Here is a 72,089-nt window from a genome sequence, read left to right on the forward strand (position 1 = left end):
TCTGTGAGGGCTGGTCTTTTCATCAAGAAGGTTTGGAATTCTCCTATTTCATTAAATGTCTATCCCCTCTCCTGAAAGATTATGCTCAATTTCACTAGGTAGTTGATACTTGGTTGTAATTCAAGCTCCTTTGCTTTATGGAATATTGTCTTATGGAATTTTTTTTTTGTTTTTCTGGCATCTTCCAATATTTTTTTTGACCTGATAATTTTGGAATTCGGGTACAATATTCATTGGCATTTTAAATTTTGGATCTCTTTTAGGAGGTGATTGGTGGATCTTTCTATGACTATTTTATGTTATGGTTCTAGGACCTCAGGGCAATTCTTGATGATTTCCTTAAAGATGCTGTACAGGTTCTTTTTTCATCATGGTTTTCAGGTAGACCAATGATTTTTAAATAGTTATTCTCAAAGCCAGTCATTTTACTAATGCAATATTTTACATATTCTTCTTTTTTTCCCATTATTTTGTTTCTGCTTGACTAATTCTTCATATCTCATATAGTCATTAGCTTCCACTTGCCCAATTCTAATTTTTAATGAATTTTTTTCTTCTATAGATTTTGTATCTCCTTTTCCATTTGGCCACTTCTGCTTTTTAAGGAGTTGTTTTCTTCAGTGTACTTTTTTTCCATTTGGTCAATTTTATTTTTTAAGGAAACATTTTCTTCAGTGTACTTCGCCCCCTGCCCATATCCCTCAATTTGATTAACTGTACTTTTTAAGGACCTGTTTTCTACAGTCAATTTTTATCCTTCCTTTTCCAAGTTATCTACTCTTCTCTTCTATACCTTTCATTTCCTTTCACAATTTTTCATCTACCTCTATTATTTTACTTTTAAACTCCTTCTTGAGCTCTTCCAAGAAGGCTTTTTGAGACTGAGATCAGTTCATATTCCCTTTGAGGTTTCTGATGTGGGTATACTGACAATATAGTCCTCTTCTGAATTTGTGCCTCAATCTTCCCTGTCCCCATAATAAAAATCTATGATCATTGTCCATTTCTGCTTTTTGCTCATGGTGTTTCCTTTTTTCCTGGCTTTTAAAGCTTATCACTCCAGTACAGGGGGCACTGATCCAAGCTTCTTATATTGGGAGCCTGGATCTATTCACTGGCTTTGTGGCCTCAGGTGCTGGCAACTAGAGGCTATAGGAGTCTGGCAGCTTACTCCATGCTGAGCTAGGATCAGCAACACTGGAGTTCTCTGGGTAGAGGTGGGGCTGGAGAATCTGGCCCCTGAAGGATGCATGTTCACCTGGGTTTCTTTAAATCACTGGAAGATTTGGCTGCTGGATGGCTGCCAGCCTGGAGCTGTGTCCCTTGGAGTTGCGCTTCCTGGAGTTGTGCTAAAACACTGGGAATTTTTATTGCTGAATACTGGGGTATGCTGTGGTTTTTGAAACTGGTGTCTATTGGTTTCCCTGTCTGTGCTTAGGCACTTCGGGGTCCTGGTGTTGATGCTTGCCTGTTCCACCACCCTGAGGTTCAGAATCTCCCCCTGGTTCAGTGAGGTGAGGCTTGCCACTGGCTTGCTGGGACCCCTCCAATTCTATTCTGTTCCTCTTCCCCCAAAGCTAGAGAGAGTATTCCCATTAATTCTTCAAGCTTACTGAGCTAGAAGACTATTGCATACCATTTTTCTGCTCACTTAGTTGTTCTAGGGTTTTTCCTGGAGCAATATTTTCTAAACTTTGAGAGGTCAATAATGGAGGGTTAAAGTGACTTACTTTTTGTTCTGTCATCTTGGAACCTGAAGTGATCTCTGAACATATTCTTTGATGCAGCCATACCACTTCTAGGTCTGTATCCCAAAGGGACCATACCATAGGGAAAATGACCTACATGTGCAAAAATATCTGTAGTAACTCTCTTTGTGGTGTCCAAATGTTGGAAATTGATGAGATGCTCATGAATTGGGCAATGGCAGAAGAAGTTGCGGAATATGAATGTAATGGAATACAATTGTGCAATAAGAAAGGCACTGGCAGATTTCAATGGGAAAAAGACACCTTGAAACATTTGTATGAACTGATACAAAGTGAAATGAACAGAACCAGGAAAACATTGTACATAGCAACATGATGTGATGATCAGCTATGAATAACTCAACTGCTCTCAACAACACAAAAAAAAATGATCAAAGACAAGTACAAAGGACTCTTGAAGGAAAATGTTATCCATATCCAGGTAAAGAACTGATAGACTGAATTAAGATGGAAAGCTTATTTTTTTACTTAAATCTTATTCTTTTTTGTGTTTTTTCCCTTTTGTCCTGTTTCTTCTTCCACAACTGTGATAAATATGAAAATGTTTTGCACAATAGCACATACATAAACTATATCAAACTCCCTATCATTTTTGGAAGGGAAAAGGCAAGGCAGGAGGGTAAAAAAAAATGGAACTTAGAATCTTGCAATAATAAATGCTAAAAATTTTCTTGAATTGGGGAAATAAAATACTAATATTTAAGAATAAAAAAGAGAAAAAATCAATTACATGATTTAAAGGAAAAATTGGAAAGTGAAATGAGAGTGACACAAGAAAATCATGAAAAAAGGATCAACAGTTTAATAAAAGAGGCACCAAAGATACTGACAACCACAAAAATCACCTTAAAAACAAAGAATTTATCAAAGTCAAAAGAGGCACAAAAATCCAATGAAGACAATACCTTGAAAAACAGAACTGGTCAAATGGAAAAAAAAAAGAGTCACAAAAATTCGCCAAAGGAAATAATGTCTTAAAAATTAGAACTGCACTAGGGGAAGTTAATGCCTTTATGAGTCAGCAAGAATTAATCAAACAAAATTTTTTAAAAAATGAAAAACTAGAAGATCATGTAAAATTTCTTAATGGAAAAACAATTCACCTGGAAAATAGATCCAGAAGAAATAATTTAAAATTGTTGGACTGCCTGAACATGAAAACAAAAGAAATAAAGCCTGAATATTATATTTCAGAAAATTATGAAGGAAAATTGCTCTGATATTCTTAAACCAGAGGGTAAAAGAAAAAAAATTAAAAGAATTCACCTCCTGAAAGAGATCCCAAAATGGAAATTCCCAGGAATATAATAGCTAAAATCCAGAGTCTCTAGGTCAATCAGAAAGTATTACAAGCAGCCAGAAAGAAACAATCTAAATATCACAGAACCAGTGAGTATAACACAAGATTTAACATGTTCTTCTTTAAAGGCTCAGAAGGATTGGAATTTCAGATTCTGGTAGGCAAAAATTCTAAGATTACAGCTAAGAATTACCTACTCAGCAAAACTGAGTATAATCCTTCAGTGGCAAAAATGGATATTCAGTGAAATAGAGGACTTTCAAGTCTTCCCGATGAAAAGACAAGAAATGAATAGAAAAAATGGACTTTCAAGTACAAGCCTTGAGAAGAGCACAAAATGGTAAATAAACATTAAAGAGAAATCATTTTGGATTCAAAAAGATTAAACTGTTAATGCTCCTGCATGGGAAACTGATACTTGTAGCTCATTAGAACTTTCTCATTATTAGGGCAGTTACAAGGAGTATACATACACAGAGGACACCAATGTGAACTGAATAGGATCAGATAATTGTCTAAAAATAAAATTAAGGGTTGAGAAAGAGTAATTTCACTGAGAGAAAGGGATAGGGAGAAGTAGAATGGGGGTAAATTATCTGATATAAATTAAGTATGAAAGAGTTTTTACAATGGAGGAGAGAGTGGGGGAGGGGTGTGAACCTTATTCTCAATGAAATTGACTCAACAAGGGAAAATTATACACACTCAGTTGAGTGCAGAAAGCTATCTTCCCATACAGGTAAATAGGAGGTGAAGGGGACAAGAGAAAAGGGGTGGGGGTTGATAGAAGGGAAGGTGGATTGGTGAAAGCAAAAGTCAGAAACATATAGCTTTAGAGAATGGAGAGGGTGAAAGGAGAGAATAGGATAAGGAGGGGGAAAATAGGATCGAGAGAAAAGAATAGTCATCATAATTGTGAAAAATAAATTACAGCAAGTTCTTTTTTTCTGATAAAGACCTCATTTCTCAAATATATAGAGAACAGAGTCAAATTTATAGAAATGAGTAATTCTTCAATTGATAAGTGATCAAAGGATATAAACAGGTAGTTTTCAGAAGAAGTAATAAAAGCTATATATAGGTATATGAAAAAAAATCTATAAATCAGTACTGATTACAGAAACACAAATTAAGCAACTTTGAGGTACCACCTCACATCAGTCAGATTCACTACTATGACAGAAAAAGGAAGATGACAAATATTGGAGGGGATATGACAAAATTGAGACACTGATGCACTCTTGGTGAAATGATATACTGATTCAATCATTCAGGAAAACAATTTGGATCTACGTTCAACGGGCTATAAAACCATGCATACACTTTGACCAAGTGATATAACTACTAGACCTGTATCCCAAAGAGATAAAAAAAAGGAAAAAAGTGTTATATGTGCAAAAATGTTTATGGCAGCCCTTTTAGTCGTGGCAAAGAATTAGAAATTGAAGGTATGCTCATCTATTGAGGAATGGCTGAACAAGTTCTTGCATGTGATTGAAATGGAATACTATTGTGTTATAAGAAATGATAAGCAGGATGCTTTAGAAAAATGTGGAAAGACTTACATGGTCTGTTGCAAAGTGAAATGGGCAGAACAAGGAGAATATTGTATAAAGTAACAGCAATACTGTATGATAAGGAGCTGTGAATGACTTGGTTATTTTCAGCAATACAATGAGCCAAGATAATTCTGAAGGACTTATTATGAAAATACTATCAATCTCCAGAAAATAAGTGATGGAGTCTGAATGCAGATAGTAGTATACTTTTCCTTTGCTTTGCTTATTTTTCCTGTTTTCCTTTGTGTTTTCTTTCACATGACTAACATGAAAAATGTTTGGCATGACTGCACGTATATAACGTACATCAAATTTCTGATTTTCTCAATGAGGTGGGAAAGGAAGGGAGAGAGGGAGAGAACCAGTTACTCATTTTTAAAAATGAATGTTAAAAATTGTTTTACATATAATTAGGAAAAATGCAATATATTTTAAAAGATCACATTACCAAATGCTGCTCATCTCTGTAAGTACTTAATTAAATGTCTGATCTTGACATTAAAAATATTGTCAAAGAACAAATGAAAAAATAATGTTACTTCATTAAAGAGAATACCAACTATAAGACAACATTCTAAACTTTATAGGATGTAGCAGTATTTAGGGGAAAATATATCTTTTAATACCCAGAAGAATAAAAGAGAGAAAGGGCAAATCACTCAAGTGAACATGCAATTAAAAAAACAAAAAAAACTAGAAAAAGAAGAAACTGAAAGTCCCCAACCAAAATGAAAATCTTAAAATTAAAGGAGAGATGAATAAAACAGAAAGTAAGAAAACCATCAAATTAATTAATGAAATTTGTATGGTTTTATGAAAAACCAATAAAATACATAAACCATACTTTAATTTGATTTTTTAAAAAGATAAAAATCCATTTCCTGATATTAAATATGATAAGGGTGATTGAACCACCACCACTGAAGATGCAGTTAAAGCAGTTATGATAAGTTATTTTCCTCCAATACATGCCAGTAAAATTGATAATCTAATTGAAGTGCATAAATACTTACAAAAATGCATACTGTGCAGAATAGGAAATAGAGTACTTAAATAACCCTGTCTTGGAAAAGGAAATTGAACTATTATCAATGAGATTGCTAAGGAAAAAAACAGACATAATGACCAGATGGATTTACATGTGAATCTTACCAAACATTTAGAAAACAATTAGCCCTAATACTACACAAATTATTTGAAAAAAATAAATAAAAAGTAGTCCAACAAATTCCTTTTGTGATACAAATATGATGTTGATACCTAAGCCAGGAAAAGCAAAACAGAAAAAAACAATACCCCAATTTCCTTATTGAATGTTGATGTAAAAGTTTTAAATGAAACATAATGAGATTACAGTAATATATCACAAAGAATATACACTATGACCAGGTGGAACATAACCCAGGAATGCATGGCTGGTTTAATATTTTAAAAATATTATTAGCATAATTGATATTATCTAAATGGGTTGGAACAAGTCATTTTATGTTCCTCAGGAAACTCCATGGGACCTATCTATGGCCAAAGAAGCATCACATTTGGAGGTGGGGAAGGGGTGGGATTTGAGCTCATACAGATCCAGATTATGTGCACGTTGCCAAAAGAAAAGAGTTTTAAGGTAAAATTAACAAAGATATTACAGGCAGCCCCTAACCTACAAAACCACAACTTTCCAGAATTTCTTTGCCATATTATCAAACTCAGAAAGGCAGGATTTGTTGGTAGTGGAAGAATTCCCAAGTGCAGCTTACAGAAACCAATTTAACCTAAAATGTACTGGAAGTACAACCTTAATTAGCAGGGTTGCAGAATCTATTCATCACATATAATGATGTTTCTATGAAAAATGTATTCAGGGATAAGTGTTCCAACAGGACACCATCTAACAGCATTTCTCCTAATCTTTGGGCAGCAGTAATACTTTTTTATGGTTCTTTGGGATTTTACTAATAATAAAGATGAGGAAACAGAAAGTGAAGTAACTCCAATTCTTTCTTCTTCCTTTTCCTTATCCTTCTTTAATAAAAAGTTGTCCATAAACAATTTGATGAGTTTTCCATTTTATTTTAGGAAGTAATATACTATAAGCCATTATGAGAAGGTTAGGAACACACCACCCCATAAAAATATGGTTATACCCCTTATTGATGGGACTCTAAGTACTGATGAAGGAAGAACTTCTCTTACAAGGACTTCGTCCTTTGTATAAGATTATACAGGCAAGCTAGGGATCGTTACTTGCCACTTTGCTCTGTGACCTTTTCTTTTAGAAGAGAACACTGAGCTAGGCTCTGGCAATTCATTTGTCAGCCTCAGCATCTATATGTACAACTGTAGAAAGTATACTGGCAAGGAAAGTGAACTTAAGCATGGTATTCAAAATTTCTCCATTTGCTGCCATCTATGTTTCCACACATGGATGTTGTGGTGCTGATGGGTAGAGAACCTGTGTTTTCTTGGTGCTAGTTATTAAGCCAAAATTAGCACAAACACCAAAGAATTGAACCACACTTTGTTGCACCTCATCCTCAGTGGTTACAATGAGTGCACCATCATCTACAAAAAAAAAAAAAAAAAAAAAAAAAAAAAAAAATCATGCATGAACTCTCGCTCCATTTTAGTCTTGGTTTGTAACCTTTTCAAGTTAAATAATTTATCATCAGTGCAGTAGTTGACCTTAATGCCATTTTCATCCTTATTAAAGGCCTCTGACAAAATTTCTGATAACATTGGGCTAAAAAGCATGGTAGCAAGCACACAGCCTCACTTCACTCCACTGCTGACTGAAAAAGCATAAGAGCATCTTGCTGCATCCAGAGCCTGCGCAAGCCTGCTCTCATGAAACTGACTCATAAGACTGATGAATTTGGCAGCCAAATTTTACCATGATCTCCCCCAGCCTTCCCAATTGACAGTATCAAAAGTGTTGATCAGATCGAAGAACATTTTGTACGGATCTCTGTTCTGTTTCTGGCATTTCTCCTGGAGTTCTCTGTCAGCAGACACCACATAGACCATTCCCTGGCCCTTTCTGAAGGCATCTTGGCTCTTAGATGAACATCTTCCAGGTAAAGAATCATCCTTTTACAGAGGACTCTGGTAAGAATCTTTCCAGAAATGACTAATAGAAAGATACCCTCCCCCACCCCTGTAACTGTCACAAGACAACCTATTTCCCTTTTCTTTATAAAGATGGGAAATTGAGGCATCTTTGACCTCCTTGGGGATAACCTACTTTTGCCATATAACCTGAAAATTTTCTGTCATGTTTTTTGTGAGCAGGGGACCCTTGTCCTCTAAATATCAACTGGAATCAAATCAACATCAGGTGCTTTGCCATATTAGAGGAGCCTAATGATATTTAAAACCTCTTATTCAGTTGGAAATTTGACTACACATGGATTGACTTCAAGGTGAGATATACAGTCAGTGGCTTCAGAATTGATGGATGATGGTCTATTGAGAACCCTTTGGAAATGTTCAGCTTATCTCTTCAGGATCATATCTTTATCACTAATCAATGTGGCTCCATCAGTACAGAGCAGCTGAGATGTACCAAAGATTTTTGGCCCATAAATAGCCTTCAGGGCATCATAAAAGTACTTTGAATTGTTACTCTCAGCATAAATCTGAATTTTATGTGCTTTTTTGCTGAGCCAAGAATCCTGCATCTAAGCTTCACTATACCACCTTTTGGTGGCGTTAAATGATGCTTTCTTAGAGACAAAAGAATTGACTTGCTGATAAACCCTGTGGAATTTTCATATTTAGTTTAGCAGTTTCTGAATTTCCCCATCATTTTCATCAAACCAGTCTTGATGTTTGCAAGTGTTCTGGTCCAGATGATTAAATAAGGTGCTGCAAACCAATTTTTTGAAAGCTACCCACTCCTTTTTTGCTCCAGTGTTCCCAACTGTGTTTTGGCACCACTTTCCCTCCATGGTGGCAATGAACTGTTAGCACTAAGTTAAGTGGTCTAATCTGTTGACATTAAATCTTTTGACAGTTATCTTGCCTTGGGGCCACTGTTTTTGTTGAATGTGAACATTTAGGTTAAAGAGGATAAGTCTATGATCAGTACAGTAGTCTACATCACACATCACCTTCACCACTCTCACATCCTGTCTGTCTCTTCTCCTTACAGTGACGTAGTCTATAAAAGGTCAATGTTTGCTCGGAGGGTGTATCTACAAAGTTTAATTATTTTTAGGTAAATCGAAGACAGTGTTGGTGATTAGGTCATGAAATGCACAAGCAAATGTTGATGATGCTATTCCTAACTCTTTTCCTCCTATGGACTCCCTGATGTATCTCATAGTCTGTGACTACTTTTTCATTCAAATCACTCAGAATTATAAGCTTGTCTTTTCTCAACACACTTATAATGAGGGTCTTTAGGTCTTAAAATTTTTCTTTGACTTCATCAAGGTTCATCATGATGGGAGCATACACACCAGTGATGGTGGTGTGGCCCTTTCCTTCAAATGGCAATCACATTGAGATGAATCTATTGCTTAATTCTTTTGGTAGGGATACAAACCTTCTGATTAGATTAGTTTTAATTACAGAACCTATACCAGCTTCACCATGATCTCCTTCACTGTACCCAGTCCAGAAACAAAATAAAACAAATTTGTATCAAGCTCTGACTTAAACAAACTGCCCTTCATTTGCCAGCCTTGTTTCATTCAGAGCTGCTATTTGGAAGTGATACCTACTGATTTCTCTTGCAACAAGAACTGTTAATCTTTCAGGTCTACTGGATTTTGTGTTGTATGGAAGTATATGCACATTCCATGTACCAACATTGAGTGGAATCATCTCTGCAAAAGTTATATGCACACTTTTTGTGAGTGTTTCAGCCACAGAGTAATATCCTTGCCTGATGAGGAATGAAGGCCAGGGTTGAGTGAAACACACAAATGTTAAGGCATCTTATCTAGCTCCTTCCTCGCATGAAGAGGTAAGCAGTGTCATCCCCAAAAAAGTTCATCAGACACCAAGGGGTTGACAAATTCTACTACTGTTTCCAGTGAGAAGACAATCCCATGGCCTGGACTATCTATACAGTTATGACTACAGCTCCCAGTCTATCCTCAGTTCCTGTTATGTCACTTGTTTTTCACCACAGGACTTTGAGATAGGTAAAATGGTATGGGTAACGTCTTGATTTCTGTATAAATTGAATTTAAGTGAAGCAGAGTTGTGCAAAGTCATTGTTCTCCCTCCCCCAGAGTCATTAAAGTCCAATGGAAAGACAACGTCAAGATGACTGGTGATGGCTCTGTATGTAAGGGGTGAATTTGTCATCTTTCACTTCTAACCAAGCTTTAAACACTCCACAGTTCATGCTTCAGCTACCTTTATGGCTGTTGAAACATATTGTTCTCACCACCCATTGTGCAAGGGGAAGTCTTCACATGCTTGTAGTAGATGCACCCTTAACTCACGGAAGTGCTTGAGACCTGTTGGTTTTCCTCAACCTGGTTTAGCCTGTCTGCTGAAAGAGTTTAGTGGAGTGTGGCCACTGTAAATATTACAACTACTTGGAATCACAGGTGAAAGTTGGGTGGCAGATGCATACCAAAGGTAGAAAGTAACCCTGAAAAACACTCAGCAGCCTTCAAATCCACCATTCCAGTGGAGGAACAGATAAGGTAAATACCAAATATATGCAAAGCCCTTTTTAATTTTTGTTTTAGCAGATAATTCAGAGATTATCTCTTTCTCTTTCCTCTATACAAGAAAAGGCAAAGAGTTTTCATACTAGGTTAGTGCAGGTAGCCTATATACCTAACACTTTGAAAGATATTTTTTAAAGGGAATCCTAGATGATTCTTATTTTTTAAAATCCAATGTGAAATTGGATACATATACTCTTGATGATCCAGGCTAAGAGCCAAGTCAATGCAACAACGAACATTTAAAACCTTGAATTTGTGGTTAAGAGAAGTTGTGTTTGGAGTAATTGGAAGATCTAGCCACCATATCAGTTGTTCATTAAGCCAATTGAACAAAGGTCATAAAATATAGGTAAAGGAATTTAGGTTAGAATATTAAGAAGGAACGAAATAAAACCCTAATCATATGAATGGCTTTGTCTTTGAGGTTGCCACATAAGAAGTATAAGCCATCAAAGCGTTTATCATCTCAAGTTGAAAGTCCAGTCGTAAAAGAACCTCAGCTATTCCCTTGTCATTTAACTTTTTCTAACTTGTTCTTCAGTTGAAAGGAGTAGCTATAACAGAGAGGCATCCCATAATTTCCAGAAAGTGAGAAGGAATGAAAGTTTCACTCAGTCTCTGAAAGATAATTTACACATAGACAATTGTTGTTACAGATTCCACCTCTTCTTTCTCATTATTAAAATCCAGGGGAAGGGGTGAGCAGATGCTCTAGGATTGGGCTAACACTGAGTAACACAAATACTTATTCAAGTTTTTTTTTCTTTTTGCTGTTGTTTTAAGGGGAAAACAGAAGAAAAGTTTTAGAAAATTTTAGAGTTCCCAAGATGTGATGCTACAAAGACATAGAACGGACAAATGTCCTCCTATTGGATGGAATTCTTACTACCGGAAGTGTGGGCACTTGTCCAAAAGATATACTGTGACAAAAGAAAAATATCCCAATATTTCTCACCCAACCATTTTCAGGTTGTTATTTTGTTATTTTGTTCATTTTGTTGTATAGTTATTGCAAAGTAACAAAATAGCAAGGCTGCTGAAATTGAAGGAAAGTGCTGCTATCTCTACTAAGGTAAAGGAGATATTTTTAAATGAAAAATTTGGGAGGAAAATGCTTTTGTTATTGTTTTTAAATGACATTGCCCTAAACAGTAATGTTTTGGAGCTAATTGGCCCACATCACATTCATTTTGTTTTGTTTTTTCTTATTTTCTTATTTTGCTTTTCATTTCTAAAAATTTAATTTTATTCTCTAATCTAATTAGTTAGGCAAAACTATAAAGGAAGCAGAGCCATTAGATAGGTCTCAAGTTAACTTACAGTTGGAAAGGGAAGATTTCCCTCCTTCCCACCCAATAATTATAGTACATCTTTGCATATAGATGTATTCTCTTGGTCCTGTCCCATGAGGCACAGAGAGTAAACTGATCATTCATGTTTCCCTGTGAAATTTTGTTAGGACCAGAGCAAGGCCAATTTATTTTTACCTTGCCTCACTATTATTTTTTATTATCTGAAGGAAACAATTAAGATGTTAAACCAGAAGCTTTTGTTTCATTACAAATTGTTCATATTCTCTCTTTCTTCTTCTCTGTATACACATATACTTTAAAAAATCATACTTAATGACCATAAAGATCATAAAATGGATACTATATTTCTCCTTCAGAAAAAATATCGCTGACTTGTTACTTGTTGTTACTTGAAGACAATTTCCTTTTTCTTAGTCTAAAAGATTTCATTTGACTTCTTTGATAAAACTTCCTTCGTTCCCCAAAGCTCCTCCCACTCTAGTATATGAACACACACACACACATATCCCACATGATCTCTCCTTTAATTACTATTCTGTGATGATAAAGATATGAGTTTGATCAGGCAAAAACATACTGTGCATTGTTCTTTTGTCATCCCCTCTGTTTCCTGCTGTGATACAAATGATTAATTTCTGTTTGCTGACAGTGATATTTTGCTTTAGGCAAAACTGCACTAAGGAAAATGTTTGTTATCTCAACATATTGCAGGAGTCCTTCCATTCAACATTTGTCAGTTTCACACAGCTCCAGGAATAATGCACAAACATGTCCTATTCTCACATTATACAATCTTTCTTCTACTCCTTTCAGGACTAAAGTTAAAGAGAAGATGTAATATGGAAAACCAAACATTTTGAGTTTGAAATGAATTGATGGTATCAAATATTTCAACTCTGGATAGCAGTAATGTGTGTATTTGTTTCTTTCATTGATTTGTCTACACATAATTTAAAGAGTTGTTTTACCAGGATATTCCAAGACAATATGTGAAGGCTGTATACCACAGGTATTACTACATAAGATATAATTATTGGTTATATGTTGCAGATTTTCTGTTCAGACTTTTGACATTTTGCTGACAAATTTGCTTTTTCTCTAAGTTAACTTGTTGATGCAACCAAGTACTATGAGCTGAGGATTAGATGTGATGGTTTATGTCTTATACAGGGTCAGAGATGTATCAGTACAGGGAGAGAAAAATGTAAATATTTTCTCCTCATTTTGATCAATATTTACCATTTCATCTGTGCAGGGATTCCCTGTGTGCAACCTTCTTCACTATGCAAAAAGATTATTCCTCTAATTTCTAGTCTTAGGAAGTTATCTGGGGGCATTAAGTCATTATAGCCCCTTGTCTATGAGTAGACAAATGGTAAATTGTAGGAGCAGGAGACAAATTCAGTTGTTCCCAACCTTAATTCTCAGATTCTATCTGTTTTGCAATTATATCTCCCTCTCTACCATTAAGGCAGCAATTATAATTCATTAGCTACTTCTAATGTTTCCAAATTCTAGCACGAGCTCTTCCCACTCTTGCTCAAAAGGCTTATGTTTGCCAAGTAATCAGACTTCACTTCTAGCTAAAATACAAGAACTATATAAAAATAAAGGTTCAAAACAATTTATGAACTATAAAGGAACAAAATTCACAAAAATGAATATTAAAAATAGTGATATAATCAAAAAATGCTCTTGAAACAAATTAAAAACTAATTCATCCCCCAAATGGTTTTGAAAGGTTTATAATCAACTAAATTGTTCCCGCTCAAAATCAAAGACAAAAGTATAAACCAACCTGGGTATTCCAACGGAGATAGGTTTCTTCTTGATCTGATTAGAATTGAACACTTTTGCAAGTGTTAAGCAGTAGGTCTTCTAACAGGAAGAAATTAATTAGTTTAGTAATAAAAGAGAATTAGCTAGAAAGTGAACTGGAGGATTGAGATCTAAGAGGGGTAAATACTCCTAGGTAGTTGACCTTTTCTAAGTCTGAACTAAAAGAATTGGTTCTTAGAAATATGGAAGAAGTTGAGAAGATGGGAGATTTTCTCATTAAGAAGATAATTATCCAAATAGGGACGCAATTACCCAATGATGAAGAGTTAGAAAAGATTGATTCAATTTTACCAGTGAAAATTGAAAAACTGTCAGACAAGGTTCCAGAGGGAACAAAGGAAACACTCACTATGATCAGTGATATAAACTATTGTTAATGACTCCTAAGAACATTTTGTCTTTAAGGAGAAAAACACCCACTGAGCCATAAAATGGTAAAAAGGTCTAGGAAGAATGGCTGTCTTCAAATATTCAGGGCATTTAGGGCTGATAGATTGAAGAGATAAAGCAGGAACCAAGAGAAATGGTTAGCAGCCCTTGCATACTCCATCTTAAAATGTATCTTATTATCCCTAACCACCTAATCTTCACTCTTTAGTAACTCTGATCTCTTCAAAAATTCTCAGTCTTTCTAATATTTCACCAATCATTACAACCTTTTCCAATTTATTTCTTGTGATAATTTTTATATAGCTCTCAAGGACAAAGGGAGCAATAGATTAAATAAAACACCCAGACAGGAGAGGATTTTCTTTTTTAAAAAAAAGTATTTTAATTACATGTAAATTTTTTTTAACATTTTAAAAAATTTTTGAGTCTCAAGTTCTCTTCCTCCTTCATGACCCTCTCCCTGGAGTGAGAAAACAGGCAATTTAATGTAGGTTACACATGGGCAATCACAGAAACATATTTCCATATTATTCATGTTGCAAAAGAAAAGACAAAACAAAAGAGAGAGGAAGAAATTTCAAAAAGTAAAAAAAAAAAATGCTTTAATCTACATTCAGGCTTCATCAGTTCTTTTTCTGGAGAAGGGTAAATTTTTCGTTATGAGTCCTTCAGAATTTTATTAGATCATTATATTGCTAGAAAGTCTAAGTCATTCACAATTGATTATCATACAAGGTTCTGGTTCTCACTTGACTCTGTATCAGTTCATTTAAATCTTTTCAGGTTTTCCTGAAATCATCCTGCTCATCATTTCTTATAGCACCATAGTATTCCATCACTACCATATGCCCCAACTTATTTAGTCATTCCCCATCTGACAGGCATTCCAAAATTTCCAATTCTTTGCCACCACAAAAAGAGTTGATACAAATATTTTTTGCCCATATGTGTCCTTTTTTATTAAAAAAATCTCTTTGAGATACAGACATAGTAGTGCTATTTTTGGGTCAAAGGGTACACACAGTTTTACAGGTTTGGAAGTATAGTTCCAAATTACTTTCCAGAATGGTTGAATTAGTTCACAACTCCACCAACAATGCATTAGTGGTCTAATTTTTTTTCCTGATAACCCTTAATTGGTTTCCTTTTCTGTCATATTAACCAACCTGAGAGGTGTCCGATGATAGCTTAAAGTTGCTTTAATTTCCATTTCTCTAATCTAAAGTGATTTAGAGCATTTTTCATATGACTATAGATAGCTTTCATTTTTTCTTCTGAAAATTGTTTCATCATATCCTTTAATTATTTAGCAACTGGGGAATGCCTTTCAATCTTATAAATTTGACTGATTTCTCTATATATTTAAAAAGAAACTTATTGTAAAATTTCCCTCATTTTTTTTTTGCTTTTGTTCTAATCTTGGCTGCATTGGTTTTGTTTGTTCAAAATTCTTAATTTAATGTCAATTTAATTATCCATTTTATATACTATAATATTCAATCCCTTGTTTGCTAATAAATTCTTCTGTTTTCTATATATCCAACAGGTAAACCATTTTTGCTTCCCTAATTTGCTGATTGTATCATATTTTGTTTAAATCTTGTATCCATTTTGGCCTTGTCTAGGAATATGATGCGAGAAATTGGTCTATCTATACCTAGTTCATACCAATCTGCTTTCCAGTTTTTCCCATCAGTTTTTGCTTGTTTTCATTTGTGTTTGGTGGAGGTGGAACTTTTTTTCAAATAGTGAATTATTATTCCAGAAGCTTGGATCTTTAGATTTATTAAATACTAGATTATGGTGGTCATTTACTACTGTGCACTGAATATCTAATCTATTCCACTGACTGAACACTACATTTCTTAACCAGTATCAGATTGTTTTTGATAATTACTGCTATGCAATACAGTTTGAGTTTTGGTAAAGTGGGTTTCTCTTTAGTGGGTATATTTGATTTTATGAAATTCTTGTGAGGTCTCCTGGAATACTGAATTAGAACCATGAAACATACTCTTTTCTCCCCCAAGTATTAATTATGCTTTCTAAATACTTGACAGACACTGAGATTCTCTCTATAAAGCATTGGAAGGAAGCAATCAGTAATTTTTCAGAGACAGAAAAAGACAAAAGGAAGAAGAGAATAGTTTGAGTCATTGAACTGACTTTAGGCAACTTTTCAAAGTTTTTGCCTTCTTTTTGATATCCTACCATAGGACTTCAAAGTATCTTGATAAAATTCTTAGTACTTTCTTGCTTCCCTTTTTTTGCACAGAGTACCTCCTTCTGGTGCCCCATATAAGCTTGCCCTCCCTAGACAGTGTCACATGATTGGGCCTCATCAATGCCTAAATTAAGAAAACTTGGAGCTCCACAGGCACCACACTTTCATCTTTCCTTCCATCCAATTCTTGATTAAACTAGCTAGAGAGACCAGTAAAAAAAGAGAAATGGCCTAACTCCTGGAGAGTTACTGGAAGCATCTCATGAAGCACAAGAAAATAGGGTATTTCTATCTGTAATCCTCTGTTAATTTCCTAAAAATCATGCTTCTCATGAGTTTGTGGATAGTTCCTTTTGTCTTCCTAATTCTACCCCCTGGGTCCTCCATGAATATTAATCCTCTCTTGAAATAATTGTGCTACATATATGGGCTTCAGGGTAGATGATGATGAAGGAATATGCTGCTGTGGATTTCAAGGGCAAAAAAGAGAACATTTTACACTAGAGAAAGGAGGGATTGAAGCTAGCCCTCTAAACTCTTAATATCAGACCCTCTGATATCACATGTTGGCTTGGTAATCATCATTATGTAACTATGGCTTGAACACTCCTCTAATGAGCTCTCTGCCAATGGATCAGGATGAAAACATGAATCAAACAGCAAAGCATGTAAGTAGAACATAAAAATCAGGAAAAGAGAAATTCAAGAAATTGAAATAATCATCTCTTCAGTCACTCACAAACAGATACAAAAGGACAAGTACTCCTAAGATTTCCTTGTTATTGGTGGATGACAAATCTCATTCTAACATGATGATACAGACTTCCAGTGCCAACAAAATTGAGTGAGGAAAGAACTCTCTGAAACCCTTCCAAATTCTCCTCCAAACAACTGTAAAACTGCTTCAGAGTTGATCTAGCAGCAGGGAAGCAGCTAGCAAATATGGCAGGAAAGGGCTATTTCACTGGAGTGGGGGAAGGAGCTAGGTCCAATAGCAGCAACAGCAGCCAGCCTCAGGACAAGGGACCTGCAGCAGGGCTCCAAGGTTGGGGTAATCCACCAATGGGGTCCTGCCCTCCTGCAAACCAGCACTCCCTACGCAAGTGAGCAGTGTGTGCAGCACAATAAGACCCCAACTCCAGGGAACCCACCCCCAGAACAAGTCATTAGTCAGGTCTTGACTCCATTCCTGACCACTAAAGAAACCCCCTCCTAGGGCTCACCAAAAGTGAGACTGTACCCTTGGGGACTAAAAACAAAGAGACCCTCTTTCCACTGCAAGCCAGGAGCAGGGCTCAACCCCTAGGTCAGAATAGCAAAAAGATTATTCCTTATAGGTTCCCAAAGTGGGTGATATGGCCTCTGGGGGTGCTAGAATGATCCAGGGGGATGGTAGTAACCTCGGATGCAATTGCAGGAAAGGCATTGAACAGAAATAAGGGGGTGGTAGGATAACTAGGAAAGAAAAGAAGATAAGAACATATTGAAAAACAACATTTGTAAATATTTCATTTGTTATGTTACAGAGTTAAAGTCATAGTGATTATTTTATTTTCCAAATAAACACACAAAATGCAAGTTATAACTGATCAGTGGTCAAGTCCACCTACAGGTCTTAACAAGCTAGTTTTGGCAGGCAAGTGTGTCACACATTATTAAGGAAGTCTAGCAATGATTGACAGGAATATGTGAATGCAATACCTTATTTTCAATATGATACTATATAGTTACATGACACTGAAATGCAGCACCAAAATGTCAATGGAAAAAACATACATTTACAATAAATAAACTTAAGATGTGTTAATTTAAAAATATATTGTATATTTTTCTGAAATGATGCAAATTTCAAAAAAAAATAATTAAAGGATTAAAGTAGATTTTTAGGGGACCACTGAATAATTTTTTTTGAAAAGGAGGCAGGAGGCCAAAAAAAGTTTGGCAAGTTTTGCTCCAGGGCCTGCTAGCAGAAAGACATTAACAACAAGATCCAATTCTAGGGTCAGCCATCAGAAAGACTGTATTATCATAGAAACATGGCAGCAAGGCCCCACCCTAGGGCCATGCCAGTAGCTAAACCATACAACCAGAGGTGGAGGCACCACCCCCCAGTGCTAGCCAGAAGGGAAGCCTCCTCTCCAGTGAAAGCAAGTAGCTAAGAGCTAAAGATCAGTGAATGGCAGCAGTAAGATCCTGGGCTACTGCAGAAAAAAAATTGGGTACAGTGAAAGACTAGAGTCCAATTCTCACATAAAAACACAAAATCACAAAAAAGTAGGAAAAATGAGCAAAAGCCAACCACCAAACAAAAAACCTTTGACTATAGAAAGGTAGTAAAGTGACAGAGACATCAAGCCAAAACTGATAAATGGTGTCAAAATAGCTACATTTGAAGCCTCAAAAAAAAATATAATTTCGTCTTAGGCCCTAAAAGAATTCCTGGAAGAGCTTAAGAAAGATTTTAAAACTTAAATTAGAGAAGTAGAAGAAAAATTGGAAAAAAATAAATAAGAGTAATATAACAGAATCATGAAAACAGATCCAATAAAATTACTGAGGAAAATAACTCCCTAAAAATTAGATTTGGCCAAATGGAAAAGCAAATGCAAAAGTTGACTGAAGAAAGTAATTCCTTAAAAATTAGAACTGAGCAAGAGGAAGTTAATGATTCTATGAGACATGAAAATATGATAAAGAAAAAGAAAAAAGAAAATGTGGAATATCTCACTGCAAAAACAACTGATCTAGAAAATAGATCCAGGACTCAGATTTCTTGGAAACCAAGACAGTGGAGTAATCGGCAGAATGCTGGCTTTCTTCCTATCTCATTCCCAAATCCTCAAAAAAGACATCCCCAGAACATATCCTGGAATCACTGAGCCAGTGAAAAGATTGGATGGAGCAGTCTTTTGATCCTGGAGACTTAGAAAATCATCAAAAAGGAACCATATCACACAGGTAAAGGGGGGCATGGTCCAAGACAGCAAGTATCCTGGCAAACTGTCAGCAGACTCCATTTCATCAAACCAGTGGGAGAACCTAAGCCCAAGAGTGGTGGAAAAGGCAAATCCCAACACCAGGACCTCCACTTGCTTTATCACAGACAGGGGAACCAGTAAACTCCAGCTTGGAGAACTACTATGTGCACCTGTATACCCTGGGCAGACAGACATCTTCCAGCAGCCAGACTTCCCTATGCTTCAGCACAGTCTTAGGTGGGCAGAGGTCCTCAAGAAGCTGGACCTCTCCATGCTTCCATACAACAGTGGGCAGGTAGACAACATTCAGCAGCCAGACCTCTCTGTGCTTCACCCCAGGAAGGCAGGTATCTTCCAACAGTGGACCTCCATGTGCTTCAATGTAGCCCAGGGAAATGCAGAAAAACCCCACCTGGTCTCAGCACATACCAGACACCATCACGATAACCTGAGCTCAGCACTACTGGTAAGCTCCCACACCACTACAGTCTCTAGCTGCCCAACACCTATGACCCTAGGACAAAATACTAGTGATCAACCCTCTGGTCTTCACCACAAGAAATTCAGGACAGTGCCCCCTGTGATCCAGTAGGAGAACTAAACTTTAAAAGTCAGGAAATAGGCAAACATCATGAGCAAAAAACAAAAACAAACACTGACCATAGACTTTTTCTGTGGGGACAGGGACACACCAATATACAAACTCAGGAAAATACTGTCAATATACTGACATCAGAAACACCAAAGGGGAATATGAATTGCTCTCAAGTCCAAAAAGCTTTCAGAGAAGAGCCCAAGAAAGATTTAAATAGTCAAATCATAGAGGTAGAAGAAAAGTTGGGAAAACAATGGAGAAGTATGCAAGAGAGAGTCAATAGCTTGGAAAAAGGACAAAACCTGATTGAATAAAACAATTCCTTGAAAAGTAAAATTGGTCAAATGGAAAAAGAGGTACAAAAAAGCTTGCTGAAGAAAATAACTTCTTAAAAATTAGAATTGGGCAAGTGGAATATAATGACTTTATGAGACATCAGGGATCAGTCAAAATCAAAATAATTAAAAAAAAAAACAGAAGAAAATGTAAAATACCTCACTGGAAAAACAACTGACCTAGAAATAGATTGAGGAGAACTAATTTAAGAATTACTGGACTATCTGAAAGTCATAATAAGAAAAAAAAAGAGCCTGGGCAGCGTCTTTAAAGAAGTTATCCAGGAAAACTCCCCTAGTATCCTAGAACAAGAAGGCAAAATATTCATTGAAAGAATACAATGATCACATCCTAAATCCAAAATGAGAATTCCAAGTGGTATTGTAGCCAAATTGCAAAATTATCAGCTCAAGGAGAAAATACTTCCAGCAGGCAGAAAGAAAGTAAAAAGTATCATGGAACCACAGACAGGATTGAACAGGGATTAGAAATTTATACATTAAAGGATCACTAGATCTGCAATATGATATTCAGGAAGGCAAAGGCGCTTGGATTACAACCAAGAGTCAACTATCCGACAAAACTGAGTATAAACTTTCAGGGAAAAAGATGGATATTCAATAAAACAAGGGACTTTCAATCATTCCTGATCAAAAAAAAAAAAAGACAACAGAAAATTTTATCTTCAGATATATTACTCAAGAGAAACATAAAAAGATGAATGGGAAAGAGAAAATATAGTATTCAATAAGAGTAAACTGTTTACATCCCAACATGGGAAGATGATGCTTGTAGCTCTTGAGAGCAGGGTCTTTTTAATGATGCTTAGAAGGGATACACATAGACAAAGGGTGTAGGTATAATTTGACTTTGATATGATGGTAAAAAAAAAAATAAGGGGTGAAAAAAGGATTTTACTGGGAGAAGAGGTAAGGAGAATAATACACTTCTAGCAGCTGGAATCTATAACAGGAATTCAGGGTTGCTTGAATTTTAGGACAATGGGTCAGTATATCAAAAACAAAACTAATAGAAATTGTATGATTATCTCAATAGACACAGAAAAAAGCTTTTGACAAAATACAGCACCCATTCCTATTAAAAACATATGAGAGCATAGGAGTCAAAGTTTTCCTTAAAATGATACATATCTATCTAAAACCATCAAGAAGCATTATAGGTAATGGGTATAAGCTGGAAGCATTTCCAGCAAGGCCAGGTTTGAAACAAAAATGTCCATTATTGCCATTGTTACTCAGCATGGTACTAGAAATGTTAGCTTTAGCTATAAAAAGAAAAAAATTAAAAAATTTGAATAGGCAATGAAAATGATATGATAGTATATTTAGTATATCCTAGAAAATCACTCTTTGAAGATGGTATGATAGTATATTTAGTACATCCTACAAAATCAACTAAAAACTATATGAAATAATTAATAAATTTAGCAAATTTGAAGGATATAAAAAACAGATAAATCATTGGCATTTCTATATATTACTGACAAAACTGAATAGGAAGAGACAGAGAAATTCCAATTAAAGTAACTTTAGACAACATAAAATATTGCCAAGACAAACCCAGAAAGTATACAAACACAATTACAATACACTTTACACAAAAATAAAATCAAACCTACATAATTAGAAAAATATTATTTGCTTATAAGGAAGCCAAGCTAATATAATGAAAATGGCAATTCTACCTAAATTAATTTACTTATTCAGTGCCATACCAATCAAATTACCAAAAATAATCATAGAGTGAGAAAAAAATGATAACAAAATTCACCTGAAAGAACTAAAAGTCCAGTATATCAAAGGAATTAATGAAAAGAAATGCAAGGGAAGGTTGCTTAGCCATGCCAAGCCTGTAACCGTATTATAAATTGGCAATCATCAGAACTACTTGGTACTGGCTAAGAAATACAGCAGTAGATTAATGGAACACCCTAGGTACACTATCAATTAGCACCCCAACATACACAGGTTTCCTACTACCACAGGTTCTTTGATCTTCTTCCCTAAAAGGAAAGGCAATTTTTAAGGGGTTAACAATTACTCTGATCAACCACAGATATCAGAGAAAATCAAAATCAAGATTTCAGAGAAATCAAAAATCAACAGACAGCATTTCCGAGCTGCCTGACCATTAACATACACATATCTTCACCAGACAGGGAATCATCAACATCTGGGTTTTTAAAGCCAGGGTGCTCTTTAGTGGCTTCCCAGAGTCTCATCTGGAACACAAAGCTTCTTCTAAAAACTAAGTCCCATAGTAAAACCTCACCCTCAGAGTATTTATACACTTTTTAGAGCCATAGGGTATGACCCTCTGACTCAGTGCCTCAACAGAAAAAAGGAAAAGTAGTTGGGACCCTCCTACAAAACAACTTCCCTAAACAAACTTCCCTCAGTGGGCAGGTTCATCAATGGGTAGGGAAGATCTTCTTTAATCACATTCAAATAGAGGCATTATACTTGTTGATTACACTAAACAAAAACAGCAAAAGATGACACTTTGCTTGACCTCACAACTAGACACAGTAGTCAATGACTATAGTAATCTACTGTTTGACAAACCCAAAGACTCAAGCTTCTGAGATAAGAACTGCTTTGACAAAACTGCTAGGATAACTGGAAAACAGTATGGCAGAAACTAGGCATAGACCAATATCTTACACCATGTACCAATATGTCATCAAAATGGATATACAATTTAGACATAAAAGGTGAAACTATGAGCAAATTATAAGAGCAAGAAATAGTTTACCTGTCAGATCTATGGAGAAGAGGAATATTTGTGACCAAACAAGAGACAAAGAACATTATGAAATGCAAAATGGATATTTTAATTGCATCCAATTTAAAGGTTTTTGTATAAACAAAGTCAATGCAACTAAGATTAGAAGGAAAGCAAAAAGGTGCAAATTTTTTTTCACTGTGTCTCTGATAAGGGTCTCACTTCTAAAATATATGGAGAACTGAATCAAATGTATAAGAAAACAAATTATTCCTCAATTGATAAATGGTCAAAGAATATGAATAGATGATTTTCAGATAAAAAAATTAAAATGCTCTAAGTCATTATTGATATGAGACATGCAAATTAAAACAGCTCTGATGTACATATCACACTTATCAGATTGACTAACATAGCAAAATACAAATATGATAAATGTGGGAAAATTGGAACACCAATACATTGTTTTTGGAATTGTGAATTGATCCAACCATTCTGGAGAACAATTTGGAACTATGCCCAAAAGGCTATAAAACTGGACATACTCTTTCATACAGCAATAAAACAAAAAAGTTCTATATCCAAAAGAGATCACAAACAAGAGAAAACAACCACATGTACAAAAATATCTATAGCAGCCTTTTCTTTGTGGTGGAAAAGAATTGGAAATGGCATATGAATGTGGTAGGGTATTATCTATCTGGTTATATGCATGTGATGGAATAGTATTGTTCCATAAGAAGTAGTGAGCACGTAGATTTCAGAAAAACCTGGAAAGACTTGCATTAACTGATGTTGAGTGAAATAAGAAGTATCAGGATAACACTGGACACAGTAACAGCAACATTGTGCAATGACCCAACTTTGTTAGACTTTGTTCTTTTTAGCAATGCAATGATCTAAGACATTTCTAAAACTCATGAAGGAAAGTGGTATCCACAAATAGAGAAAGAACTGTGGAGTCTGAATACAGATTGAAGCATACTATTTTCTCACCTTGTTTTTTCTATAGTTTTTCCCTTTGCTCTGATTATTCTTTTACAACATGACTAATGTGGAAATATGTTTAATGCGATTGTACATGTGGAACCTGTATCAGACTGCATGCCATCATAGGCAATGTGACGGGAATTTAGAACTCACAATCTTATAAAAATGAATGTGGAAAACTAAAAATAAATAAATTTTTAAAAAAATAAGTGTTCAGATAAGATGTTACTGATTTCCCCACATTTCATTGTCTTTAAAATAAAAATAATTTAAAAAGAAAAAACCAGATTCAGGAAAGATAATAAAAGAATTACTGGACAACCAGGAAAACAGAAAAGCTTTGATAACATCTTTCAAGAAAATTATCCAAGGAAACTAGCCTGATATACTGCAACCAGAGGGCAAAATGAAAATTGAAAAATCCATCAACAACCACCTGAAAGAGATCCCCACATGAAAACTCCTAGGAATATCATAGCCAAATTCCAGAGTTCACAGATCAAGGAGAAGGTACTGCAAGCAGACAAAGAGAAACAATTCAATTATGTGGATGTAGAGTTAGGATTACACAGGATCTGTCAGTTTCCACATGATAGAACTGGGCATCTTAGAATATAATGTACCAGAAGGCAAAGGAGTTGGTACTACAACCAAGAATCACCTACCCAGAAATGTTGAATATATATTTTATGGGGAAAGTGGATATTGAGCGAAACAGAGAAGTTTCAAGCATTTCTAATTAAAAGACTAGAGCTGAATAATAATAATAAAAACCATCCAAATACGAGATTAAGGGGAAACATAAAAAGATTTTAAAAAATAGAAGAATTAAGAAATTCAACAAGGTTTGTCTTGATATTCCTATGTGGCAAGGTAATATTTGTAATTCTTAAGTACTTCATTGATATAAAAACAATTAGAAGAAGCATATGTTGATATAGTGTATGGATATAAAGTGGCTTTGATGGGATGACACCCCCCAAAAAAGGAAAATAAAGTGATGAGAAAGAAAATTGCACTGGAAAATGGGGGAAGATTGAATGGGGTAAATAATCCCCATGAAAAGAATTATTATAATGGAGGGGAATATAGGAGGGGATGGTGGGTAAAGCTTAAATCATATTCTCATCAAAATTAGGGAATAGCTTACATATTCAATTGCATACTCAAATCTCTCTTAATCTATATGGAGAGGAAAAGGGTCAGGGATAATAGAAGCAGGAGGAGGGACTGATAAAATGGAGGATAGATTGGGGAAGGCATTGATTTGAAGCAAAACACTTGAACAGAGGGAATGTGCATGGGATAAGAAAGAGATGGGGATAAACATGGTGAAAATAGCATAGAGGGAAATACACAGTTAGTTATTGTAACTATAAATGTGAATGAGATGAACTCACCCATAAAACAGAAGTGGAGAGCAGAATGGATTAAAAATAACATTCCTACAATATGTTATTTACAAGATCTGAAGCAGAGAGAAACACACAAGGTAAAGTGCCAGAATAGAATCTATTGTGCTTCAGATATAGCAAAGAAAATAGTGGTAGCAATCATAATCTCAGGCAAAGCAAAAGCAAAAAATGGATCTAATTAAAAGAAATATAGAAGGAAATTATATCTTGTTGAAATGTACCATAGACAATGAAATCATATCAGTACTAAACATATATGCACCAAATGGTATAGCATCTAGATTTTTGAAGGAAAAGTTCAACAGGAAGAAAGAGATAATAAAATTATACTTGTGGGGGAAGTCAACTTTCCCCTCTCAGAGCTAGATAAATCTAACCAAAAAATGAACAAGATGGAAATTAAGAAAGTGAATGAAACTATGGAAAATTAAGATATCATAAATCTCTGGAGAAAATTGAATGGGAATAGAACAGAAAAAATATATATAGCTTTTTATCAGCAATACAGAGCACCTACATCAAATTGACCATGTATGATGGCATAAAAACCTAACAATTAAATGTAGAAAAGCAGAAATAGTAATTCATCCTTTTCAGATAATAATGTTATAAAAATATATCCAATAATGGGCAATAGAAAATTAACTGGAAATTAAATAATCTAATCCTAAAGACAGCTGGGTCAAGAATAAATTTTAGAAGTAATCTATAATTTAATTAAAGAAAACTATTTGTGGGATGTGTTCAAAGGGGTGTTTAGGGGAAATTTTGTAACTCTAATTTCTTTCATCAATAAAGTAGAGGTAAAAGAGATCAATGAATGGGGTATATGACTAAAAATAACAGAAGAACCAATTTAAAATCCCCAAGTTAATACCAAATTGTGAAAATCTAAATCTCATTTGAAGAGCAAAGGAGAGATTAATAAAATTGAAAGTAAGAAAAGCATTGAACTAATATATAAATCTCTTTTTGGGGAAAAAAACAACAAAATAGATAAACCTTTCGTTAATTTGAATAGAGAGAAGAAGAAAATCAAATTACTAGTATTAAAAATAAAAGGGATGAATTCATCACTAATGAAGGGGAAATTAAAACAATAATTAGAAGTTTTTTGCCTAATTATATGACAACAAATCTGACAATCTTAATAAAATGGATGGATATATACAAAAATAAGTTACCCAGATTAACAGAAAAAGAAATAAATACTAAAATACTCCAGTCTTAGAAAAAGGAATTGAAGAAGCCATGAACAAGGATCAGATCAATTTATAAGTAAATTCTAACAAATAGAGAAAAATTCTTCTCAATCCTATATAGACTATTTGGGAAAATAGACCAAGAAAGAGTCCTAATAAATTTCTTTTATGAAATAAAAATGATGCTGATCCCCAAAATAGTAACAGTCAAAATAAAGAAAGAAAAATATAGACCAATTTCCCTAATGAATATTGATGTAAAATTTTTAATAAAATATTTACAAAGAGATTACAGTAATATTTAACAAGAATGATATACAATAACCAGGTAGGTTTTACATCAGGAATACATGGCTGGGTCAGCATTAGGAAAACTATGAACATAATTGACCATATCAATAATTAAACCAACAGAAATAATATGATTGTCTCAAAAAGATGAAGAAATAGCAGTCCACAAAATATAGCACCAATTCCTATTAAAAACCCTAGAGAATCAACTAACAAACAGCTTAAAATTATTAACAACTTTAGCAAAGTTGCATGCTATAAAATAAACCTACATAAAGCATCACCATTTCTATAATTGCCAACAAAATCCAGCAGTAAGATGCAGAAAGAAAAATTCCATTTAAGATAACTGCAGACAATGTAAAATATTTTGGAATCTACCTGCCTACACATACTTGGGACTATATGAACACAACCAGCAAACACTTCATACAAATTAAGTCAGATCTAACCAATTGGAAAAATATTAATTGCTCATATGTAGGCAGAGCCAATATAATAAAAATGACAATTATATACAATTTATTTATTCAATGTCATGCCAAACTATCAACAATGTATTGTTTAGAGCTAGAAAAATAATAATAATTCCATCTGGAAGAATAAAAGTTCAAGGACATCAAGAGAATCAACAAAGAAAGCAAAAGAAAGTGATCTAGCCATACTAAATAAAAAAATATATTATAAAGCAAAAAATTATCAAGACAATCTGGTACTCAGTAAAAAATAGATTGGTAGATCAGTGGAATAGATTAGGTAAGAATTGCATTATAGTAAATGACCATATCAGTGCTCTTTTTAAAGCACTGTTGGGAGAAACATGTTTGGGCACCAATTAGCACATTCAATCCATTACACCCAGAAGACAATACTTTTATGGATAGACTGATTTTTTCTTTATCCCATCCACATCAGTGGGAAACCTGAGACAAATCATTTTCGACTGACCTAGGGAAATGAATTCCCTTTAAGAAAAAATTGAAATGATGTTATAAATTGGCTTGATGCTCTCATAAGTTTATTGAGGTATTTGGGAACATAGGAATTAGTGTTCTTTATTTCTACTTCCATAGTTCATGCTCCTCATCATTTTAATAGTCTCTAATTCCTTGTTCTTAGTGGGATAGTTTATAATTAAATACAAATTCTGAGAGATATAATATCTTAATTTTAATCACCATTGTACCTGGTTGACAAGTTGTCTTAGAGCAGATGATTCTTTCATAGGTTTATATAAATTATGCTATAAAGGGAACCTTCCATGTAAGGTTGTAAGGTTTACTCACTCTATTGTGGTGCCATATTGTGACCCTATATGCAAATAGTCTCTAGTGATAAAAATTGCTTAGTAGTTTCAGTGTATGTGATCCCTAATATCTTTGCTAACAGTGATAAAATGTTCTGGTGTGGTTCAGCAAAGAGGATGGACCAACGTTAGCAATAGCAAAAATTACCAATATAATGACTAAATATGGGGAAGAGTGAATAAACCATCTCTCTTATGTGTTAGGAAAGCATGCTTTTCCTAGGACAGAAAATATGACTATGTGAAATTACATTAGTACTTAGGAGATTTTATTTTCCTCCATTTCCTATCAGTTTTAAACCACTCTATTGTTACTATAGGTTCAAACTTTTGAATCAATCACATCTAGGACCAAAGACCTAGAGCTAAAGGGGACATCAAAAGTCATCTAGTTGAACCTCTCTATTTTATGGACAAGGAAACTGAAAGTCAGAAATAAACTAAGTAAGTTAATGTCAGGAGCAAGTTTTCAATGAAGGTAGTCATAACCCAAAGCCAAGACCTTTCCACTATACTGTAGTAATACTAATACTATAGTAGCAGATGGGAGGTGGGTGGGTGGAGTCAAGATGGTGGAGCAAGAGCAACTACTCACCTAAGCTCTAAGACAAACCCCTTCAGATACCTGTAAAAAGAGAATATGAATGGAGTTTGGAGAGGCAGAATCCAACAGGAGACAGACTGTGGCAAATTCACAGCCCAGGACAGACTGAAAAGTCGACAGGAAGGATCTGTTGCACAGGTCTGGAGGAGCACACAGTGCACAGGCTGCACCAGCATGTGGTTGCTGCCATGGCAGGGCCCAATAGGAAGCCCTGGGCAGTCTGAGGCAGTGGCCACACTGAGGAATCTTGGGCATATCAGCCCAAGATGGGAGTTCAGTGGAACCAAGCAGGTGAGAGCTGTAAAGCCCCAGGAGTCTGCAATAGTTGCTCCTGAGATTATCATCCTGCAAATTAAATGTCTATAAGTCACTTACTTGAACTTATAGAGGCAAGATGGCAGAGTGATTTGTAAATACTCTATCCTTCTACTTGTTGACCTTGAAAGAGTCATAAAATATTTCCCCAGAAAAAATCCTGTAACAGTGAGATCAGCCAAAGGGGCAAATAGTCTCTTAGCCCATGAGGCTAGAAAAATTGCAAAGGTGAAGTCTTTCTTGCTATGGCTGAAGGGGACCAGTGCAGGACCAGAGCTGTCCCAGACAGTCCCACTTCAGTGAACTGGGAGGAGATCCTGAGCACCATGGGCTGGAGTCTGCAATCATCAACACCAGGACCCCAGTCATGCCTCAGCAGCCCAGGAAAATCAGGAAGACACTAGTGCAGACAGATTCACCAACTGCTGAGTTTGCCTATGTTCTAGCTCAGCAGAGGTGACCTCCTGTGACCAGATCACTCATCCCCCACACTTAGCCCAGTTAGTCCCAGGGTAACTTCTGGAGAAACTCAGAAAGACTTCACCTGGCCTCTGCTTTCTCACAACAGTCAGCTCAGCACCAGATAACCTGCAGCATGGTAGCTTCTTGCAGAAAGAACCAGAAACCACAACACACAAAGCCTCAAGTTCAAGACACAAGAACTATGAGACAGAACCTCTTGTGCCCCAGAAGCAGAGACCTACTTTAAAAGTGAGGAAAAGGGTGATCATTATGAGCAAGAAGCAAAGCAGAAAAGAAAAGACCATAGAATCTTTCTATGGGGACAAGGGCCAAACCACGAATACCAAAGAGGTCAGTATTGAGGCCGTACTTCCATCTGAAACTTCAGAAGGGAATATGAACTGATCTCAAACCCAAAGAGCATTCTTGGAAGAGCTGAAGAAGGATTTTAAAAATCCAATTAGAGAAATAGAAGAAAAACTGGACAATGATTTTAAAAATTAGGAAAAATAAAAAGAAATCACAGAAGAATTTAAAAAGAAAATTGGACAAACGGAAAAGGAAGTACAAAACCTAACTGGAGAAAACAACTCCTTAAAAGGATCAATTAAAGAGATGGAAAAGGAGATGCAAAAGCTAACTGAAGGAAACAATTTTATAAAAGTTAGAATCAGGCAAACAAAAGCTAATGACTCTAGAGACACCAAGAATCAGTCAAGCAGAATCTAAAGAATGAAAAACACAGAAGATAATGTAAAATATCTAATTGGAAAGACAACTGACGTGGAAAATAGACTCAGGAGAGAAAAATCTAAGAATTATTAATCTACTAGAAATCCATGATGAAAAAAAAGAGCCTGGACAATATATTCCAAAAAATCATCAAGGAAGACTGCGCAGAAATCCTAGATACACAGGGCAAAATAGTCTTTGAAAGAATCCACTGTTCACTTCCTGAAAGGGATCCCAAACTAAAAACACCAAGGAATATTGTTGCCAAATTCCAGAACTATCAAGTGAAAGAAAAAATACTGCAGGTAGCCAAAAAGAAACCATTCAAATATTTAGGAACTATAGTCAGGATCACACAGGACCTTGCAGCTTCTACATTAGAAGACTGAAGGAATTGGAATATAATATTCTGTAAGGCAAAGGATCTGGGACCACAACCAAAGATCTATTACCCAGCAAAGTTGAGGAGATGGACATTCAATGAAATAAGGGATTTCCAGACCTTCCTGATGAAAAGGCCAGAGCTCAATAGAAAATTCTGTCTTCAAACACAGGTCTTAAGAGAGGCATAAAAAGGTAAACGGGGCGGGGGGGCAACTTGGTATTTGATAAGGACAAAATGCTTACATCCCTGTATGGGAAGATGATAGTTGTTAATCTTGAGAATTGTATATTTATCCTGATATATAAAAGGAATATACATAGATAGAGGGAGTGGGTATAAAATAGATGATGTGATGATAAAAATGTGTTTTAAGGGTGCAAAGGGATTGTAAGGAGAGATGTGAAAAGAAGCAGGCAGAAAATACTAAATTACATCACAGGAAGAGGCCCAAAAATATTTAACAGTAGAGGGAAAGAGGAGAGGGAGATGAACACTGTTTGAGATTTACTCTCATCTGACTTGGTTCAAGGAGGGAACAACAAACTCACTTAAGTATAAAGATCTCATTTCTAAAATATATAGAGAACTGAGTCAAATGTACAAGAATACAAATCATTCCCCATTTGAAAAATGGTCAAAGGATATGAACAGGCAGTTTTCAGAGGAAGAAGTTACAACTATCTATAGTCATATGAAAAAATACTCTAAATCACTATTAATTAGATGCAAGTCCAAACATCTCTGAGGTAACACATCCCACCTATCTGATTGAGTAACATGACAAAACAGGAAGATGATAAATGTTGGAGAAGATGTGGGAGAACTGGAACACTAATTCTTTGTTAGTAGAGCTGTGAGCTGATCCAGCCATTCTGGAGAGAAATTTGGAACTATGCCCAAAGTGCTACAAAAATATGCATATCCTTTGACCCAGCATATCACTTCTAGGACTGTATTCCAAAGGAATCATAAAAATAAGAAAGAGTCACACATGTACAAAAATATTTATAGTAGCTCTCTTTGTGATGGCCAAAACCTGGAAATCAAGGTGATACCTATCAATTGGAGAATGGCTGAACAAATTGTGGTATACGAATGTAATGGAATACTATTGTGCTATAAGAAATGGTGAACAAGAAGACTTCAGAGAGGCCTGGAAAGACTTATATGAACTAATGCTGAGTGAAAGGAGCAAAACCAGGAGAACTTTGTACACAGCAACAACCCCAGTGTGCGAGGAATTTTTCTGGTAAACTTAGCTCTTCACAGCAATGCAAGGACCTAAAAATTTCCCAGTGGACTTTTGAGGCAAATCATCTTCCACATCCAGAGAAAGAACTATGGAATTGTATTGCAGAATGAAGCAGACCATTTTCTTTTGTGTTATGTTTTGTTTTCTTTTGTTTTATGGTTTCTCCCATTCATTTTAATTCTTCTATTCAACATAACTATGGTGAAATTGTATTTAATAGGAATATATATGTAGAAGCTACATAAGATTACAAGTCATCTTGGAGAAGGAAAGTGAAAAGTGGGGAGAGGGAGGGGAAAAAATCTAAGACATATGTAAGTGGTTACAGAACACTGAAAACAAAGTCATTATTTTATAGTAACTAGTAGTTATAATGCAAATATTTCCATAAATCTTATTATTATTCTATAATCTAATTATTCTTTAGAAAACAATTGTATTGATATGGAAGTTATTTCATTTTGTTCGTAAATTCCTATTTCATTTTGTTCATAAGTTTCTGTTCCTCTTGGCTTCATTACCACATTTTTCCTGCTTATTCTCAATAGCACCCTCTATGTAATTAAGCAGTATCTTGAAAGGAAAGGGGAGATTTCTTCTTTTTAAACAAAAACACCATTAAAGTGTCTTCATCACGGTAAATATTATGAAATTCAGAGGAACTGGAGCCAACAAGCAGAGAAAAGGCAGGGTTTCAACCGAACTGTCCCTTGAACCACACCAAATGCCTAACTAAACAAATTCTGGAGCAGCACAACCCCCAACCCCAAAAAGATGCAGTTACACAAATTTCCAGCCTAGGACAACTTGGAAGGTCAGCAGGAAGGGTCTCTGTTATCTGGGTCAGAGAGGAGCAAAGTTGAGTGTAGGCAATGCCAGTATAGCCTACAAAAACATAGAGTTCAATGAATTTCTTGTCTAAGATAACTTTGAATGTCAGCTGGAAAGGTCTCTGTTATCAGGATCAGGAAGGAGTGCAGTCCAGTGCAGGGTGAACAGCCTACAAAACGACTGAGTTAAAAAAATTTTCCAGCCCAAGACAACTTGGAAGGCCAGCAGGAAAGGTCTCTGTCATCAGAGTCAGAGAAGAGCACAGTCCAATGTGGGTAGTGCCAAAATAGCTGGGCCACAGTAAAGCAGGAGTAGGCCTTGAGAGTAACTGAATCAGCAGTGGCAGTGGCTGTTTCCTGAGCTCTTAGCTCATAGAGGGTAAGGGGTCAAACAATTTGTCAGAAGGAGATTACACTGAGGCAGGAGCTTGGGGCCACAGTGGAGGTGGGAGACACTCCTCACAGTTCCAGGGCAGGAAAGAGTGCTCGTGATCTCTCACAGATCAGAGCAGAAACCAGGAGAGTAGTAAACATCTCTCCTTAGACCATGCCACCTTGGAACAACTGAAAACTTAAAAGTTCCTTACATTCTTACATAGGAGTTTAAAATTTGTTACTCAAAAGTCCTTTCTCATTATTAGGCTAGCTAGAAGGGGTATATATGGACAGAGGGCACAGATGTGAGTTGAATATGAAGGGATGATATCTAAAAAAATAAAATCAAGGGATGAGAGAAAGAGAAAGGGAAAGGTAGAATGGGGTAAATTATCTCACATAAAAGAGGGAAGAAAAAGCTTTTACAGTAGAGGGGGAAAAAGGAGGTGATGGGGAGGGAATGAACTTTACTCTTATCAGAATTGGATCAAAGAAGGAATAGTGTACATATTCAACTGGGTATAGAACCCTATCTTACCCTACAAGAAAGTAGGAGGGGAAGGGAGTAAGAGAATGGGATAGTGGTGATAGAAGTGAGAACACATTGGGGAGAAAGTGGTCAGAAGCAAAACACTTTTGAGAAGAGACACGGAGAAAGGAGAAATAAAATAGAATAAATAGTGTGGGGATAGGATGGAGGGGAATACAGTTAGTAATGGTAACTGAAAAAGAATTTGAAGCCAGTTTCTCTAATAAAAGCCTCATATCTCAAATATATAGAGAACTGTGTCAAATTTATAAAAATGTCATGCCCCAATTGATAAATGATCAAAATATTTGATCAGTTTTCAGATGAAGTAATCAAAGCTACTTATAGCCATATTAAAAAAAAATAATCACTGATTGGAGAAATTCAAATTAAAACAATTCTGAGGTACTACCTCATTCCTGTTATATTGGGTAATAGGACAGAAAAGGTAAATGACAAATGTTGGAGGGGTGTGGGGAAAATGAGATATTAATGTTCTCTTAGTGGCTCTGTGAACTGATTCAGCCGTTCTGTAGAGCAATTCAGAACTATACCCAAAAGACTACAAAACCATGCATACCTTTTAGCCTAAAAATACCGCTACTAGGTTTGTATCAAAAGAAATGTAAAAAAAGGAAAAGGGCCTATATGTACAAAAAGATTTATAGCAGCTCTTTTTGGGGGAAAAATTAGAAATTGAGGGCATGTCCTTTAATTGGGTAATGGATAAAAAAATATGTGCTATCATATCAACCATTCTTTGGCCTTTTCTGAAGCCACACTGGCTCTCAGGTCTACAAGCATATTCCAGTTGAAGCATCAGCCTATTAAGGAGGACCCTGGCAAGTCTTTCCAACAAAGACTAAAAGAGAGAGAGATCTCACTGTCATTGTCATAGGACAATGTTTCCTTTACATTTCATAGAGATGGACAATGAAGGTATCCTTCACCTCCTGGTGGATAACCTCCTCTTGCCTTGAGTTAGGGGCAGCTAGGTGGTGCATTGGATAGAGCACCAGTGTAGGAGTCAGGAGGACCAGAGTTTAAATGTCATTTCAGACGCTTGATGCTCACTAGCTGTGTGACCTTGGGCAAGTCACTTAACTCCAATTGCCTCATCCTGGGTCATTTGCAGTCATCCTGATGAATATCTAGTCGCTGGATTCAGATGGCTCTGGAGGAGAAGTGAGGCTGGTGACATGCACAACCCTCCCTTACTCAAAACAAAGTCAAGTGCAAGTCATATCATCATTTCTCTGATGGCATGGTCTTCTTTGGCAACAAAGGATGAACACACACATGTCCTTATCACTAATCACAATGTCTCCATCAGGACTGAGTAGTTGAGATGAACCATAGGTTTTTGGCTCATAAATAGCCTTCAGGGTATTATAAAAATGTTTTAGACTGTTACTATCAACATAAAGCTGAATTTCTTTTGCCTCCTTACTGAACCAAGAATCCTGCATCTCTCTGAGTTTCATTTGTATTTTGGAATTAAATGCTGCCTTCTGAGAGATGGATGAACTATTCTGCTGGTATACCCTGTGAATTTTTTTTTTTTCATTTAGCAGCTTCTGAATTTCCCCATCATTTTTATCAAACCAGTCTTCTTGATGTTTACAAGTGTTCTGACCCAGATGAGCAAATGCAGTGCTGCACACCAAATCTCTGAAAGCTTCCCACTCCTTTTCTGCTCCACTGTTGCCAACTGTGTGTTGACTCAACTTTCCCTTCAAATTAGCAACAAATTGTTCCTGCTCAGAGAAGCACTATAATTTGTTGGCATTAATTTTTCTGGTAGTCATTTTGCCTTGGGGCTGTAGCTTTTGTTGAATGTGAATATTTAGGTTGGAGTGGATAAGTCTATAATCAGTCTAGTACTCTCTGCCACACATTGCCTTTGTCACTCTTACATTTGATCTGTCTCTTCTTACAATCACATAATCTATTAAATGCCAATGGTTGCTACAAGGGTGTATCCACGAAGTATTATTTCAGTTAGGTAAATGGAAGACAGTGATGGTGATGAGGTCACGAGATTCATGAATCTTTAATAGTAAATGATCACTGCTTTTGTTATTTCCAACTTCATTCCTCTTAAGAACTCCCTGACATGTATGGCAGTCTGAGTCTACTCTAGCATTGAAGTCACCCAGAATTGTAAGCTTGTACTCCTTTGGTACAGTAGTGATAAAGGTCTCCAAGTCTTCATTTTTTTCTTTGTTAGGGTTAGTCATGGTGGGAGCATAGGCACTGATGTTGTTGGCATGGTGTTTTCCTGCCAGTGGTAATCACATTGTCATGAGCCTGTCATTCCCTCCTATTGGTACCTATGCAAGTTTGTTGATTAAATTAGCAAAACCTACACTAGCTTCACAGCACTCCCCTTCACTGAGGCCACTCCAGAAAAGCATGTATCCTATGCCAACTTCAGTAAGTTGATCTTGCTTTGCCAGCCTTGTTTCACTCAGGACTGCTATTTGGAAGAGATGCCTGCTGAGTTCTCTTGCAGCAAGAGCTGTTCATAGAGAGATGTCTAGAGGATTTTGTGTTGTCTATAAGTGTGCATGCATTTCATGTAGTGATGGTGAGTGGAATCATTTTTGCAGAAGTTTGTCTGTGTATGTGTGTGTGTGTGTGTGTGTGTGTGTGTGTGTGTGTGTGTGTGTGTGTGTGTGTGTATTTTGACTGATCCCTGCCTGCCACATTAATCAGGCCAGAGATGGACAAATACTCAATCTTTAGTGCACTTTTTCAGTCCCTTTCTCACATGAGGAGGTGAGCAGTACGATCATTAAAAGGCTGCTCAGGCCCAGGGGGCTGCTGAATCCCACTTCTGTTTCCAGTGAGAAGATGACCCTATGGCCTAAGCCACCGATGTGTAGGGTTGTGACTACAGCTCTCAGTGTATCCACACCTACTGCTTCATTACTTACCTGTCACCACAGGACTTTGAGGTAGGTAAAAATGGTAAAATGGTACGGCTGATGTCTTTTGATTTGTATGTAAAATGGATTTAAGTGAGACAAAGTTGCACAAAGTCATTGACTTCGCTCACTTTCAGAGTCATCACAGTCCATTTGCAGGACAGATTCAAGATAATTGGTGGTAACTTGTGATGCAGTAGATTACCTTATTAGCTCTGATGTCTAATCAAATTCTAAAGTTCCACAGCACCTTCTTCAGCTACCTTTAAGGCAGTTGGAACAAATTGTTCTCACCCACCCTTTCCACTAGGAGAAGTCTTCACATGCTTGAGGTTCATACACTCCCAACTTACTGATGTATTTGAGGGCCCTCAGTTCCCCTCAACCTGGTTTATACCATCTGCCCAAATGGATTACTTGGATGGCCACTGCATATGTGTTATAGTTTTTTGGAACCACAGGTGAGAGTTAGGTGAATCAGGTAGACACCAAAGGTGGAAAGCACCCCTGAAAAGCATTTAATTGCCCTGACATCAGAGGTACTAGTCTTCCCTGAACACACCCTACACACCTGAGCAATGAGATGTATAATGTTAAAGGAATTTGAAGACCTTCCCTGCCCCTTGTTAGGCCCATGTGACCTGTTTTGAGCTTTGGCCCAGCCCACAGCTTGAGTCACATGAAACTGATGGTGGGAGAGACTTGCTGAATGGGTGGAGCAGGAAGGGTGCAGCAGGAAGAGAGAGTGAGGTGGAGTTAAGAAAGAAGCAGCAAGCAGAGCAAAGCAGTCAATTTGGGTAAGAGAAGGGCATTTTGCCTAAGGGCGCCTGTTTGTGGGGAGACCTATTAGAGGCAAAGCTTGGGGATGGACATCCTCCTTCTATTGGTAATTTGTAAAAAAATTCCTTTTTACCATAGTGTACTTGGCTTTCTGGTATCTGAATAAATATTTTGGTTTAGTCTTTGAGGAAGAGAGTTTATATTTTGCGAATTTCCCCTGGCAAAACAGCAGCACAGAGGCTGCTGTGGGTATCACATTGGTGCTATAGGCTGTCTTGGAGAAACCTTACCAAAGCATCTTGTTAAGCTTTTGTTCTTGCTTTTTTAGTGCTAGGTTGTTGTTGTGGGTGGTTGTAGCTGTTGCTGATAGTATTAGGATAATGTGATGGGTAAGAGGACCTTTAGAGAATATGATGAGAATTCAATAACTGTCATATCTTCAGTATAGTTAAGATAATTTTGTTGCCCAAAGAATGTTTATGTATTTGTTCTAATTGTCTGGGCTGCATCTCTGAATGGATTATAATTGTTATGATTTGTCATAAGTCAATGCTGTGACTGAATAAGAATAAGAAGATAATGCAGGAAAAGAATTTCCCATGCAGAGGCATGATTAGATAATAGACATTAGGATTTGGGATTATGGGTCATATTTTCAAGTTATGTTTCTATACTTACTGGCAATGTGCCCACAAATAAGTGAATTAATTACTAAGAACCTTATTCTGTGATTCTATTTATTTTAAACATTAAGATTGTAGATAAAAATCTAGATTCTCCTTTTACTGTCATAATTCATCAATCTTTCCTCCTTTGAACGCCTTAGTGTCAACATGATAGATCTCCCTGCCCCTGCCCGCTCAGGTCCAAACAGAACTTAGGTGCCAAAGTTATCTTCCTAAAGTAAAGGTCTGATCATGTTAATACCTACTCAATAAATTGCAGTGGCTCATTTCCACCTCAAGAATCAAATACAAAATCCTTTGTTTGATGCCTGAAGCCCTTTATGACCTCCTCCCAACACTTTTATTCTTCTTACATCTTATACACCAGTAACAGGTCTCCTGGCACAAAACATTTCATTTCCTGGGTCTAGTAATGCTCACTGGCTATCCAACATCCTTGGAATGCTCTCATTCATTATCACCAATTCTTGCCTTCAAGTCTTAACTAAAATCCCAACTTCTAATGGAAATCTTTTACAATCTCTCTTAATCCTAGTGCTTTTTTTCCGTGTTGGTTATTACCAATATAAAGTTTGTTTGTATGAAGCTGTTTTCATGCTGTCTCACCCAATAGAGAGCTCTTTGAGAGCAGGGACTGTCTTTTAATATTCTTTGTAAGCCCAGTGCTTAGTGCCTTGCCTAGCAAATGATAAATACTTAACAAATGTTTAATGATTGCTGACTAGCTCCAGAAGTGGTGGTATTTACATTTTACCTCTGTGTACATTAACATATTGCTGAGTGAGGCAAAAGAAAATCGATGAAGTTACCTGGATCCAGTATAAATTTATCAAATTGAAACAACCTTCAGTTTAGCAAAGCAATACTTTCACTCCCACTTATTGAGTCTCCTCCTGCCATTACCCATAGCCATTGTTCCAAACTTCTCCTTTCTTCAAATAAATCCTTCAATGCCAACTTCTTCTTCATCTTCTCAGCCAAAATCACTTTCTCTAGATTCCACCAGTCCTCTAGTTATACTGTTATACATCTTCCATTCTCAGCCAAACTTTTTGAGAAAAATACAAACCTGTCTATAATCCCTGCAATGACGACCTTTCCTGCCATTCTTTACACCTTGCAACCTGACTTCTGATCTTATCACTCCCCTGCTTTACCGAGAAAATAGAGGCCATTTACTCTGGGCTTTCTCTTCTCCTCTTTGCTGAGCTTTGGAATTCATTGATTTTCCTGCTTCATCTCCATTTTTACTCCAGTGGCTTATGATAAAGTCGCCCTTCTCTTTGCCAAAGTTGTCTCTTTTCTCCCTGATTCCACTCCTCCCATCTTATCAGATGGCCTCCACTCCACCCTCCCTCACTAAGGTAAAGGGTAGAAACTAATAAAGAGTTTTGTTACTTCCATTCTGCATACAACAGCAAATGTCCAAAGTTCTCACATGCATAAAAAAAAAACAAACACATACCCCTTTCTAGAATCTACTGCTCCTTTCATTCTAATATAACACATCTTCCACATTCAGCCAAACTTCTAGGGGAAAAAACAACAATAATCAAAAAATGTGCCCCTACTTTCTTCCATGACTGCCTTTACTCTGATTTCTCTGTGCCTTAACTGACTTCTGACTTCTAACCTCATCACTTGCCTCTCCATTTTTTCTCCAAAGTCTTCAATGACTTGTTCAATCTAATGGTCCTTTCCTCAGTTCTCATACTTTTAGTTTTTTCTGATATTTTTTTCACTGTTGAACTATTCCCTGATATCCTTTTTTCTCTGGGATTTTTTGAACTGTTCTCTTGGCTCTTCTACCTTTCTGACTTCTCTTTCTAGCTTTCCTTTGCCGAACCATTATCCATATAATAGCTGTTGTGTTCCCCAAAGCTCTGGCCTTGGACTCATACTTTCTTTATGCACTACCTAACTTGGTGACCTCATAAGCTCTTCTTGGTCTGTTCTTCATCTTTCCTTTTGAAGGGGCCCAGTGACATCACAGGATGATGTTTTGGCTTGTGAATGAACTAATTTTAAGTGAAGCAGTTACACAAAGTCCTCAGCCTCACTCTCTTTTGGAAATTCATCAAAGTCCAGTGGCAAGACAAAAGTCAAGATGACTAGTGATGGCCCTGGATCTAGTGGATGAGCTTGGTGTCTTTGATGTCTGACCAAGTACTAAGCATTCCACAGCTTCTGCTTCACCTGCCTTCAAAGTAATTGGGACAAACAGTTCTCATCTGCTCATTCTACAGGGAACAGTTTTCACATTTTTTCCCCTAACTAAGGGGTTTGAGGCCTGTTTATTACCTTCACTATGGCTTACCCCATATTTGGAGATGGTTTTACTGGATTGTAACCATATGGTACAGCTCCTTGGAACCATAGGTGAGAGTTTCATGGAAGGTGAACACCAAAGGTGAACAAGCAGCTCTGCAAAGGACCAGTCATCCTTCACATCAGAGGTACTAGCCCTCTCCAAACACCCCATGCTTATATACCCCTTCCCTGAGTAGAAAGGTTACGAGATGTGAATAACCTTACTCAGTTTCCTGAGCAATTGTCCTATATCAACAATTGACTATGAGGCATTTTAAAATAGATGCCATGTAGGCAACACATAAAATACGTACAAAACAGCTTTTAATTAAGCTTTTGACCCAACCAACTGCTCTTCTAAACATACTTTTTTCTGGTAAAGGTATCTCCATCCTTCTATTCATCCAAGGTAGCAATCTGAGTATCATCTTTGACTTTTTACTCTTAGTCTTTATATTCATCAGCATCTGGAGTTTCTACCTCCACTAATTCTGCATCCATTCTTTTTTATCCACATGGTTACCTAGATCAGTTCATCTCTCACCTACGCTAAGTGAAGTAATATGTAATATGTAACTATTCACACAGATGCCAATATCTATTCAATAAATTCCACTGTCTTTCTAATATCTCTAGGGCAGAAGTTTGTTTTTTTAATCTTTTTTGTGTGTGTGTTGGACTTATGTTTTAGTTTGGTGAATCATAAGGGCTTTCTTTCCAAATATTTTTAAATGAATTAAATAAAACATATATGACTGCAAAGGAAACAAATTATTTTGAAATATAGTTACTAAAATATAAAAGATTAGAAGTTCACAGATTCTGTAAAATCTATACATGACCTACTGAACATCCATGGATTCCAGGTAAAGAACCTCTGCTCTAAGATCAGATAGAAATTCATCAGGAATTTAAAGCCCTTCACAACTCTAACTCCTAAATTTTCAGTTTTCCTGGACATTTCCCATTTTATTATTATTGTTTTCCATTCAAATTGTTTTTTCCAAAATTCTTTATTTTCCATCCCTGAACTTTTGAAATAATTGACTAGAACATCCTTTCCTCATTTCTACCTCTCAGGCTCTGTAGTCTCCATCAAAACTCAATTCACATCATCCCTGCTAAATTAGTCCTTTCCTGATTCCCCAAACTACTGGTACCCTTTCTACCAATTACCTTTTATAGATCTTCTATATATTTGTTATATTAATATATGTTCATGTTGTCTCCTCTGACAGAATGTAAGCTCCTTGGTGGAAAGGGATGCTTCTCTTCTATCTTTGAATCCCCAATATTTAGCACAATTCCTGACACATGAGAGATACATAATAAATTCTTGTTGGTTGATCATCTAATTTTCAAATATTACTTTTAACTTTATTGATTTTAGTATGTAAATTTTTCATAGTAACAAATAAAATGATTCACCACTCAAGAAAACAGACTATAGTCCCTGTTTATAAAAAGTTAATGTTCTTACACATAAATAAGATAATAATATAGATAACTATATTATTATCTACCAGATTTTCAAAATTGAACTAATTCTTACATCTTCACTCTTCCTCACACACCACATACACAATGTGTTGCCAAATCTTGCTGTATGACATTTCTCTTAGCTTTCTTCTTTTCTCTACTCATTTGCTCACCATACTAGTTTTAGTCCTTATCACCACTAATTTGGAAAAGAATCCCCTAATTGATCTTCCTATCATTTTCACCTTTCACCATTCTGACCTGCATACAACACAAGTGTGATCATGGCAATTCTTGCCCACTAAATACTATTACCTCCTTTTTACCTCCACAATGAAATACAGATTCTTCGGTTTGGCATTCAAAATCCTTTACAACCTAGTCCTGAACTATTTTTTCTAGGTTTATTATATATTAATTCCTTTCACTTTTCACCCAAACTTGAACATAGATCATCTCCATGTTTTGTCAAGGCTGTCCCTCATGCCTGAAATGTCTCCTTACCCTGCCCCTTCTAACCTCTAGTTTCCTTCAAAACTGAGCTCTAGTGCAATCTGCTAAATGAGATCTTTCCTAATCCCTGCTGTTGTTAATATCTCTCTGACAAAATTACCTTTGATTTATTTTGTAAGTCTGGTGTTGAAAGCTTTTTTAGCTGAATCCATAGGGGGTTTCAATTAGAAACAGATCATAAGCTTTACACCGAGTAAGGAGAGACTACTAGCTGACTTTTCTGGTGTTTCATAAGTTCCTTCAATTTAGCAACTCTTTAGGGGACTCTTCATCATATCCCACTGTAAGACCTTCAGTAATGTATCACTAAAAGCATCCCCAAAGCTTCCACATAAACAATCAAAAGCAGGCAGTAGCCAGACTTTGTACAATAAACTTTAGATGGATAGATACAAAGATAGATAGATACAAAGATAGACAGGTATGATAAAGCGTTAGAGATACTGAGAGATAAATTTTGCACATACTTTTATGTGTACATGTTGTTTTTTTCCATGATAAAATACCTGTTCCTTCAAATTAGAACCATTTCTTTTTTGTCTTTGTATTAAATATCTAATAGCAATTATTTTTGATTAATACACAGTGCATTACACATACAATATACAATAGTATATGATAGGTCTATTAGGATAGAAATTGAAGTTCTGCATGAGTCCTGAATGGAAAAGTTATTGCATAGGGAAAAGGGGAATGGTGGTCAGGAAATTCTCACAAAATGAAGGTAGAATTTTTGAAAAGGGAAAAAAATGACATCAATGCATGATGAAAAGCAAATTGTTAAAACCTTAAAAATAATTTTCTTTACAACCTCTGTACTAGGTAAGTATTGAAGGTATTTTTATCTCCATTTTACAGATGAGGCGCTAAGGTTTAGAGTAATTCTGAGAGTCAAGCTATGACCTGATTCTCAGTCATTGTTCTTTGGTTTATACTAACATGCTAATATAATTTACAGAAGACTGTAAAATCCTATAATCAAGGGTGGCTGTAATTGAAAAATGTATAACAAAATAAAAATACAATAAAACATTGATATTGTTATTTTGTGGTTTTCTAAGTCAGTACATGGAGTGTAAGGGTCCTTTTCTATTTAAGTTTTCTACCAAGGAGGTATAAAATTTAGGAGGAAAAGAATGTTAAAACACTGGTATAAGTAGTTACTTTAAACCAGTGGTACTCACTCGAGTACTTGGGCTTTTTCAGTGAGTAGAAGAAAGGATGAGTGAGAAATCGGGTATACTTCTGAATGTCTTTGTACTCAAAACACAAGCAGTCACTTGAGAACAATGTTAAACCCCAATTCTGAAGGAAGAAAAACAAGAAATACTATGGTAGAGATTCATTGGGCACAGAAGTATTGAAGGAGAACAAAATAAGGATGTACTTTGCTGCTGTCTTGGGTGATTAGGAGAAACAGTGGAAGATACTGGGAGAGGCAGCATGTCCTTTGGTTGTTGAACTCGCAAAGAAAGACAAAATGAGGTACGCTGGGTATGACAAAGGTGACTAACTGGCATAACCATTATGAAGAAGAGACACAGGACTCAGATGTAAAGTGGAGAATTTTTTTAAGCAGCCATGTCAAGTTTGTAAAGATTAAAAACTCTAAACCAGAGGTAGGTAACCTTTAGCTGTGAGGCCACATGTGGCCTTCTAGGTCCTCAGCTGCAGCGTTTTTGGTTGAGTCCACCTTTTACTGAACACATTCTTTTATTGAAGGAATTTGTTCTGCAAAGTTTGCATTCAGTCAAAGGCCTGTGCTTGAGGACTGCATGTGGCCTTGAGGCTGCAGGTTCTCCACCTCTACCCTAATCCCTATCTCTCAACATTAAAGAAACATAGGTATTGGAGTTGGCTTATCTGAGAAACAAAGGACTTGAGATTATATTCATTTATGAATGAGCAATTATTGTTCTTCTAATGTCAAAAGGTAAGAGCAAAGTGAGCCACATTTATCAGTATATGTGATAAATGTCCCTACAATGTAAACCCCAGAGGTTGCTTGGGGTAGAGGGTAACAGGGATAGGCCACATGTAATCCATGGCTAAATAAAGCCTCTAATTTATCTAGGATCTAGAAAGTGTAGGAAAGCTATGTTTCCATATTGGTTGATAATGACCACCAATGAGTCTTGAAAATTATATACCTGTGTTTACAATATCTTAGACTAAGATTACATATTTCCATCATGATATAAAAATCACTTTTGAAAAGATAAAACATAGATCATATATTAAGATCCAACAGTAAAATTTTGTGGTTGTTGTTTTTCCATTTGTATTTTATTCAAAATCATCTTAGATTATCAATACATTTAGAAAGAAAATTGTTTTGGCTGAAATTTAGTATATTTTATGAAATCTAATTACCAGTCTCTTGATATGAAATAATCTAATATCCAGCTTTCAATTATCTAAGGGTAGGGTGGCTTTTATTTTCTTCTTGAAAGCACAATTTGAACTTGATTTACTGATTGTTAGGGTCTTCTTTTGTTACATTGTATGTTTTATGACCTACATATCAACTTATTTCAAAAAGGCCTACAGCCAAGCTAAAAATCGATGAAATCAACTTCTTCAAGCTTTCAGAAATGCTAGCTCTTGAGACACCAACTTGAGTCCTTTCCTTATAAGTTTTCTTATAACTTGGAGACTCATTTCAGAGCATCATTATTTTCTGTAGTTCATTCTTTCCTCCTTTAAAGTGACAGTCATATAACTCAGGACCCATTTGGTATGTCTTTATCAAAGTAGTTTCATTTAACTTAAGGTTGTTTTTTCTGAGTGAAAAATAAATGTTTGGTAACCATCAAATCTTGTAGAAAAAGTAGAGTAGTTTACATCATAGTAATGTCGCCTCTCAAATTTTCTCAGAATATACATTTTATTCCGAATAAAAGTAAAGTCTTAAATACTATGACAGGGAAGGATAAAAGCTATTTTCAAGCAGGAGAAAATAACCCATAAAACAGATCTCTTTGTTAGTAAAGATGTATGAAATTCTTTGCAATGATCACTCCTTTGCAGTTTCTCTCTCTTTACCTTGACCATATTAACATTTAAAACAAAACAAAACAAAAAACCTTAGCTCAGTGAATTTGGAATTATGGAACTAGAGAGAAGGGGGGTGTTGAGATTTTGTGCTACCACCAAGTCGAAACCATTTTCTTTTTTTTTTTTTTTATTAAATTTATTTATTTAACTTTTAACATTCATTTTCACAAAATTTTGGGTTACAAATTTTCTCCCCTTTTATCCCCTTCCCCCCAAACACCAAGTATTCTAATTGCCCCTATGACCAATCTACTCTCTCTTCTATCATCCCTCTCTGCCCTTGTCTCCATCTTCTCTTTTGTCCTGTAGGGGCAGATAGCTTTCTATACCCCTTTACCTGTTTTTCTTATTTCCTAGTGGCAAGAACATTACTCGACAGTTGATCCTAACACTTTGAGTTCCAACTTCTCTTCCTCCCTCCTTCCCCACCCCTTCCCTTTGGAAGGCAAGCAATTCAATATAGGCCATATCTGTGTAGTTTTGCAAATGACTTCCATAATAGTTGTGTTGTATAGGACTAACTGTATTTCCCTCCATCCTATCCTGTCCCCCATTACTTCTATTCTCTTTTGATCCTATCCCTCCCCATGAGTGTCGACCTCGAATTGCACTCTCCTCCTCATGCCCTCCCTTCTATCATCCCCCCCACCCTGCTTGTCCCCTTATCCCCCACTTTCCTGTATTGTGAGATAGGTTTTCCTACCAAAATGAGTGTGCACTTTATTCTTTTCTTTAGTGGAATGTGATGAGAGTAGACTTCATGTTTTTCTCTCACCTCCCCTCTTTATCCCTCCACTAATGAGTCTTTTGATTGCCTCTTTTATGAGAGATAATTTGCCCCATTCAATTTCTCCCTTTCTCTTCCCAATATATTTCTCTCTCACTGCTTGATTTCATTTTGTTTTAAAGATATGATCCCATCCTATTCAATTCACTCTGTGCACTCTGTCTCTATGTATGTGAGCGTGTGTGCATGTGTAATCCCACCCAGTACCCAGATACTGAAATGTTTCAAGAGTTACAAATATTGTCTTTCCATGTAGGAATGTAAACAGTTCAGCTTTAGTAAGTCCCTTATGACTTCACTTTGCTGTTCACCTTTTCATGGTTCTCTTCATTCTTGTGTTTGAAAGTCAAATTTTCTTTTCAGCTCTGGTCTTTTCATCAAGAATACTTGAAAATCCTCTATTTCATTGAAAGACCATTTTTTCCCCTGAAGTATTATAGTCAGTTTTGCTGGGTAGGTGATTCTTGGTTTTAGTCCTAGTTCCTTTGACTTCTGGAATATACTGTTCCATGCCCTTCGATCCCTTAATGTAGAGGCTGCTAGATCTTGTGTTATCCTGATTGTATTTCCACAATACTTGAATTGTTTCTTTCTAGCTGCCTGCAGTATTTTCTCCTTGACCTGGGAACTCTGGAATTTGGCCACAATGTTCCTAGGAGTTTCTCTTTTTGGATCTCTTTCAGGCGGTGTTCTGTGGATTCCTTGAATATTTATTTTGCCCTCTGGTTCTAGAATCTCAGGGCAGTTTTCCTTGATAATTTCATGAAAGATGATGTCTAGGCTCTTCTTTTGATCATAGCTTTCAGGTAGTCCCATAATTTTTAAATTGTCTCTCCTGGATCTATTTTCCAGGTCTGTTGTTTTTCCAATGAGATATTTCACATTATCTTCCATATTTCCATTCTTCTCTCTTTGTTCTGTGATTTCTTGGTTTTGCATAAAGTCATTAGCCTCCATCTGTGCCATTCTAATTTTGAAAGAACTATTTTCTTCAGTGAGCTTTTGAATCTCCTTTTCCATTTGGCTAATTCTGCTTTTGAAAGCATTCTTCTCCTCATTGGCTTTTTGAACCTCTTTTGCCAATTGAGTTAGGCTAGTTTTCAAGGTGTTAATTTCTTCAACATTTTTTTGGGTCTCCCTTAGCAGGGAGCTGATCTGCTGTTCATGCTTTGACTTCATGTCTCTCATTTCTCTTCCCAGCTTTTCCTCCACCTCTCTAACTTGATTTTCAAAATTCTTTTTGAGCTCTTCCATGGCCTGAGCCCATTGGGTGGGCTGGGACACAGAAGCCTTGATTTCTGTGTCTTTGCCTGATGGTAAGCATTGTTCTTCCTCATCAGAAAGGAAGGGAGGAAATGCCTGTTCGCCAAGAAAGTAACCTTCTATAGTCTTATTTCTTTTCCCTTTTCTGGGCATTTTCCCCAGCCAGTGACTTGACCTCTGAATATTTTCCTCACACCCACCTCACCTCCTGATCCTCCCAGCCCGTGTTTGTGGTCTGAGATTCAAATGCTGCTTCCAGCCTTAGGGCTTTTGGCGGGGGCAGGGCTCCTATTCAGTATGAGATTATGTTCTGGTGCTGAGGTCGGGGCAGGGCCACCTCTCAGGCTCAGTTCCCTCAGGGGGTTTATGCACAGACCTTCCGCAATGGATTCAGGCTCCGCCCGCTTGAGGAGCCCCTGTCTGCAGCCGCCTCTCAGCTTCTACCTCCCGGGGGGGGCCTGAATTGTGGGGGCACCCCACTCCCCTCTCGACCCGCCAAAGAGACTCTCTCACCCACCCCTGTCACCTGTGTGTGGAGGGACTTGTGCGGCCGCTGGAGATCCCGTCCCTGAAGCCTGCTCGGATCTGTTTCTCTCGGTGCCGCAGCCGTGGCCGCAGCAGGTCTGGGCTGGGCTTTGTGTCTGCAGCGCGACGGACCTTTTGCGAGAGGTTTGCAGATCCCTCTGTGGGTGGAGGGACCCGCGTGGCCGCTGGAGATCCTGTCTGTGAAGCCTGCTCGGATCTTTTCCTCTCGGTGCCGCGGCCGCGGCAGGGCTGCACTCAGCTCCCAGTCCCGGCGCCCAGTCCGCAGCGCGAAGGACCCCCCCGCGAGAGGTTTGCAGGTCTCTCTGGAACAGAAATCTCCCTCGCTCCAATGTTCCGTGGCCTCTGGGTGCGGAATTCGCCGTGAGTTACTTCCCTGTAGCCATTCTATGGGTTGTGGGTTCAGAGCTATGTGTATGTGCGTCTTTCTACTCCGCCATCTTGGCTCCGCCCCCCTCGAAACCATTTTCAACCCAATAACATGCTTAGAATCATTGAATCTAAGAGTTGGGAAGGATCTTAATGACATGATACCACAACTTGTATCTGAACAAAAATCCCATTTGAACTATTCTTGAAAGTGATTATATAAATTTTTCTAAGATCCCCCTAATAAAAGAAAATCCACCATATCTGAGGCAGCAAATTCAATCATGACAGTGACCCAAATCAAATAAAATCAACTTCCTAAAATATCTGATATAAATTCTCCACAAATTCACTACACATCAATACTACACACAAATAATTGGTTGCTTGGCAGAACGGGCAAGGAGCTTCAGTGATCAGGAAAAGTAACTGAGGAGACAGACCTTGTCTCTAGTTCTGAGCATGACATTAACTAGTGGTTTAAACTTAGGTGGAAGGTTTTCTTTACCTCTGCAGGCTTTGCTTTTCTAATCTTTGAAGTGACAGGTCTGTACTAGGTCTCTAAGGCCTTGACTAGCTCTAAAATTTTATAAGATATGAGTCATTTGCTGAAGATGGAACACTGAACTTTAAATTAGAAAAAAAAAAACCTAAGTATGAATCCTAGCTTGAACATTTATTAGCTGTGTATTTGGGGAAAAAATCATTCAACTTTAGCTTTCTTTGGTTTTCTCATACTGGGTTGGAGGGATGAAAAAGATACCCTGTTTTGTTGTCCTGAAAGCGTTTTGTAAAACCATAAAATAATACATAATTGTGAGAGAGGAAGAATAGTAATGATGGCTAGAAGGGGCAGGTTTTGTATTCTGGGAGTACTTGGTTCAGATTCTGGCTTTAGCAAGTACTAGTGGTGTAAAGTCAGTAACATCTTAGTGCTATTGGCACTATAAATTATGGAGAAAATTTCTAAGTAGCATCAGGGCAGGAAGTTTTCTGTATTATTGAAATCAGATGCAGTGTGACTATCTTTTTCTTTCCCCCTGAAATATTTATTTTAACATTCCTTTTAAAAAAAAAAATTAGAGTTCCAAATTATCTTTCTCCTTCCCTTCCTTCTCTTACTCATTGAAAAGGCAAGCAATATGATATAAATTACATATGTAGAATCATACTAAACATTTCCCTATTACCTATCTTACAAACAGCAAGAAAAATAATGAAAGTGAAACACACACACACATTTCTATTTTTACTGAGAGTTAATCAACTCTTTCTCTAGAGATAGAAAGCATTTTTCATTATGAGTACTTCAGAAATGTTTTGGAAAATTGTATTGATCAAAGTAGCTAAGCTTTCACAGTTGATCACCATTACAATATTGCTCTTGTTTTGTACCATGATCTCCTGGTTCTGGTCAGTTCACTCTGAGTCAGTTAATATTGATCTTCCCAGGTTTTTCTGAAAGAATCCTAGTTATCATTTCTTAAAGTGTAGCAAATATTCTTTCATAATAATATGCCACAACTTCTTCAGCCATTACCCAGTTGATGGGCATTACCTTGATTTTCAATTACTTGCCACTCTGAACAGAGCTACTCGAAATATTTTTGTATATATATAAGTCCTTTCCTTTTTTTTTTCTTTGGTCTCTTTGGAAAATAGAACTAGTGGTAGTATTTCTGGGACAAAGGATGTGCACAGTTTTATTGTCTTTTGGGCATAGTTCCAAATTGTTCTCCAGAGTTTTTGGAAAAGTTCACAACTCTACCAACAATGTATTAGTACTAATATTAGTATACCTATTTTTTCACATCCCCTCTATCATTTGTTACTTTCCTTTTCTGTTATACTAGCCACTATGGTGGGTGGGAGGTCACACTTGAGAGTTATTTTAAGTTTTATTTCATTTCTCTGATCAATAATTAGAGTACTTTATGTGACTATTGATAACTTGATTTCTCTGAAAATTGACTGTTCATGTCCTATTATATATCAATTGAGGAATGGCTCTTATTTCTATAAATTTAACTCAGTTTCCTAATATTGGAGGTATGACTTCTTTATCAGATAAAACTGCTGTAAAAAATTTTAGATATTACTCCATTGTCTATAGAATCTTTTAGCAAGTGATCTTTTTTTAATATAGCTTTGTCTGAGATGATGATAGCTACCCCTGCCTTCTTATGCCAGCTGAAGCTTTATAGATTTATTCAAGCTCCTTATTTTGATTCTGTACATCTATACTTTGGTTTCAAGCGTATGTGTTATAAACAATGTATTTTTGGATTTTGGTTTCTAAGGCATTCAACTATCCTCACCTAACTTTTTAAGTATAAGGTTATCTTATGCATATTTACAGTTATGATTACTGTGCAATTTTCTTTATCTTATTGTTTTATCCTCCTCTGTGTCGTATTATGTGTCCCTCCTCAAAAGTCTATTTTGTTTCTGACCATCACCTTCTTAAATCTGCCTTCCCTTTCATCACTCCCTCCTTCTCTTATCTCTTTACTCTAGTAACTACTACTTCAACGTTAGCGAAGATGGATCAATTGTCTGCTGCCTGTGTTAATATTGGCCTAATAATTAACACCAAAATATTACAGGTGCTTCATCAACCACCACCACACCATCCATACGTGGAACCATCCATATGTGGAACCATCAGTTACAGCAAATGGAGAAGTTTTGAATGCTATAGATAAGTTGGCTTACCTTGTTAGTGTACTTTCCAGGGATGTACACATTGACAATGAGGTTGATATATGCATAGCTCAGTGTTTGGGAGGCTCCAACGAAAGGTTTGGGAGAGAAGAGGTATTAGACTACTGAAGGTCTACAGAACCATTGTGCTGACTTCATTGTTATATGCTTGTGAAATGTGGACAGTCTAGCAGCACCATGTCAGGAAACTGAATCACTTCCATTTTAGCTGTCTTAAGAAGATTCTGATGATCACCTGTCAGGATAAGGTACCAGACACTGAAGTCCTTGCTTGAGCTTAACTGCCAAGTATTCAAACTATGCTTCAGAGAGCACAACTCCGATAGGCTGGCCACATTGTTCGAATGCAAAATGTACATTAGCCAAAAGGACTATTTTATGGAGAACTTATATGGGGCAGGCGATCACATGGTGGCCATAAGAAGTGATGCAAGGACACCCTCAAGGTCTCTCTCAAGAAGATTGGATTTGACTGTGCAACATGGGAGACATTGGCACAGGATGGCTCAGCATGGTGTGCCCACATAAGAAAAGGTGCTGTGCTCTTTGAGCAAAGCACAATTGAGACAGCACAAAGTAAACACAGGATGCAAAAATTTGGGACATCCACTCCAAATATTAAAATGGACTATCTGTGGATGACCTGTGGTTGAGCATTCTAAACTCGTATTGATGTGATCAGCCACAGTGGGACACAATGAAATTTCACTTTACAATGGTGATGTCATTTTGGTCCTCTTTGAAGACGAAGGACAACAACTAGCATCAGTACTTCGATGTTAGGGAAGATAGATTTCTGTGATGAGAGAGAGAGAGAGAGAGAGAGAGAGAGAGAGAGAGAGAGAGAGAGAGAGAGAGAGAGAGAGAGCATTCTCTCTGAACCAATTCTGATAAAAGTGATGGTGAAGTACTGCCTGCCACCCTCCTCTATTTTCTTCATCACTGCAAAAGCTCTTTTCTGTGCACCACTGTTATATGAGATAATTTTCCCCATTCTTACTCTCCCCATTTTCCAAGTGCATTCTTTTTTCTCATACTGATACCTTCCGTCTATATACACTCTTTATGATTGCCCTAATAACAATAAAGTTCTGAGGAGTTAAATGTATCATCTTCTCTTATGGGAATATAAACAGTTTAACCTTATTGAGTCTCTTTTTTGATTTTTTCTTTTATGTTCATCTTTTTATGTCTCTCTTGAAACTTGTGCTAGGATGTACTTTTCTAAAACCTCAAGTTCTAGTGTTCTTCCTTACGTGGAACTATGACAAAAGTCCCTCCTCATTTGTGATTGACCACAAATGCTCCTTTGCACCCTAGAATTTCAATCCAGAATTGCATAAGGAAATAGGCTTGTCAAACAGCTCCCAGTATTTCCCCCAGTGTCACTTCAGGGGGTCCTGTAGTCCCTTTCTGACCAGTTATCCAACCTCTTACCATCTCTGGGATGAAAGCTACTGAAATTGCAGCTATATTTCTACCCCATGAGCTCCAGGCTGACCCCAATTCCAGTGTCATTGACCTCTCCTGCCAACATCGTAAGTTGTCTTAGATTGAAGATTATCTAACTCTGATTTTGGGAGACCCTATCACTTCAGAATTTTATCTGAGACATTATTTTAAAGTAATTTACAATGCAATGTTTCAGGAGTTCAGATAAGATGCCACCTCTACTCTGCCTCTGACTGTTGCTTTATACACACATACTCACTCCTCTTTTTGTTATGACAAGGTACTGGAGACTGAGATTGTGCCCATCTGCTGGATCATGGATGAACAAAGTATAATATATATGGATAATGAAATATCATTGTGCCATAAGGGACAATGAAATGTATCATTTCAAACAAAATGGGGAAGATTTTACAGAATAAATCACAGCAAAGAGAGCAGAACCATAAGAACAATTAATACTACTACATTGGAGTGGTATACAACTCTGAATTTTTGTAATCTTATCAATGCAATCATCAACTAGAATTCCAGACATTTTGCAGATCCATATTGATCATGACCAATGCTCAGATTTGTTTTGCTTTATTACATTTGTCGCACATCTTTGTTTTAATTTCCTTCTTTATTTATCCACTTACTTCATCCTTTTCTTCTTTTTTTGTTCAGCAAAGGGGGATTGGAAGAAAGGGAAAATTATTGTAAACTAAAAAAAAATAATAATTTAAAAAGAAACTAATGCCAAAATAACTTGCATTGGTGGAGGAACTTTCCTCATCAGGAATTTCTTATACTAACGAAATTAAAGGCTCAGACATAGCATGTGTATGCACTCATACACACATATGTACATGTGTATATGTATGTATATGTATGCATATATAGAGATATGTATATACATACATACACACATGCATACAAGCCTATGTATATCCCGATTAATAATGCTTATTCAAATTATCACTTAACTTCACAGGAATACTGAGAACTTTGGTAAATAAAGAAATAAAGGACAAAGAATAATGAGAATTCTTTATAGAATATTGAAAATATTCCCCTTAAAAATACTTTGAATATGGTGGAAAGACTTAATCTATTAAGATGTTAACATTTCTAATAAAATATTGCAACAATGTTTTGATAAAAATAGCTTTCAGTTTTCAGGATTTGCTTTATTTTGTTATAAATGAATGAATCAGTAGATGGGCATTAGAAAGGCCTTGCTTTGAATAAATAGATCTATTTGTTAATTAGAGCTCTCTTGATGAAGAACAATTCAAGTTAGAACTGTGGAGAATATACTTAAAAACTGTGGATGATTTGCATACAGACAGGATGCATGTTTGTTAGCAGGAAGTTTAAGAATCCTGTTATATCAACATATTGTTTTGTAGAAAAAAATAAACTAGGTTTTAGCTTAAATAATGGTTTCATTTGTTAGAAATTATTTTTAATACTGAAGATCTCTCTGGACATACCTACATTCATGAAGTGACAATTGGATTAAGTGTTCCCTTGACAATGGGCTTTCATAGCCATACCCCAGTTGAAACATAGTTAGATAAGAAATTTTCAAGCAAGAAATCCTAGCTATCCAAAGTCATAGAAAATCTTCCAGATCACTAGTAATTACACAATCCCAATGACAGCATCTCTGAGGTTCCATCTCACGTCCTTTAAACTGATAAAGTAGATTTACAAAAGGAAAATAATAAATACAGGTCTGGCTGCTAGAAAACAGGCACACAAATGCAGTGTTGAAGGAACTCTTTATTGATCCAGCCACTCTGAAAAGTGATTTGGAACCATATCCAAAAAGTTCCTCATCTATGTATAGACTTTAACACAAAAATACCATTTCCAGGGGAATAGTCAGAACAATTATGCATACAAATTTAATACTTTTGAGTTTTTATAGGAATCACATAACCACAGATAGTCTGGGAATCTCTAGACTCAGTGGAAGGATATGAAGTGATATTCTGATAATGTTGCTCTTTGGAAACAATATGAATGACAAATTTCAATTAATCTGTATCTTATCTATCTATCACGTATACATACACATGTGTATGTATGTATATATGTATATGTTCATACATACAATACACTCATGCACATATTCCCATTAATTTCTCAAATCCAAACAAATAACAAAACAATAAATCAGTCCTTGATTTGTATCATTTACCAAAATCTCCAACATGTAAGTACTCACTCTGCAAATTTAGCAATAGATTCTTCCTGGGGTGGTTTGAGCTGATTCCGGCATATCTCAGGGAATGTAAAAATTTTATATCCTTTGGAACTGAGGCAACAGAAATATCAAGTACTTAAACCCCTTCATTTTACAGAGAAGAAAACTGGGACCCAAAGTGGATGACTTTCTGTATCATGATAGCAGCTACAACTGGCTTCTACTTAGGGTTTCTGGCTCTATGGTCATTATTTCTTCTACTACACAAGTAAAATTGTTAGTGTACGATTACCTCTCTTATGATGTAACTGAAAATATAATATAAGCATACTAGAAACAAGATGTGTCACAATAGATAAAGAATTTCACCTTAATGATTTTGCTTCTCTTTCTAAGTACAAAGGGAGCATGGAATAAGGGATCATATACATAGCTAGTATAGGTAGTGTCCACTTTGATTTTAAAAGCTGCTTAAAATTAGTCATTTGATACTCAGAACATATTTTCTCATAAAACAATATTGTTAATGTAGTTCAGCTCTGAAGCTAGCCCATGAATGCCTATTTAACTGATAAGAAAGTTGAGATATAGTACTAATAATACCCAAGACAATGTAAGGGAAAATTAATAGCTGGCTCTAAATAATAATAGCCTATATTTCCACAGTATTTTTATAGTTACCAAGGGTTTTACAAATATAATATTATTTGTTCCTTAAAGCAGCCTTAAGAGGCAAGTCAGTACAAATCTAACTAACTTTATTTTATTAAGGAAGAAAATATTGCAGATACCACCTATCTGTCAACACATAGATAATAAGTGGTGGGGTGGAGACTTTGAATGAGGGTTTGTGTCATCAAGACCTACCTGCTTTATAATACATCCTGGGGGCTCTCATGGGCATCTCTTTGGGGTATGGTAGAAGGATAGACAGTTTAACAGAAACCACAGAGAGGTAGGAGATATGAATAGAGTACAGTTCAAGATGTAAGCTAGTGAGACTAAAAGGACTAGAGCAAAGATTCTAGAATGGAGGAATAGAAAGCAGGGAGGCTGGTGCAGAAAAACCAACCAATGTCTACATCATTGGGGTTGGGTCTATGCACTGATGATTCAAGAGAATATCTCCTCATGTAGACAAACTGAAGGAGATGCTTCTGGGAGAGTTGTTTAACAGGAAATATAAGTGCAGTTATGGCTCATTGGAACATGAGCAACTATTATTATCCAATGTGTTAGGACAGGTGGTATTTATATATCTCTCCTTCCTATATCTTTGCAGTAAATATATTGTTGTAAAAGCTAATTGATGTTGAGTGTTTAAATGGAATTAGGATATTAATCCCTGGGACATAAACTAGGAGAGAACATGATGAGTAGAGGGAGTGAGTCAATAAAAACCCCAGATTCTTCATGGTACTTTGAGCATCCTAGTTATAACTACCTTGAGTAATTTAAGAGAAATCATCAGAGGAGACCTATAGAAATGGCAGGGTAGTAGAGTGAAAAAAGACCTGGACATGCACCCCATACACCATGGTTCAAATCAAGTTTATGTTGTGTGCTGTTGCTGTTATTGTGCAACCATTGACAAATCACTTACACTTTAAAGACTTTAGTTTTCTAACAAGTAAAATAAAGGTGTTGAAATTCACACCATTTTCAGTTTGGGGAAACCACTTTTAAATAATATTAATAAAAATTCATATCCTAATCATCCCAGATGAGTATTTGCCCTATTGTTATATGTTGATTGAGAAAACACAAGATGACAAGAGGCTCTATGTAACTCCTTCTCTTTGACTTTTAAAATAAATAAATCTGTCCAGATTTAAATACAAGCATACATATATATACATACATCTTTGTAGGTACTTATAGTCATACAGATATCTATTCAAAATATTGAAATCTGAGCAATAGACCATACTCTCCCTTGAGTGATTACAGCTCTCTTCCAGGATGTCCTGCAAGATTCTGGGGTTTTATACTGTATAATCTATACAATGAACAAACAGTAGGAACTGGAGAACCTAATAACCCATGGAAGGAGAAGAAGATCACATTCAAATCTATAATTTGCCTTGATCTCCATCAGATTGGCAGACACCTTTAGGGAACATATATTTCCGTGTTTTCTGCCTTTATTATGTCAATGAATCAGTTTACAGATATTACTATATCTTCTAAGGTATCTTGAATTATCTTGATATTTGGATAGATGATATCCTTTATTTCTCCTCTATAAATAGTTCCTGGACTGTATGATCCATGTACACCCATGTACATCCATGTCTAACATGACTGTTAAATGAAGATCATTGCTCACTGTCCTATATGAAGAAATAAAAATACCACTTTTTTTAAAATTAATTCTAATTTTCTTCCTTTTGTAATATTAACATTTTCAGCTTTGAATATATTTGTGATACATCTGTTTAGTTGTATATATTGTCAAGCATTCTTTAAACTGTTTTTATCCTCCACTGCTTTTCAACTCCTGATCATATGATAATATGACTCAAAATGTGTATCATGATTTTTCAAAAGGTTTCATATATACTTATTTTAGCTTAGTGCTTCCTTTGACATCCATCTCTCTTATTGGCAGGTAAGTCAGAGGTTTTCTGGTTAAAGTACTTTCTGGGTTCTTCAGGGCTTTTTGTGCCAATTAATTTACTTCAGGATAAAATTTTTATTATTGTTGTCACTGTCATTTCTACTAAACATTTCCTGTTCTTTTTATTTAAAACTACTTGATTAAATAATTCAGAACCAAAAAATAAAAATATCATAGAGTTTGAAAGTTAGAAGGAATTCTAATGTCTATCTGCTCTAAGTCATACACAAAAGGAATCCGTAATATAATATTATTGACATGTGATAATTCAGACTTTGCTTGACGATCTCCAGGAAGAAGAAATCCACCACCTCTTGATAAAGTTTATACTACTTATATTGTCATAATTACTAAGAGATATTCCTGACATCATATCTTAATTTACCTCTTTGAGCTTCTACCCACTGAACCCAGAGCTTCCCTCTGGAACAAAAAATAATAAATCTGATCCCTCTTCTTCATAAATGTCCAAATCATTGAAGGTGGTTATCATCTTCCCTACCCCCAAACCCAGGTCTTATGTTCTCCATGTTGAACATACCCAGTTCCTGCAAATATACATTTATACTCTTTGTCTCATCAATGCCTATCTCAACCTATAGTGTCCAAACCTGAACATAAAGGTTCAGAAGTCTTCTGGGAGACAGAGTGCAATTAGACTATCACCTCCTTATTCCTGGAAGCTCACATTCTTTTAATTCAGTTCCACATTACATTCACTTTTTTAGCTGTCATTTGACTAATGTTTCTTAGTCATATTTCAGTTTACTAAGATCATAGATCACACGTGGAATAAATGCTGTCTATTCATGTCTTTCTCATTCTGAACTGACTGAACCATCGACTCTAAGATTATCTTCCATCTATCCTGTAGGTATCCCATATATTCCCATCTAGGGATATTCCATCTTCACTGTCAGAATGGAAGTTCCCTAAATGTTATCTGCATCCAGAGAAAGGACTATGGAGTTGGAATGCAGAATGAAGCCAACTATTTTTTTTGTTTTCTTTTGTTTCTTTTCTCATGGTTTCTCCACTTCATTATGATTCTTTGCATGTCATTTTAGGGTGGGAGGGGGAGTGATAGGAAGAAAATTTAAAACTTATGGAAGTGAAGTTGAAAACTAAAAATAAATTGGAAAAAGAAGAATGTAAGTTCCTTGAAGACAGGGTTTTTACTCCCTTTCTTTGTATTTCCAGAACTTAGCACAGTGCCTGATACTTATTAATTTTTTGATAATTAATCAGTTACTTAAGTTGTTATTTTTTGTATGCAAGTCTGAAACATTTCATTTATCCCTAATGAATTTTATCTCAGATGTAGGTGAACATGCTGTCCTACACAGCATATTTTTACATCTTTGATCATTCATCCAGTGTGTTAACCATTTTTTATAGCTTTTGTCATTTATAAACTGAGTGTGTGTTCTGTAAAATTGTTATACTCAGTAAATCAAAAGCAATTCATGGTACTCCCCTAGAGATCTCCTGACCCATTGGCATTGGAAAACTACTCATTAATATTGAATGCCTATTAGAAACTATATCTTTCAATCCTTCATAAGATGTTCTTGGCTTTCTTGGCTGCTATATCAAACTCTTGATTTCAACTTGTATTCTTCTAAATCTAGAAGAAAACTATAACTTTATTAAATGCTTTAAGGTTTTTTGGGGGGATTGGGAGAGGGAATCATCATTGACATTATATACATGGAATTACTTTGAATGATCATCTAGTTAAAGGGTTGACAAACTATGATACTATGGCACATCAGTTTTGTATCATCAGGAAACTATGAATAGTTTTTTATATTTTTAAATACAATAAAGCTTTATTTAAAAATGTAAAACAAACATTATTAAGTGTGGCAGTATACTGCCTGATCTAATTTGGTATCTCTATATTCCATTGATTGGGGCTCTATTTATGTAACCAGGCAGATCCAGCAGTTCTTAACCTGTATTATATACATACACACATATATTCGTATGTATGTATACAAAGCATATTTACACATGTATGCATACAAATGTATATACATTATATATATACACATAGTTATATTTATACTATAAGAAATTCATATGTTTTTGTTTCCCTAGTTACAATATAAATTCCTTGCAAGTAAGAAATGGCATCTTTAGATAATTAAATAAGTTGTCTAATTTCTGGTATGGTCCTTTCCCCACTGTACTATACTTGGATAGACAATCCAAAGAGATTGTCCATACCTGGTATAGATGATATAAATGACACTATACTGGGTCTGGAACAGAACAGGTGGTAGACAAAGTATTTGGGATTAAAAAAAAAATACTCAGCATTTTTTAAGACCCCAAATATCTCCAGGAAACTTCTTAACATCAAATTGATTCTGATAATCTTTCATAACTTCAAGTCATAACATGTCCTTAAACCTCCTCATGTTATAAGAGTGGAAACAGACACTGAGACTGGTAAAATGATTACAGCAATTTCCTCCATTCAATTCAGAAATAAAACAGGTCTTCTCATTCCAAGAAGATTGCTGTTATGATCATCTCTAGCTGCTCTTGAATTACACTTTGCATATCGATCTAGTTTCTTTGATTCGATTATGGCTTCTTGAGGACAGGGACTAAATTTCATATTACTTCTAAATCATGCTCATTGGTTATCACAATGTTGGGTACTTAGTGGGTCATTAGTATAAAATTAATGATTCTGTTTAGTTCCTTTAAGAGTCAGTTTATATGTTACATATAAGTTCATTTATTCACTCTTCAGTTTACTTTTAGGAATCAAAAAATTTTTGAAAGGAGCTATCACATTGAAATTTGATTTGTCCTTTGATGCTTTGGTGCCTGACCAAGATACAGCGAAAGAAGTAAATTTCATAGAAGTACCAGAAGAGGTATAGTCTGATGACATTACAGCTAGAAGTTAAATAGAGCCTCTTAATTATATGGTTGCATTTACATACATTCATACATATGTAAATACGTATGCATGCATAGAGAGAGTTGACCAAAACAAATACAAGTTTTGTTCAAAAATCTTGAGTATGAAAAAAATTTCTTTTCAGAGAAGAAAGTTAGCTACAAAATATTTGTGTTAAAGAACACAAACGTTTTCAACTTGAATGTCTAAGAAGTTTTGTGATTTTGTGACTATCAAACTAGAGTTTAATGGTTACTTCATATAATAATATAAAATACTTTCAATAAACATTGCTTTGGGAAAAATGTAGATCCATAAAACTAGTTTGTGTACCTCCAAATAGGATTTATCTGAATCTCTTTTATGTTTCCTGCCCTCCATTCCTCTTTCAGACTTCTGGGAATTAATAGTTTCCACTCATAATTATAATTTCATGTGGAATTCACAAATGAAAGAGTTCACACATTCCGGAGATGGCCTCATTGTCTAGTTACAAATCAGGCAGGAAGTATGTAGATTTCATGCATGGAAAAGCATAAATAACATTCATTTTTAATCATGCAATTGTACTGTCATTTGTTCCCATATAATTGGTGAGGAATTATATTTCTATTCATACCACAGGTTCATGTTTGGAATGAAGCAAATGTAGTGTGAAAATGTCAGTACTATAGTCCTGAATTATTGCTTTTAAGGGATGTACTTTTTGGTGTTTGATGATGTGTAAGGAGTATTTGACTGGATCATACTGATGGCTAGTCTGAGCTCATAAGTAAGGGTGTTAATTAAACTTTAGCAAATAATAAAAACTGAAACAACTCTTCCAAAGTTGAGGCATTGTGTTATAATGTGGCATGAATGTATACCAATTTAAAGATTCCCTCCTCTTTCTCATACATGCAATGTTTGCTCCTCTGTGTACATATGTAGACAAATAATACCCAAGTCACATACTTTAAATTTGGAAAGTACTTTTGATGTATCTAATCATCTGAACTCCTTATTATACAGAGGAAGAATCTCAGGTCTAGGGAGGGGAACATTAGCCATGGTGAGAGGACAAGAATCTGGGTTTCGACTTTCAAATCAAGAGTAATATTTTATTACTTGGTCATTATTTTAGAAAGTTCACTATTTGATAAACAAAACATGACTTCAGCAAGACGTAGCTTAATCCTGATTTTGACATAGAATAGAAAAATTAAAAATAGTAGGGAAATTGACCAAACACGACCCGGGGTTAAACATAGAAAGCAATTCCAAGAAGCTGAGGGTCTACCTTCAAAATGGAATGAAGCTGTGTTTCCTTATGTGGTTTAAAAATGCTCAATGTTTTAGCATTTTTAAAGAAAATGTCTCATTTCCATTAACAAGGAAACATTCTAATTCACAAATATTCTCAGTGGGTGACATTTGTTAATAGCTCTCTTTACAGCCCATAATGTGGTACAGTTAATGTATCTCAGCTTGAATTAACTTTACCACAAGCCATTGTTTCTTCTTTATACTGAAAGGGATTCTGTGGGGGGAAAAAATCTCTCAGCATCTCACTTGGGGGTTCAATTAACATTAGTCACTACTGTAAAGCAACATAAACATGGAGGCTATTTTAACCTTTCTGGGGTTTCCTGTTGAGCAATTCAGTGATTTCATTAGCTATTGGAAACTCACCTTCATTGTTCTAAATAAGTAAATAAAAATTTTGTAGGTTGTTGTCATTCAGAATATGAGGTTGCCTATATGAATTTCAGATGGACCACCTTTGTTACATAATTTCCATTTAAGATAACAGATATTTATTATATTTCTACTATGTAGGTGAAAGACGGGCCTTGTTTTATGGTAGGGAGAAAAGTATATAAACGCGAAATAATATCTACCCATTTGTGCTTTGTAGCCTAACTGGGGGAATCAGCTGTATAAACAGTTACACATAATACAAAAGATAACAACTAGAAGATATGTTATGTGTAACCCTAATATAATACACCTTAACTAATGATAACAAAATATCAAAAACTTTCCAATTTTCTCCCAAACATGTTTTTAATACTTTATTTTGTTGCCTGGATCACGTTCTCTAAATCTTTTTAGTAAGCCCAATTCTAACTTTTTGCTTAGGATTTAAAAAAAAAATCTGATCTTATTTTATTGTGGTTTTTCAGTCATTTCACTTGTATCTAACTCTTCATGACTGCATTTAGGGTTTTCTTTTTCTATAGCTCTTTATACAGATGAGAAAAACTAAGGCAAATAGGGTTAGGGGACTTGCTCAGAGTCAGTTAGGGAAGTACCTGAGGCCAGATTTGAACTCAGGAAGATGAGTCTTCCCATCTTTAGGGTAGCCACTCTATCAACTGCACCACCTAGCTGTATCCTGATTGTCTTAGTCCGCAGATAATTATAAGAATATTAGAATGTTAGAGGTCACAATCACCTCTTTTACTTACAACACATGTTTTATATGTCTCAAAGGCCATCTTGCCAAAACCTTTAATTTTATGTAAGAGGATTAGTGATTTACCTAATTTGACTGAACACGCAAACAAATGTTTCAACATGACAGCAACAAAGTTGAAAGCTGGAAAATAGTCACTTCAGGCAAGACATTGTCTACACACATTTAAGAGAGGAAAAAAATCTGGTTAATTTTATACAAACAGATATGTTAAATGCACTTTCCTTGGTCTTGTATGGTCATAAGAGATGGTATGACAGCATTTGTTATATATTGTTTCATGTTTACATTTCGTTTTAAATTCATTTTCAGCAAGAAAGTCTCTATAATGCACATTCTTTGTGAAGGTTTTCTATGCCCCTAACTTGATGGTTAGCTTTTTGAGGGTAAGGATTATTCCAAACTTCATTTATCTAAATCAATTCTGAATTGAAATTACTCACTTATTATCCATTTAACATCTTTGTCAGGTCTGCAACAATATTGTGTGACCATATCATATTCCTATTTTCAATACACTTCTCAACAATACTCTGCACACAGTAAATGCTTAATACTTGATTGTTGCACTTGCAATTGTGCTTTGTGTTTGAAGCACAGTGCTAGGTGATAGAAAAGAGATACTTTAGTTCTGCAAAGGGCCTCTAAATATCTTGATGTGTCTGTGTACTACTTTCTATGTATTCTGATGATTGTTTCTTAACCTATGTGACGTTACTTGTCTTCTGTAGGGTATCAGCACAAAATGCTAGAGACCTTGATTATGGAGATGCAAGTGGAGCACAAGAGCTACCTATCAGTTACCCCTTCTTTTAATTACATGGCTGACCCATCTGCTCAGGTGCCAAAGCACTAGCCTCAGCCAGGTGCCAATTCTATTTCCTGTAGGCCTGGTAGAGGAACACACCTACTTTAGTGCTGTTTTTCAGTCTATTCTCTTCCTTACTTCTCCAGCTGAACACTGTTACTTCACAGGACATGGGCTACATCACAGATAGAGTAAGCTTTCCACTTTCCACAGGGTGGGAGAGAGAAGAGTTGAGTTTTGTTCCTTGTTGCCACAGAATGCTTAAGTGAGTTGAGCTGTAGACATGAATGGTAGCTGGTAGAGACTTCAACAGCAGCAATGAAGCTGCTGGACATATCTCAGAGTACAAGATCATGTATTGAATTGTGTAGCTTTGAGAGAATGGGGCTTGGTCAAGGAGTTGGTATTGAGCGTGTAAGGGGCTAAGAATTGGCCTCCTCTGCTGTTAGTTCCTTAGGGAAGGCCTCTTGGTGATTTAGTCTGCATAGATAGCTGCAAATGCTTTGCCTTCTGTACATAATTCTTTGGAGAGGTATGAGGGTTGTGAGGGTTGGAAAAAAAAATCTAGTCCTCCATCTTATGGGTTCAATAATCCAGAAGAGCTTTGTAAACATTCTTAAGTCATTTAATGTGTCTGTTAATTCACAAAGGCTAAAATTTAAAGGGGTTTGAGGCGAATATTTAGCCCAACCCATCTCCCTTATTTTAAAGGTAAGCAAAACAACAGTGCAGGGAAGTGTGATAATATTGAAAACAAATCTCTGACCGTAAAATACACTCCTTATTCCACAATATTCCACAGTTATATTCACAAAATTTTATTTTTATTATCACAGTTTTATTCCACAAAATTCTGTTTTATAAATAGACATTGTGTATCTTATTTCTTTTCTTTTTTTTATCTCTCTAATTCTACTTCTAGAAGCTGAACTAGAGGTTCTTTTATCACCTTCATGATTGTAGACACCTAAAGCTTCATGAGAAGATTTTGGGAACAAAACATCAATGAAGAACTTAATAAACAGCCCTAGAATTAAATATCTTAACAATGCCATTCAGTGCCAATCTCATCAGATGTCTGCACCAGTAAGCCCTATGAGTTATACCCACTATCAGCGATGTGCTGGAAATTGTTAAACCTTTTTTTTTTTTTTAATAGAAAAGGCACATGCAGCACACTTGTAAGTTTAATATGCACTTTAAACATTTTATCAATCACTTTCTTGAACCTAGGTAATCAACAAGATGATCAGCAAAATGATCAAGCAAGTTATTTTCGTAGTGCTTTCTATTGTTTCCTGATTTCTGAAGTAATAATGCTCATCCTGAGATTTTAATAATGGACTCCTAATTTGTGAGAGCCAGCCATAGAGGTAAATCCAGCATACCTTGTCTATGTTTTACCATAATTCACAGTAAGAATAGCACCTTCTGCTTCTTTTATCAACAATAGTAATTGTTTTGATAATTTCTATAATGTCCTCAAATAATTATTAAATTAAATGCTACTCAAAATCAAGAAGGTAGCCTGGTGTAGCGGAAAGAGTCAAGAAATCTGATTTTTAACACTGGCTTTAGTGTACCTGATCTTAGGCATATAATTTGGACACTCTATTCCTCAGTTTCTCCATTTGCAAAATGAGTAGTTTAAATTAGGTTTTCTCAAAAAACAATCTTTTTCATCTCCAAACTCTTTTATATTTCCTACTCTAACATGCTGCAAATTCAATGTGAAGAAATTAGAGTCAAATATGAGAATTCATTATTTATATATGAGAGAGTTCTAAAAAGAAGTTATATAGTTCCTTATGAAATGAATTTGACATGAGTATATGATGCCAGTCACAAAGAGAGTAAAGCTAACGTTGGTACTCATTTGAAGCAACAAAGAATTTTCTTGATTCTATAGTCTGGAAGGGACAAACAAAATTTACTTTTTTATAACAATTAACAAATAAACTTCCAAAGTAAACAGACAGTATCTCTCCAAAAATGTCCTTTGGGTTCATCCCTCAACCATTAGTATGCAAATCATCCAATAAGTAGTAAAATAACCAGGAAGGTAAAAGTAAAGTTTTCCTCCATCACTACTACCTAAAAAGATGTGAACGTCAAGGACCCAGAAAAAAGAAAAAGAAAGACACCCAATTCCTTCAATTGTCTGTTTTGCAGTCTCAGCATAGAAACATAGAATGTGAAAGTTGAATGGGACTTTAGAGGTCATCTAGTCCAATCTCCTCATCTGACTTATGTGATGGTCCAGATCTCAAGGTCAGATACATCAATGGCAATTCTATCTAGAGGGTTCAAGTTGGATTTTTGACTTACAGAATTTTAAAGGAGAAGGAACTGATGCTTTGCCAACCATCATTGCTCAAGTGTGAAGGGGCATCGAGCTAGCAACTCAACACATTATCATGATGGATGATGGTGCCACTAGCCTGAACCTAGCCCTGTGTTCAGAACAGTTAATAAACGGAGTGTGTCTATCTACCAGACTCCTGGTCCACTCAGACTGACCTCATAAAGAAATTATTGAGGAGAAGGGGTGGGGGAGAGAGGAGGAGAGAGAGAGAAAAGACAAAGAGAGATAGAGAGAATGAGGGGGAGAGGGTGGAAGACATGGTACAAGAAACAGAGCATAACCACTTTTTTTCATAAGTATGAATATTTGTCATCTGCTGCATTTAAAACAAAGCTCTTTGTATTACAGTCTTTCCTATTCAACCATCTCTTTGTTCCTAGGATAATCAACTACATTTTGGAAAGAGTTTCCAATTACCTTTCAACACATAGCTGACATTGAAAGTGCAGTCCAATGCTTTAAATTGCCTGCCATTAGCATCTTGTTTGCTAAGTGGATTTTGATCATTTTATTGATTTCTTACCTGTCCAAAGTCATTGACTATATACATTTTATTTTCACATAGGGGTATAGTAGATACAGTCAAAATTATTTTATTTACATGCCCAGATGAGAAAAGATATTTCCATTAGTCAAGCTGTGAGCACTTCCTTTTAAGGTTAATTGTTTCCTCTGATCCTCAGTTAAAAGTTATTATTCTTGAACCTAGGGATTAAAAAAGAAATGACAGATTGAGAATTTCAATATCTGCTTAGTTCTGATGAAAGACTGCTACTCTTTAATTATCGATCTAGTTAACTATCACACACAAAAATGCATCTGTGTGTTTTCTAGAAAAAAAGCAGAGAATGATTATATAAAGGATATATACATCACAGAATAGCTATAAGTAAATCTGTATGTATGTATGTGAGTGGGTGGATATGAATGTGAATGTGTCTGTAAGAATGCGACTATAATACATACATGCAAACACGCACATACATACATACATATGTCCTCTTAATATTTTCATTCTCATACTCACATCATTTTATATTACAGGGAAAACATGTCAAGAAACAAACATGTCATTGTACTGTCATTAGTTAAAATATTTCAGAATCAATTTGAAAAATAAAAAGAAACAACTTTTCCAGGAGAAAACTCTAGTAACCCAAGTTATAGACCAGATAAAAATGTTCTTCAATGAGCGTATCATAACCTCTGTGTTATTGGGTGATAGAGAAGCACTGACAGATGTTAAACTAAATTGGCACTAGCAGGTGACACTACAATAAAGATGAAAGTAATAACTGAACAAAAATATGTGAACTGCAAACTACTCTTTCATACTGTCACTTCATACTTTTTTCAAATGTAAATGATTTATTCTAGTCCTAAAATATTGTTACAGAGGTAAGAACATAAATCCATTGAATTATTAGGCTAGGCTGCTTCTTTCAAAATTTTTCCATTACTATAATTGGTTAATTATTTTTATACTAAAATTCAAAGCAGTGATTTTTCCTCTAGAGCATAAAAGTCACTCACTGGCATTTTTAATATGTGTTGGGGTTTTCTCTACAAAATCAATATGAGGCTCGTTGTAAAAGAAGCCAACTTTTAAATACTATTCATGTCTCCTCAGCAAACCCCAATAACAATAGAGGGATATCTTTTAGAGAGTAAGAGGCCTACCCTACTTATAACCTGGGTCTAGGGTGCGTCAAGATTTCACTACAATCAAAGAAACAGAAAGGGTATTGAAGTTGCAGGAAAGGATAGAAGATGGTTTTAAAGATCGGTGATTCTCTGGCACGTCATTGACAGACAAAATCATTTGAGAGCTATAAATCAGAACTTTATGTGAGGATCATGAAAAATTAGAGCACAGTAAATTAGTTTTCATAGTATTTGCCCTACCACTAAAACCATCAACGTATAGAAAAAAAGACAATGTTAGGTGTTAATATTTTAGACCTTTATTTTCATAAATGTTTTGCTTAAGTATCTATAGTCATATACAAATACTCGGAATCACTATTCATTAGAGAAAGATCATTTAAAACAACTCAGGTAATATCTCATACTTATCAAATTGGCTAATATGACAGAAAAGGAAAATGATAAATACTAAAGAGAGTGTGGGAAAATCAGAGGACACTTATGTACTCTTGCTAGAGTTGTGAAATGATCCAACTATTCTGGACAGCAAGTTGGAACCAAGGCTAAAGAATTTGTTGCATAATTTTTGATCCACCAATAACATTACTAATTCTTTATCTCAAAGAGATCAACAAAAGGGAACAAGGACTTGTTTGTACAGAAATATTTATAGCAACTCTTTTTGCAGTGGCAAAGATTTGGAACTTGAGGGGATGCCCATCAAGTGGAGAATGGCTGAACAGGTTTTGGTATATTATTGTAATGGCATACTATTGCATTATAAAAAATGATGAGCAGACAGATTTCAGAAAAAACCTGGAATGACTTAGATGAATTGATGCAAAATGGAGTACACATTGCAGGATAACATCACACACAATAAAAACAATACTCTATAATGATCAACTGTGAATGACTTAGCTATTCTCAGCAATATAATGATCCCTGACAACTTTAAAAAGACTCATGATGAAAAATGTCAAATATCTTCCAGGTTCTTTTCCTGAGCTAGCACAATGACAAATAATTCTCTACCACTCAGTCTGTTGATTCATATAAAATTGTAATGCAACACTGTGGTGGGATGGAAGCTGGAACACTTTCTCATATTGTATTATTATTAATTAAAAAAAAAAGAGGCATATGTATGCAGAGACTCTGTTTACATTTAAAGCAGCTGGATTACATGACGTCTAAGGATCACTGCAGCTCAAGCATTCTCTGACACTATGAAATCAAAACAGAAATGAACACCTGAAATGATACATGTAAACTGTGAGCCAGAACCCACAATCCTGTGATCACATGGATGGGATAGATGTTACAGGCTTCTCATGAATTATCAGAATGGCTTATACCTCTATCCAGGGGTTCTCCTGCACAGATAAGAATTAAACTCATTTTTACCTCTTCCCAAAGAATTCTCAGCTCCAATTACAGAATTAATATGGTGAAGCATGGAAAACAGAATATTTCAATATGTAAAATAAAGATAATAGAAAAGACTGGTGTCTAAACTCACTCTTTCCTCCCCTGTAAACTCTGTATTCAAGGTTTATGCAGATACTTTAGAATTATATCAATATTCAGAGTTTCCCCTCTTCTCTCCTTCCAGATTCTCCCTTAGGCATATACACACAACAAAAGAAAGAACTCTGGTAACTAAGGTCAACACAGTCTATTACGAGCACAGTCCACATAACTCACAATACCAGTGAAAGGTATTCTCTTGCTGCTTTTTCACACTGTCTTTTTTTTTTGGGGGGGGGGGAGGTGGGGAGAAGTGAAATAACCATGGTCATCATTTCTCTATCATATCCCTCTCCACCAACTAGCTCCAAGCTACACAAATCATTCTGAAGCTTAGAAAAAATCATGGTGTTTTTCACAACTACTGGCAATCTTAGAGCCACAGTAAAGTCTTCTGCTCCTATTACACACATGGGATATCAAGAGCCATTTTTTCTTTTGTGTTAATGAAATATTTTCTAATCTCAACCTTCATAAATGCAGTTATATACAATATATACTATCTTTTGCTTTTCTGCATATGCCTAGCATTTAACATAGTGTCTGGCACATAATAGATAATTAATGGCTGTTGACTAGTGGACAGACTGTCCCAACTTTGAATATTTGTGCACTTAAATAATACACTAACTTCTTTAGTTTTTTTTTTTCTACAAGTCAAATTGTAATAGAGAAAAATAGGGAAATTCTGGATGTCCTTTCATAAAACTGTCAGATTACTATATAAATGTTTTGTGTTTGTGTGTTAGATGAATGAGATGGGCTACAATTTTGCAAGGTGGTTGGTGAAAAGAGGTAATCTCATTGAAACATTTATAGTGCATCCCAGCTTCTCCTCCAGAACCTTTGGGATGCTTCCATTCTTGACCTAATCTGTTAGATGCACTTATTTCATCTTATGAAAAACTACTTAAATATGACATTTTTCTGATAGTTTACAAATACAGTAGAAGTACACTGAAATAACCAAGTATAATCAATTTTTTGGAAAGAACATGGTAGTAGTGGCATCATGATTTATTCACATATTATGTTTTCATATGATATAATATGCCCTCAAACATAGTGTCTTACATAAAATCTATTTCTTAGTCATTAGTCTACATCTGCAGTAGAGAGGGGGAGGTCTGCTGGCACAAGTGGAAATGGAAAAATCTTAAGAATAATCTCTAGGATTACTTAGACAGCTTTCAGTTTTGACACTGCAATTTCTTATTAGGTTTTCAAGAGCCTAGTTATCTTTATTTTGTCTATATTTGAGTCATGTGTCTTAAAGTAGTATTTCTTTTAAGAACTTCCCTAAAATATGCTTCAATTTGAATTGATTAGGTGCTTAGTACATGCCTTGCTCTGTGTTAAGTATGTGGATAGAGGAGTAAGCAAAAAGAAAGACTGCCTCTCCTCTCCAGAGGCTTATATACTAATCATGAAAGTCAGCATATAAAAAAGGAGATAGAGAGAGGTATTGATATGTGCATAAGAGTAAAGCAGTAAAATTGAGAGAATGAGATATTATTGGTCTGAGCCATTACTTAAAATGACTATTTAGGGAAAAACTCAAAAAAGGGAGAAGGGGATGATTGTAGTGGAGGGAGGAGACAGTCTAAGCAAGGTAGCTGAAAAGAGAGAATGATAGATACCTAGTATGGGGCATTTCCCCAAAATGGTGAATCTGAAAAGAATTCATCAGTTCCATAATGGAATAATTAAAAGACCAACCAAGATGGTAGAGTAGGTGGAAATGATACAGTTGAGTCACTTCACCTACTCCACAAAGATCTGAAAACAAAGCATTAAACTTCTCCTGATCAGGAAATAGTAAAAAAAACCCCATATATATATATATATATATATATATATATATATATATATATATATATATATATATGTATGTATGTATATATGTATATATATGTATATATGTATATATGTGTGTGTGTTTATATGTGTATGTGTGTGTATCTACCATTCTATTAATTTTTTTTCTTTCACACATGTTAATCTCTTATTTGATTTCTAGGATTTGTTTGTTTCATTGAGATTTTTTTTAATTTATTGTTTTTTTTATCTCTTTTTTGGTAAAAGGATTTGGAGAAACATATTTTTTTGCCTATATAATGCTTTGGCTACATCCTCAAAATTGTGGCATTTTGTTTCATTATTAAATTTTAATTATTAACTAATGAAATTTTATTAAATTACTGACTGCTTCTATGATTGTTCTTTGATCCAACTATTCTTTGGATTTGTGTTAGAGGTTTAAAATAGACTAATCATAGAAGAAAAGTATTGAACAAGGCATAAATGAACACCCAAAATAAAATGGAAATTCTATCTGAATTAAGGAACAATTATGATAATACAGAAACTGTGTGGAAAAATAGAAAAACGGTGTCCTGCTAAATTATTTATGTAATAAAAATAGATAGTTTTAATACCTAAACCAGGGTAAGTCAAATAGAGAAAAGAAACTATAGACCAATGTGCCTAATGAATACTGGTACAAAATTCAAATAAAATATTAGCAAGAGGAATATAGTAACATATCATAATGACCAGTCATTGAATGAACATTTATTATACACTTTTATAAACTCGTTATTATACATTACTATACAATAATGATGAAAGCCAACATATATATGTGTGTGTGTGTGTATATATATATATGTATGTATATGAGATTAAGAAATTCCATTTGTATCAGAAATGCAGGGTTGGTTCAATATTAGGAAGACTATGAATATAACTGTCAACATTAATATAAAAAAGTGAAAACATGATTATATAGATACAAAAACACTTTTTAAGTTTCAACCAGAGAAGAAAGAAAACCAGGGAGAAGCCAAGATGGTGGAGTAGAAAGATACACATACACTTAGCTCTTACCTCACAGCCCATAAAATACCTGTAAAGAAGAACTCTCAACAAATTATAGAGCAGCAGAAACCACAGAACAATGGAGTGCAGGAGATTTCTGCTCCAGAGAGACACGAAAAACTGACAGGAAAGGTCTGTCCCACACTGGATGTGGAACAGAGAACAGCCCTGCCTTGGCCATGTGGCACCAAGGAGAGCAGATCCAAGCAGGCTTTATAAGCAGGCTTTGTAAACCCCCTGAGGGAACTGAGCTCCATGTGGTGGCCCTGCCCACCCCTGAGCAGCTGAACTTAATCTCACACTGAATAGCAGCCCCACACCTGCCTAAAATCCCTAAGGCTTGGGAGCAGC

The sequence above is a fragment of the Notamacropus eugenii genome, chromosome 6 (assembly GCF_028372415.1).
Source record: "Notamacropus eugenii isolate mMacEug1 chromosome 6, mMacEug1.pri_v2, whole genome shotgun sequence".
NCBI lineage: Eukaryota > Metazoa > Chordata > Mammalia > Diprotodontia > Macropodidae > Notamacropus > Notamacropus eugenii.